Here is a 64,690-nt window from a genome sequence, read left to right on the forward strand (position 1 = left end):
TTCTCAGAAGCAGCTGGTCCCCGCGGGGCCTCCCTGGGGCCCTCTCCAGTGTCCGCATTCCCACGGCGGCCCGGGAGCCCCCAAGCCCGGGGAGGCCCCAGGCACAGGCCCGGCGCCCTCTCTCCGCGGCGCTCCCCTTCTCCCGAAGCCGCCTGCTCAGCAGCCGGGCCACCACCTGGCGCCTGTGGGGGGGAAGCTGGAAAAGAGGGGCGGGAGGCACCGTGTTCGACCGGAGAAACGGTTGCGTAATTACGCAAGTGAGCGCGAGGTGGCCTACGCAGACCAGGAGGCACCAGACGCCCACGTGGGTCCCGCCAGCTCCCCCTCCCGCCGGACTCCGTGGGGCCAGGAAGGGCGGAGGGACTGGGGACTCCAGGGGCCGAGGGGACAGGCCCGGCGCTGCTGTGCCCGCTCCGCCACCCGCCGGGGACGCGGGGCAGAGGTGCTGGGAGGCGGGGACCCGGCCCTGACAGCTCGTGTCCTGGTTCCCACGTATCACTCTGACCCTGGACTCCCCGACAGCACCGCCCTTCACCCCAGGCCTGCTCCGCGCAGAGGGCCCAGCTCCCACATCAGCACCAGCGAGAGGCAGCCTGCGGGGTGGGGGAGCCACCGGTCTGGCCACAGTCCCCGTGGCTGGTTAACGAGGTCCCGCGGTCAGACTCGGGGAGCCCTGGCTCCTGAGATGTCCCGCCCCCTAGTCCAGGCCAGCCCCCCACTCCTCCGGGCCGGGCTGCCCCCTCACCTGCGCGGGAGTCCATCAGGGCGGCTCTCCCCGCGTCCTGGAGACCAGGCCCGGCGCCCCTCCCTGCAGACGCTCCAGGAGTGGGGACACCTGCTCGGGCAAAGGAGGGAAGTGACGGGAGAGCGAGGGGCTCCCGGGCCCCCGCCACTCGCCGACCTGCCAAGGCCCCGAAGCCACAGCGACTCCCGACACTGGGACCCCGGTCCGTCTACACGGGAACGGCGCCTCCGGCGTCACACCAGGACCCCCGCGGTTCTGCACTTTCCCCAAAAGAACGGAACGGTGACCCACCGAGCACCTGGGGCGCAGCGACCCCTGGCGGCCGTCACTGGGCCCCAACCGCAGCGCCGTCTCCCGCTTCCACTCTCCGCAGCGGACGTGCGGCTCTTTCTCCGCGAGAACCCAGGACGGACACGCGGCCCTGCGCCCCGGCCTCGCGTCAGCCGCCCCCGACCCCCCCCCCCCCCCGCCGCCACTCACCTGCAATCCCCGCTGCCAGCCCGGAGCGACTCAGGCCCTTTCAACTGCGACGCGACCCTTCGGCGACTCTCTAGGCTGCGGGAGGACTGTGCACTCGGCTGCCCGGGAGGCCGCGACGCAGGCACTTCCTGCGACGCTCTAGGCCGCGGGAAAGAAAGGGAAAAAAAAAAAGCTTGGCTGCCATGGAGACCGCGGCGCGAGCACTTCCGGCGACGCTCTAGGACGCCGAAGAAGTGTGCTTTCAGCTGCCCTAGGAGCCACGGCGCTGGTACTTGCGGCGACTCTCTAGGCCGACAGAGGCCTGCGCTCGGCTACCCTGGAGGCTGCAGCGCGGACACTTCCGACGACGCTCTAGGCTTACGGAGACCTGTGCACTTAGCTGCCCTAGAGGCCGTGGCGCGGAAACTTCCGGCGACGCTCTAGGCCGCAAGAGAAGTCTGCGCTCAGTTATCTGGGAGGCTGCTGGGCAGGCGGGCCACGTGCCCAACGCTGGTCTCCCTTTGAGTTTTTTTTAAAAATGTTTTTTATTGATTTTAGAGAGAGAGGAAGGGAGGATAGAGAGACAGAAGTATCATTGATTGGCTACCTCCTGCAGGCCCCCTACTGGGGATTGGCAACCGGGGCACGTGCTCTGACCAGTTCCTGCTCAACTACTGAGCCTCCCGCTGAGTCTTACAGGAGGTTCCAGTTCGAGTGCTAGGTCCCTCCATAGCTGTTGTCCAACCAACTTCATGGCAACCCCGCCCGCCCTCCTGCCCCCGCCGGAGTTCAGACTCCGGGACCCTGCCAGCCTCCGCACCCCAGCCCCTGCCTGAGGCAGCCCTACCGCCTCCCCCTGGGCTCCGCCGTCCGGCCAGGGGCAGGGGTGAAGGAGGTCGGGGAAGTAGGCCTGGGTTTGGTGGCGGAGCTGACTGCGCTGGGAGCACATGAAGGAGACCAGAAACACTTCACAGGGTGATCTACGAGCAGAAATGGGTTCCCCCATCCCCGTGGCCTCCCGGTGGCCCCGCCCACAGGCACTCCACCCGCACCCGGCGGACGGTCCCGCCCGCGTCCTCCACATCCCGGCCAGCCCGCTCTTCTCCCGCCGTGCCACCGGGAAGGCGCCCTGCTGGGCTCAACCTGCGCCGACCGGACCCGATGGAGAACCAACCGGGCAGCGGCTGGGGACCGGCCCGGGGAACGGGTGGGAGGACCGCCGGGGAGACCGGATCGGGACCGGAGAGCCTCAGGGCAGCTGGGCGCGCGCCTGGCGCTGTCCGAAGTGCTGGGCGGGCGGGGCGATGGCCTGAGAGGCTGCCCGCCAGGCCGAGACTCTGGGAGGGAACAAGCGAGGAGCACCCCACTCAGGCCTCCAGGACACCCCTGTGGTGGTGGTGGTGGGGGTTCCGGGAGTCGAAGTCCGGGGGATTTGGGGGGACACGGCTGGCGGCTAAGGCACGTCTCCTGCGACCCGCTGGCGGAGCCGAGGGCTCAAAGAACGGAGGGCGCGGGAGAGGGGCCTGGGCTCGGCCGCTGCCTCCCGAGGCCGCTCCTGGACGGACGGGCAGCCGGCGGTGACGGCCAGAGGGCAGAGCTGGGAGCAAGCAGCGGTGAAAGGGCGGGTTCCGCACCAGCCCCGCGGTTCTGCCCCGAGCGGGCGGTCTGGGCAGGGGCAGGGCAGGACCGGGCTGTGAGGGGCTGGATGGGACCGGAAGGCCCCACACCTGGCTCACCGTCCCCACCGCTGGGAGTGAATCCGGGTTGGCGGCTCACTGCGGTCCCAGAGTCCGTCTCCCTGCGTGGGGCCTGGGGAGCTCCCAGGTGATGGGACGGGCTGGCCCCCCAGGAGGCTTCCAACCACCAGGGCAGACGGGCGCCCGGTGTCGGGAAGGGCTACAGCGGGAACGAGGGTGGGGCTGGGGCAGACAGGTCTGCGCACCCCGGGGGGAAGCCCGGACTTCCTGGGGGCCGGGCAGCTGCAGGGCAGGTCTTAGCGTCTCCCAGCCACGTCGCTCGGACTCGGCTGGTGGGCGAGGCCCGCAGGACCGCACCCTGCGCTGCGCCCACGTCTCCGAGACCGTGTCAGCCGCAGCCTGCACGAGGCCCAGAAGTTTCTCCAGGAGAACACGGGCCAGGTCCCCTTTCTAGACCGCAGCCCCCCAAAGTTCTCCGGCCTGGAAGCCTCCTGTCCCTGAGAGAGAAGGGGCCGCCAGACCGGCCGTGGTGTGGACATGGAGCCCAGCCTGGGCGCTGAGGCGGCAGGGTGACCCCCCGTCACACACTGACCCCCGCTGCCTGTGAGGCATGGCCAGGCTGCACTGGGAGAGGGGGTGGGGGGACGGCGGACAGTCACGTCCCCCTCTCCGGGCCTAAGGGACTGAATTCCTGGTGCCTCTGACCCCAGCATCCGCACGGAGGTGAGGAGGTGCTCTGGCCCCTGAAGCTGATGTCCAGAGAGCCGGCCTCCAGGCCTCTCCCCTGGGCGGCTCTCGCCCCGTGGGGTGCAGGGTGAGGAAGCCCAAAGCCCTCGATGTCCTGAGTGCGGCCAGGTGAGGGGCCCCATGGACCGGGTCCCAGCAGGAGGCTCCGCTCCGAGTTGCAGTCGGGGTGGGGGTGCCGCCCTCCAGCAGGAAGCGGCAGGGCAGGAGTGGGCACGCGCTGGGAGGCTCATGGCCACAAGGCGGACATGGCTGACCTGAAGAGGGGACACCTGCTCACAGGGAGCACCCGGCCCCCTTGGGGGGGGGAGGGGGCGGGGCCAGAGGCCAGCAGAGCACGCCGGGGCTGGCTGCGCGAGGAGGGCACTGCCTCACCGTGCCCAGGACGGGGCTTCACCAGCTGCCCTCCCCGCACCCTGGGGTGTCTGCGCCTGCGAACACCCGCCCTGTGGTGCCTGACCACCTGGGTGTGGCTCCGGGTAAGTCATGACCCCTCCAGGCTTGGTCCCCGGTGAGCTCAGACTCCCGGGGCCCCAGGAGACTAACCACGCACTGTTAGGGCCCCAGGTCCCTCCTCCCCCGAGACAGGCCCTTCGGGGACAGGAAGCCGCCCCACGGCCTCGCCCAGGCAGGAGCAGCTCCGATTTCCGTCAATTAAAAGGAATTTATTCGGGTCGCTACCTGCGCGTGTGCGGTGCCAGCGGGGAAGGAGCGAAGGCTGCAGCCCCCTGCCCCTCCCGCTGGAGGCCCGGCTGGGCCCTACTCGCGCGAGTGCACGCGCTGGTGCTGGATGAGCTGGGAGCTCTGGCCGAAGGCCTTGCCGCAGGCGCCGCAGGCGAAGGGCCTCTCGCCCGTGTGCGTCCGCAGGTGCCGGAAGAAGTGCGAGCGGCCGCGGAAGGCCTTGCCGCAGGCGCCGCACTCGTAGGGCTTCTCGCCCGTGTGGATGCGCTGGTGCTCGATGAGCACGGAGCTCCAGACGAAGGCCTTGCCGCACTGGCCGCAGGCGTAGGGCCGCTCGCCCGTGTGCAGCCGCCGGTGCCGCGCCAGGTTGGAGCTCTGGCTGAAGGCCTGGCCGCACTCGCCGCACTCGTAGGGCTTCTCGCCGTTGTGCACGCGCAGGTGCTGCGTGAAGTGCGAGCTGTGGCTGAAGGCGCGGCCGCACTGGCCGCACTCGTAGGGCCGCTCGCCCGTGTGCAGGCGGTGGTGCTGGATGAAGCCGGACCAGCCGCGGAAGCGCTTGCCGCACTCGTGGCAGGCGTAGGGCTTCTCGCCCGTGTGGATGCGCTGGTGCTTCAGCAGCAGCGACTGGTACCTGAAGCTCTTGCCGCAGGCCTCGCACCGGTGCGGCCTCCCGCTCCGCGGGCCCTGCCGCCCCCCGAGGCCTGAGTCCTGGCCGAGGCCTGAGTCCCCCAGCTCCGGGCCGCCCTCGGTCCCAAAGGCGCCCTGCGGCACGAGCGTCCTGCGGCCGGCGCCCCTCTTCGGGGAGCAGGACCTGGGCCCTGGCGGCTGGCCCGCCGGCTGCTCCAGGCCGGGCGCCTGCGCAAAGCTGTCCGCACACGCGGGTCTGCGGGGGAGGCCCCTCAGCAGGGCCCTCAGCGCCCCGCCCTGGTCCGCCCCGTCTGCAGGGTCCGGCGGGCAGGGAGACCTTAGCGCCTGCTCAGGCTCCGACTCGGAATCTGAAACGAGGAGCCGAGAGGTGGATGGCGCCCGCCCACGCACCCACGCGCCCACCCGCCCCTGGGCCCGGCTATGCCGCTGGGGGACCCGGCGGACAGGGGCGCCACAGACTGCGGGAAGCAGAGCCGCTGCTCTGGAGGGCGCTGCCCAGACCCGCAGGAGGAGGGCGCGGTGCCCCCTCCCTGGAAAGAGGTGCCTGACCCTGAGCCAAAGCTCCTCCAGGGGCCCCTCCCCGCCCCTCCCGCTCTCCTTCCCTGAACCGACCTCAGACCCGATACCAGCAGGACCTCCGGGTGGGGCGGGCGCCGGGATTGGCTTCTCAGGGGCAGAAGTGGGGGGGACTGAGAACTGAGGGCCCAGATCAGAGCAGCCCAGCCAGGTGCGGGGAGAAGGGGTTGGGAACCAGAGCTTGATTTGGGGGACAAGTGGGGGAAGAGGGGCCCAGGGACGCCCTAGTTGCCACCCTGGGGGGCGGTGGTGCTGAGGAGGAGCCCCCAGTCCCACAGGCAGGTGGCTCGGGGGGGTCTGGTTGCACTCGGGGCCTCGGGAAGCCTCTGGGAGAGGGGCGGCGTGGGGGAGGGGCGGGGGCAGCGGCGCCCGGGGCCTGGCGGCGGTGGGGCCTGAAGCTGTGGGGCTGCAGAGCCTGGCACGCGGCTGGCGGGCAGCTTCCGCTCTCACCTGGCCAGCAGGCGTCCCTGCCCACCTGGACCTCCTCCACGTCTTGGACATGCAGGCCCACCAGATCCTTCTCCCACCGGGGCTGCGAGAGCACTTCAGGGCTGTGGCCGCGGGAGCCTGGGGGTACAGGGGGGCTGGGCTCATCTCCCCGCCTCTCCAGTCCAGGGCTCTCTCAGCAGCCTACAGGATGCCACCTGCTCCTAGGTCATGACCCCCAACGCACAGCACACCCCCTTGCCCCCCAAGGCACCCCCCATGGCCTGCCCGGTGCGTGGAGGGCCCGCCGGGTGCACCAGAGCCGAGCAGGGCCAGGAGGCTCCTGCCAGCCCAGCCCAGGGTGCTGCTCGGAACTCAGGTTCCGGTCCTGCAGTGACCTTGGGGGACATCAGGCCACCCCAACCTTTCTCATCTGCTAGTGCCCTGAGAGGCCTGCCCCGGGCTTCCGACCCGCTCAGAGCCTGGCTCTCAGCACAGCCGCTGCCCCGCGGACCTCGGCGTATCTGTGTCCGCGGCGAGGCCTCCTGGGGACGTGGGCGTGGACGGTCCCTCTGAGCAGGAGCCGGGCCCAGGGGCACCCTCCCCGCCGGCTCCTTCCACATCTGCACAACTCAGACCCTGCGGGGGTGAGGGGGCGGGGCTAGGCCCCTGGGCCCGCCCACACCAGCCGGCCCAGAATTCTGGGCACCGTTTTGGGGAGGGAGATGCGGGACTCGCTTCCATCTAAGACCCAGCCATGGAGGAAGCTGTTCTTTTTGCCCCTGACGCCCCTCCCAAAAGAAACAGGCCGGGGGACTGTCCCCAGGAACCACTGCTCACAACGCTGGCCCCGCTCAGCCAACGCTGCCTGGGTCCCCACGGGACCTGCGGGTGCGGGAGCCCAGCACCGGAAGCTGCCTGGGTCCCGCCCACAGGGTCGGCGAGCCGGGTGAGTACCGTGTTGGCGGCCGTGGAAGTGAAGCGGCGCCTCCTGGTGGGGGGTTCCAGGCGTCCCTGGTGGCTCCACGCTGACAGGGGGCGGGATGCGAGGGGGCTCCTGCCTGTCCCCCAGGGCTGCCATCGCCCCGGCCTGATGGAGGTGTGCACACCCGGACCTGGGGAATGAAGAGCACGGCAGGATGAGGGGGTGAGAGGGATAGGCATGCGGGGGGGTGATCCCAGGGACGTTGTTCCACGTCATCAGCAGAAACAGATCCGAAAGCTGTCCCCCGAATGGCCGGGTGTGTCCCCCCCACACACACACACCCACAGAACAAAGCACGGCTGCTTCCCCCAGAGGAACCTGCACTGCCTCAGGGGGCCGCTGGCCTGGGGGAGGTGGAGGTCGGAAACGGAACCTTGTCTCCTGGAGCACGAACATTCTAGGCTGAATCTCACTGAGACTTTCCCCCAAAAAGCCCTCCTCAGACCCGCAGGGCCCCGGGGGCTACAGGAGGTACCTCCCGGCCCTGCCCATGGCGCTCAGCCTCTTTTGGGGTCAAAGACACTTTCCTTGAATCTGGTGAGCAAGGCCGGCTAGTGCGATGAAGCAGGATTCCTTAGGGGGGGAGGCGGGACACGGGAAGGGATGCGCGCTCTGCGGTGGTGGCCGACAGCAGCTGCACGGAAGAAGCGGGAGGCCCCAGTGGGGGTCCCGCCAGGGCCCCGACCTTCTGGGTCAGCCTCCGGCAGCCTCAGCCCTAGCAATGGGAAGGGTCTCGGGCAGCCAGGTGGGTGGACACAAGGCGGGGCTGCAGTCACGAGATCTGGGTGCAGGTCCTCAACCCCCCAGGTCACCTGAAGTGCTCGGTTAAGGTCCTGGGGCTCATCTGGGACGGAGCAGGCTCGGCCCAACCCCGGCTGTCACGCGGGACGCCCACAGGGACACGGGCACAGTGAGCGCAGGGTCCACGCCGCCGGCCCAGGAGCAAACCTTCCTCCGCCCCCTCTTCCCAGCGGAGCCCGTGCCCCGGGGGGAAGGCCCGACTTGGGGCGGGGGGGGGGGGGGGGACGCTTGCCTGCAGAGAGCAGCCTGCCCGGCCGGGTCAGGTGCTCACACTCGCTGGCCGCCGACCTCGGACCGGGGACTTCTCAGCCTCAGTTTAGCATCTGCAAAGCGGGCCTGACGGTTCCCGTCCCTCGGGCTCCGAGCGCATGGGGCGGCGCCGGCAAACAGACACGGCGGTCGCCAGGGGCCAGTGCGCCGCCACCCGGCGGAGGCCTCCTCTCCGCTCTGGGGCGACCACCCGCGCCCCCCGAGGCCGGGGTCAAGGTCACGCGGCGGCGGCGGCTACGGGGCCGGGTTCGCCGGGACAACGTGCGAGCGCAGGCCGAGCCGGGCGCCCCCGTAGCCGCCGCACCCGTTCCCGCTCCCTCCAGGTGCCCACTCACCTTCCAGCCCGGGGTGGCCGCCGCGTCTGAGCAGACCGGAAGTGATCCCGCCCCCCGCCCTGGCCGCGCGCACTTCCGGCCGCTCTGGGCGCCTGGAGGACCCGCCTCGGTGGCCCCAGGGCTTGTGATGGAAGCGCACACATAGCTTGTTCCGGGCTGTGTTGTCCACGAGTGGGCAAGGGCGGCGGGCCTGACCCTCACCAGTTCCCCTTTTCTGTCTATCCCGCCTCTCCTCCCGGCCACCCTGTCACCCTGGGGGAACAGGGCCTGGGGGTTCTGGTTACTCCTTGCGGAGACTTAGCCAATCGCGGGGGTTCCCCCCTCCCCCGCCTCTACCCCACGTTCGGGGTCACCGGCCTTGTCCTCTGGACCTGCCAGGCTTCTCCGGCTGAATGGCATCTCATCAAGCAAGTGCTCAGCTTTCTGCGGACAGCTCCCCTGACCTCCAGCTCCCCTGACCTCTGGGTCGCCCTGTGGGATCCCAGCAGCTTCCCTGTCCCCACCTGTCAGTTGTGACAACAGCAAACATCCCTAGACATTGTCGGGGATCCCTTCTGGGAAGCAGACTCGCCTCTCCTGCTCTAAGGCAGGCAGAGCGAGCAAGGGTGTAGGACCTGAAGCGGGGAGCCCCAGGGCCCAGGAAGCTAGCCCGGTGCCTCCCAGACACCCCCATGGGTTTCCCAGGGAGGGAGGGCCACAAAGGTGGCGCCTGCAGAGGGACTCGGTATCCTGTCACTGCAGGGGCCACTCCCTCCAGTTAGCAAGTTCCTGTTCTGATGTGTGTTGTCTCAGGGGTTTGGCTAATGTGAGGCTGCCCCCCGAAACACCCACAGAAGGCAGCAACCAGCTGGGTCTCTGGCCGTGCTGGCCCAGGCCAGCTTCGGGGGGAGGGGGGTCGGTGGTGGCTCCCTGGGGAATCCCAGTTGCACCCCCAAGCTGCTGAGGTCAACAGAACACAGGGAAGGGGTCAGGACAGATGTTTATTGCCGGAGAAAACCGGTGCCAACAGCCCAGGACAGGAGGCATCATGCCGAGTGCCGGGCAGTGGAGTGACCAGGAACCAGTGCAGTAGGGAGACCAGGTGGACGCTAGGCCACAGGCGGCCACGGGAAGCAGAGGACGCCCTCCGAGGGTGTGAAGGGACCACAAAGTAACAGTCAGCCACTCTGACTATTAGGGTTAAATTTCTGACGATAAATCAACAGTGGGAAGCACCACCACAGCCCAAGGCCACGAGCCATGTGTGAGCGTGCGTACGGCCACGGCCACTTGAGCCCGGGGTCCGTGGGCTCCGTCCTCTCCCCAGGGGAAGGAAGGAGAGGCCAATGCACCGAGGGCACACCTGCCAGGAAACAGACACCAAGAGGCACAGACGCGGAACAGAGAACCAGGATGCCGTGTGGGCAAGGCTGCAGGGACACCGGGCACACGTGGAGCAGTGCATGTAACCCACGCGGGCACCCCAGTGCCAAGACCCAGGCATGCACTGGAGCTGAGGCACCCTGGGTGCTCGCCCGGAGGGGCGGTGACGTCAGGCCTCAGAAACCAGGTCTGCAGGGTCCGCAGGGGAGTTTGGGCAGCAGCCCTGCCCCCCTGGCCAACCTGGATCCCGACGGGACCCTGGTCACAGGAGGCCGCCCTGCAGCTCACCCAGCAGGTGGCCGGGGTCTGTGTGGCCGGTGCAGCTGGACCACAGATGCCGTCACATCCGGGGCAGCACTCGGGCCTGGGGAGCTGCATGCCACGTGGCCCATCAGGGTGAGTCGGGCAGCTTATCTGGGACGACGGCCGGCCGGGAGGACACACAGGGGCTGGTTGAAGGGCTGGTGCTCTAGCCCGAGAGGGCCCTGATCGCAGCCAGCCGAAGCTCTGCCGTCGGGCTCGGGGCCACGGGCCTCCTGCCGGCTGCGTGGGCACGGGCTCGGCACCCAGTGGCCAACGACCTCAATGGAGCTGGTGAGCGGCCACAGCCGAGTGGACACCACAGCAGGGCGGCAGCGGGCGGTGCTGAGCGGACAGCTCCCGCTCAGGGCTTCTTCCTGGGGTGCCGCTTCCGGTGGCGAATGAGGCAGGAGCTGTAGGCGAAGGCTTTCCCCCATTCCTTGCATTCCTAGGGCTTCTCTCCGGTGTGCGTCTTCTGGTGTTTGAGGAGATTCGAGCCGCAGTTGAAGGCCTTCCCGCACTGGCCGCATGTGAAGGGCTTCTCACCGGTGCTTGGTGACGTCGGCGCTGTGGCGGCCCAGGTCCGTCCTGTGCTTGAAGAGGCGCCCACACTCCCCGCACTCGCAGGGCTTCTTCCTCTGAAAAGGGACGAACACGGGAACCCCCTGGAAGTCGTCTTTAAAGGAAGCATCGAAGGCGTCAAAGACGTGGGCCCCGTCCTCGGGGCTCAGGCCGGGCTCCCTGCTGTGCTTCTCGGCCAGAGGGGCTCTCCGGCGGGCCCCCCTCCATCTGTGTCTTCCTCTTCCCGCCTTCGGCTGCTCCATGTCTCTGCGCCCAGGATGAGGCAGCCGTGAGGGGGAGAAAGGCGGGCGCAGTCCTCCGGCCTCACAAAGGCCTTTCTCTGGAACCTTCCTTAGAGGGCCCTGCCTGAGCACTCGGCACTTTCCCGCAGACCTGCAACAGAAGGAGTGATGGCGACCCTGCGGGGCTGAGCACCAAGGCGAGCGCACAGGAGCCTGAGGGCGAGGGAGTGTGGGAAGGGGGAGGGGCCACGGGGACTCCCCTTCCCGCCCCTGCTCACGCGTGGCCACCTGACCACCTAACAGCATCTCCACGGGTCACAACCAAACAGAACCCCGGGCCCCAGAACCCCGGCACTCACTCTGGCTGGCTCCCCCATCTCTAGACAGCAGCGGCGTCTGCTCAGTTGCTAACCCAGGAATCTGCCAGGAGACGGTCCCCACACCTGTCAGGTGCCCAGCCGGGCACCACGGGCCACGCCTCCTTGGCGGACCCCACGCTGGAGTTCCTGGTCCTTCACTTCCTGTATTCAGGGCCAGAGGATGCGCCTTTGGAGCCACAGGGGGAGGAGCCATGTGCCCCTCCCGGAAGGCACCTCCTACCACCTGGGCCTGGATTCCAACCTGCATGACCTCAGGGTGGACTCCCTGGTGGCTGCCCCAGCCCTTCCCTCCCCTCCCTCCGGATCCAGTCCACACAGCAGCCAGCGCCCGAACCCCCCAGGGATTCCCTCACACCCCACACTGCTGCCCCCTCCGCCCTGGCCCACCTCATGGCCGACCACTCACTCCCTCCATCCACCCAGCCTCCTTTAGGTCCCCAAACATGCCCCCTCTTTCCTGTCCCGGAAACAGGCCCTGAGAGCGGGCACTGGTGGGCTGGCCCCTCCCCCATTCAGAGCTCTGCTCCAGGGCCCTTCTCAGAGGCGTCCCTGCGCCAACCACGCCTGCCCACTCGCTGCTCCCTGCGCAGCCCCTTTCCTGGCAGCACGCCGCCCGAGCTGGCTCTCCCATGGAGGGCCAAGCCCAGGGTCTGAAAATCCAGTATTGCTGCTCCTAATTCCATCTTAAAGCATCCCAGCCCCGGCCGGTGTGGCTCAGTGGATAGAGCGTTGGCCTGCGGACTGAAGGGTCCCAGGTTCGATTCCGGTCAGGGCACATGCCTGGGTTGCAGGCTCGATCCCCAGTAAGGGGCGTGCAGGAGGCAGCTGATCAATATTCTTTCTCATCTTTGATGTTTCTATCTCTCTCTCCCTCTACCTTCCTCTCTGCAAATAAAACTTAAAAAAGAAAAAAGCCCCCTCATCTGTCTTTCCCGATTGACGGGATTCCAGCATCGAGCCTTCACACACTCAAGCTCTGTGACGCTCCTGAGAGTAACTACCCAAGACCTGGAGGCAGCCCTGTCCTCTGGGCCCCACACAGCGGCTCCGAGTCCTCAATCCATCGCTGCAGGCGGCGCTCTGAGCTGAGGCGTCTGGTGGCGGTGCGGGTCAACCTTGTTTGCGAGAGCCCAGCATCCTGGCAGGCGGTCTCACCCCAAACGGCGGTGCTCTAGGGACAATATTCCAAGCGGCAAATGTTGGAAGGTAAATACTCTGAATTCTCTGTTAGGTCAAAAGGCGACACCTGGGCGTCCCCCTTCTCTAGCGCGCGGACACAATGCGTTCAATGACCACATGGCCTTCCCTGCGTGGCAAGAGCCTGAGCATCTGGTTTCTTCTAGAGGAAAAGTGCAGATACACCTGACTCCGAGGGGGCAGCAGGGGGGAGCAAGCGCTTGGGGTGAAGGGCGGTGGTCTGGGCTCCGGGGAGCACGCAGAGAGAAGGGGCGTCTCCGCTGGGCAGGGAGGGGGATCTCAGCCCCACTCCACCAGCTGCAGCTCAAGGCTGGGGCCTCGATTTAGTGAAAACCGAGAACCAATAGGAAAGCGCAACCGGCTGGGAGGCCTCCAGGGCCGGTGCACACTCACCTCGGCTCATGTCCATGCCCCTCGGTCCTTCTCGGTCCAGACCCTTCCGGGGCTCCACACCTGCTGCCGGGGGCCTGCGTGGCTCCGCTCTGAGGATTCTGGCCGCTCTCCACACGGAAGCGGCCGTGTCCCTGGGGGGCGCGGGTGGAGGGCAGGGTCGTGTCCTTTCATCCCCGAGCCCCTAGTTCCGGTCTAGGGCGGGCGCTGCTCGGTGCTCAGGACACAGTAGGCCCGGCTCCGGCTCCGGCTCCGGCTGGCGGGCGCCTCTCGCAGAGACCGGGTTTCCTCCCGGCTTCCTCCGCGTGCGGTGCACCCCGGGGACAAAGCGATGCTCAGCACGGGGACGACCAGGCCTGCAGACAGAGGGACCGCCACAGGGACACGCACGCCTCGGCCCCACTGCCGGCTGGGCGAGGGCGCTGGCACCTGCTGTGCAGCTTCGGGGTCCCTGTGCTGCTCCCGGGACCGCGCCCCTCGGAGCCAGCGGCTCCGGGCTCCCGGGAACCTCGCTCACCGCAGCCCCGCCCCCGCCGCAGGGGCCTGGGTCTCAGGGAGAGACCGCGTCCCAGCGGCTGTGACTTCGGGGCAAACGGGCACCGCCTGGGGCCCCGGCTGCTGCGGCCGAGCCGAGGCCGACGCGGGAGGCCCAACAGGGCAGCGCCCCGCCGACGGCAGAGCCTCGCCAGCCGCGCGGGCGACGCCGTCACCTCGATCCGCGCGGAGCGGGTCCTCGCGCAGCCTCGCCCTCCGCCCGCGGCGCCGGGAGCCCAGGCGTGGAGGCCCGTGTACGGGGCCCACACCCTCTCGGAGGGGCCCGGGAGCCCCTGGCTGAAGGCGGGCGGGGAAGGAGGCCACCCTCGCCGAGCCCGGCCGCAGACCCTCCGCTCAGAGACAGCCCTCGGTGGCAGCGCAGCCCCGCAGCCGGGCCACGGCGCCTGCCGGAAGCGCCCGCCGATGGGCCCGCCCCTTCCGGTGCCGCTCTAGGAGGCGAGGCTCCCGGCCTCTCTGTGGTGCGTCGCGGAGGGCTCCGCCCCCCAGCCGGCTCCTCCCACTGCCGTCGGGTGCCGCTGGCCCGTCACTCGCCCTGAGACCCCCTCTTGCACCCCTGCGCCCCTTCCTTCCCTCTGTGTCCCCGCACTCTCTCCCGCACTCCATCACTCACCCCTGCACCCCGCCCATCTCGGGCAGGAATAATGGACGGTGATTAAGAGCGGGGACGACGCGTGAAGCCTTTTCTCACGTTGCTCCAACCCTCTCCCCACTCCCCCGCCCCCGCCCCGCCTCTCCCCACCCCCCATTCTCCGAGGCCGGAGACCCAGCCCTGGTCCCAGGGGCGCGCTCCTCCCGGTGGCGCCTCCCTGCGTCAGCTGGGTGCTGAGCGCCGCCCCCGGTGGGACCCGCCCTGAGTCAGGGGTCCTGCGAGGTGCACAGGCCTGAGGTCACCCCTCTGCTCCGGGAAGTTCCTGCTGGCCGTGGGGACGCTAACCTGTCCTGTCCCTGCAGACCCCGCTGTCACGGAGCGTGGGGGGCAGCCATGGCAGTCTCTGTCCTCAGGAAGGTCCCGCTTGGGGTGACTCCTGCCTCCTCCTCACCCCCTTCTCCAGCTCGAGAACAAGGACAGGAAACGCGCTGCGGCCACCTGCTTCCTGTGCTGGCAGAAGCCAAGACGGGTGGGGTGGGTCAAGCGAAAATGGCAGGTGCCCCACAGGACAAAATGGATCTGAGGGGGGCGAGGGGGGCGGGGACCCAGAGTCTTTGGGGAGGATGGGAGCTGCATGGGAGGGGTGCCTAAGGAGGCTCTGCTCCCCAGGGGCCCCAGAGGCTGCTGGACCCAGATAAGAAGGGAACACAGTGTCCCCCCTGAGCTGACTCCCAGTGCCAGGGCCCCGCCGTGGCCTCAGGGGCTGGTTTCAGGGTGGGGGTGGCGAGGCAGGGAAGGGGTGCTTCCGCCCAAAGGCGGGCACTGCCCTCCTCTTTTGGGGCAAGTGGAGGGGGTCACTGAGGGAGCAGGGCCAGCGGGCTGACCCAGGGCCGGGGAGAAGGACAGACGGACGCCCCACAGAGGACAGCACAGAGCCTGACCCCACCCAGGGCAGCCCCAAGGTCAGAGCAGGGACCTGAGCACAGAGGCTAATGGCCTGCCAAGGTCGCAGCCAGGAAATGAGGCCTGGTCCCATCTCAGCCCTGGCCCCCTCAGTCCCTTTATTGCCCTGAGGGCCCTGGGCCCCCCAGTCACACGCAGGGCAGACGAGAAGCTCCAACAGCATCTGAGTTGCGGGCAGAGCCCTGACCCACGGCACGTGGCTCCGGAAGCTTCCGGCATCAGCCTCCCGCTCTGGAGGGCCTCCCCCGGGCTGGGGCAGGGGCTGGTGAGAACCCTCTGAGGCCTGGGGCTGGCTTCCTGCTTCCCCAGGGGCGAGACAGGGTGGTTGGGATTCTCTCTCACCATTGCTGTTTCTATCTCTCTTTCCTGCTCCCTTCCTCTCTGAAATCAACTTAAAAAAATTTTTTTAAAGAAGGCCAAATGTGCAGCAGCCAGCACACAGGTCAGCACAGCCAGAGCAGACACGGGGAGCCCACAGGGACAGGGACAGGGCCACCCTTGGCCCCGGCAGGCTGGGCGCTCCTCCCCACGCCCTCCCACTGCCGCTCCCCTGCTCAGGAGCCCACAGGCCTGCTCCAGCCCTCCGCCACTCCCTGGACCTGCACCCACCAGGCTGAGGGGGTGGCGGAAGTCCTGCCTTGGCTCACCTCTGCCTCCCCCTTTCTCCTCTCCAGTCCTGTCATTACTCTTGCCCCCCCCCCACCAGTCTTTGCAGCCTCCCCCCCCCCAGAAGGGGAGGCAGATGAGCGGACGGAGGCAGGTAGCTGGGGGGAGAGGTGGACTTCCCCAGGCACATAGCCAGTGGCTGAGGCCTGCTCAGCCCTCCATGCACAGGCAGAGGGGGAAGAGGGCAGACGGGGAAACTGAGGCAATGTAGGTGGGCTGGGAGGAGCCAGTGCTGGCCTCCAAGTTTATTCTCCAAAACTGGGGCAGGAGAGGACGATACTGGGCAGGGTGCTGGCAGGCAGGGGGAGGGCCCGCTCCACTCAGGACCCCACGGCCCCGCAGCTTAGGAACAGGCTGAGCAGGAGGGCGGCGGCCACGGTTGCGGGGCTGCCCTGGGGGCCGCTCGCCCCGCCGCCCTGCCAGGGTGGGGAGTTGCACAGGGCGGTCTGGCAGCAGTTCGTGGTCACCTCCGTCCCCTCGATCGTCCTGGACACCGGCTTGCAGGCGTCTGTGCACCACCCTGAGTAGGCGGTCAGAGGCGCCGATTCTGGAGGGGGGGGCAGAGAAAGGGGGAATCACGCTGGAGGGGGGTCAGGGAGGAGGCCCTCGGCGGGCCGTGTGCCTTGGGGTGTCTGTGGCCACTCACCAGTGTCCCACCGCGAAATGATGGCCTTGCAGAAGCGCTGGCTGAGGGGGCAGCGGAGGGTCTGCTGGCACGTCTCCCCCTTGTGCAGGGACGAGCAGGTGTAGCACCGCAGTCCTGGGGACAGGGGCTCAGCCTCCATCACCGCCCCCACCCCCTCCCCCCAGCTCTCCCGCAGCCTCTGCCCTCCAAGGCCCCCCAGCTGGTCCCAGGCAGAGCCGGCCCCTCAGAGCTCACGCTGGCTGAGGCCTGGGGTGTCAGAGCCACGGGGAATGCGGGGAGGGTGGGGGGGTGGGGGGGGCAGACATGCTGGGGGGGTAGGGACGCGGTGCTGGGAGTCCCGGGCCTCGCAGGCTGGATGCTGGCGCTGCCCTCGGCTTTACCCCCGTGGGTGGGCCAGAGGAGGGGGGCCCAGCCGTCTGGGTGAGGGCTTGGGGGGGGGGTCTCCTCTGTGCTCCGCGCTCTGCTCTGAGCCCCTCTGGCTCCCTGCTCCCTGCAGGAGCCCACCCAAGCCCGGGCCCGGGCCCCCCACTTTGCCCTCCCGCCCGGGCCAGGCGGCTCCTGGGCTTTGTTGTTGTTGCTCATCCTCCCCCGAGGATGTTTTCCCACTGACTGTTCAGGAGAGTGGAGGGAGAGGGAGACACAGAGAGACATGGATGTGAGAGAGACACATCGATGGGTTGCCTCCTGCATGAGCCCTGACCAGGGCCCGGGCCAGGGAGGAGCCTGCAACGGAGGCATGTGCCCTGGACCGGAATCGAACCCGGGATCCTTCGGTCCACAGGCCAACGCTCTACCCATTGAGCCACACCGGCCAGGGCTGCTCCAGTATTTCTGATGGGACTCAACTGGGGTCTGTGTGTCCCTGGCCGCTCCATCCTGGGCCCACTGCACCCCTCTGCTTGGTGAATCCCTGCTCAACCCCCCTCCCTGCACCATTGCCCTCCCCCTAGTGGCTCCGCTGGGCTCCCACTGTGGGGGGCAGTCGAGAGTCCCGGTCAGGGTGCTGATGAGGCTCCCCTCCTTCCCTGCACCCCCTGGCTGGGAGGCAGGTCCCCAGGGGGCCTGTCTGTCCATCACTCCAGCCCCCACCTGGCCTGGACTCCGGTGCCCACAGGAAGGGCTGAGCGTGAGGAGCGCGTGCCCGCGGCCGGGGCCAGTGGACGGTACCTCTGTCCTCGGGCCCCTCGACCTCATCTTCCTCCTCGTCGTCGTCATCGTAGCCCTCCGGCCCCAGGTCCTCGTCCTCCGTCCCGTCCTGTGTCTGTCCTCTCCCTGGCCACGGGGACCCCGTGAGCCTCCACTCCTCGGTGCAGAGGGCGCAGCTGGGGGTGGGGGGGACGGCCCTGTGCGCACCCCGCCCCGTCTCCCAGGCTGCTCACCTCCCCGAGTGTGACCGGGCACCGTCCTCACAGCACCAGCTGCTGTGGCCGGCTCTGGACAGCAGCCCCGCCCCCCAGGATGGCCTGCCCACCTGCCCATTGTACAGAGGGGGAAACTGAGGCTGGAGGGGAAACTCCAAAGCTTGTGTTTCAGAGAGGCCAAGTCTGGGACTTAGGGAGGGGAGCCCGTGCCCCCAGGACTGGCTGGGGCTGGGGAGGTTTGGAGACTGTGGGGGCCCAGGGCAGCCCCCTCCACCTCCCTCCGGCCTCAGACTCTGGCCTCATGCCCTCCTTCCCAAGCACCGTCTTGTCCCCAGGCTGCGGGTCCCCATGGGCGGGGACGGTGTGGCACCCCCTGGCTGCAGCATCGGCCTCTCGCTGAGTACCTGGCCACTGGCACAGCAGCAGGGCGAGCAGGACGGCCGCGAGCGCCTTCATCCTGAGGCCGTGGTCTATGCAGGCCGTGGTCTGCGTGTGTCTGTGCACGCTGCGTATCTGCTCTCTGTCCTGCTGGGGCCCGGGACCCGTGGGAAGTGTGATAAAGAGCATTGCTAGGGGCTTCCTGGAGGCTCCTGCCCCCCCCGCCCCCCAGCTCCAGCCTCAAACAATTGGATGGTTTCCCTCCGGACTTCAGGGACCAGGGAAGGGAAGTCAGTGTGGTTGGCCTTGGGGAACCCCATGCATCTGTGCGGCTCTGCCCCAGCCTGACTCCTGCCCCACGCCTCAGCCCTGCAGCGCCGCCTGCCAGCCGGGCCGCGCATGTCGTCCTTTACTTTATCGAAGTGGAACTCAACTACCTCAACTGACCTTAAAAAACCTCAGAATAGCCATGGCTGGTGTGGTTCAGTGGTTGGAGCGTCAGCCTGTGCATGAAAGGGTCGTAGCTTCTGGGTCAAGAGCACTACCTGGGTTGCAGGTTCCATCCCTGGCCCTGGTTAGGGTGTCTGTGGGCGGCAGCAAGTCCATGTGTCTCTCTCACATTGATGTTTCTCTCTCTCTCTCTCTCCCCTCTCCCTTCCACTCTCTCTAAAAATCAATGGGGAAAATATCTTGGATGAGGATTAACAGAAAACAACACAAAAACTTCAGAATAACTGCAAGGATCTGTGACCACGGAGAGGAAGGAAGCAGCTCATGTCCTGAGCCAGAAAAATATTACATGGGTGAAGCGGGCAGAGAGCACACACTGTCCTGTGTGTGAAAAGGGAGGAAGTGGCCCTGCCTCCCAGGCTTTGCATCTGTGCAGAGCTTGGTCCATCTGGCTGCCCCAAGCCCCGCCTCCTGCCAGCCCCAGGCCCCGCCTCCTGGCTGCCCCAAGCCCCGCCTCCTGGCTGCCCCAGGCCCCGCCTCCTGGCTGCCCCAGGACCCGCCTCCTGGCTGCCCCAAGCCCCGCCTCCTGGCTGCCCCAGGCCCCGCCTCCTGGCTGCCCCAGGCCCCGCCTCCTGGCTGCCCCAAGCCCCGCCTCCTGGCTGCCCCAAGCCCCGCCTCCTGGCTGCCCCAGGCCCCGCCTCCTGGCTGCCCCAAGCCCCGCCTCCTGGCTGCCCCAGGCCCCGCCTCCTGGCTGCCCCAAGCCCCGCCTCCTGTCAGCATGGGGCCCACCCTCCCCAGGTGCTCCGGCCACACTGGCCTGTCCTCAGCTGTGGGGCAGGCAGCACGGGTGGCCGCCTGAGAGCCGGCCCGGGCAGCACCTTGCAAATCCCAACCCAGGGCCTGGAGTCTTGGCCTGGGTCCAGGGCTGCAGCCCGGCCGGGAAGGCTCAGACCCGCCCCCACCTCCGGTCCCACAGGTGCTGTCCCCTGAGCTGGACACACCCTTCTGCTGACATGGAGGCCGCGTTCGCCTCTTTCTTCAGCGCAGCCCAGGTGCCTGGTCCTCCGGTGCCTCGTGCCCCGACCTTCAGCGTGGGGGAAGACTGCTGGGCCCTCTCTCCCTCCAAGCAGCGGGAGCGCCCAGAGGGGAGGGCGGCCTGACCTGCGGGTGTCTGTGTCCCCACTGGCCGCTGGGTCTGACCCCAGTGGAACGTGCAGGTGCGGGAGAGAAAGCAGCCTCAGGGGGCCCCACCCAGGCCCGCAGGTCAGCAAGATAGAAACAGGGGTGCTGGTGCTGGAGGGGGCGCAGGGAGGGCACCGAGGGGCGGCGGAGGCCTGGGGGGGGCAGGAAGTGTGAAGTTCTAGGCCATCAGGGCTCGTGGGCCTCACGCGTGAGATGGTCCCAGCCCCTCCCTTCCTGGAGGGAGACCCAGTGCCCAGGTGAGGCGTGCCCAGCTCAGAGCAGCCCTTGGCCTAGCCTGACCCCCCTACAGCCCCCAGTTCTTAAACTTTTTTTTAAAAAAGAGGACATTGTAAAGAACAATTTTAGGTTCCCGGCAGAATGAAGAGGAAGGGACAGAGATTCCCATACCCCGCCCCACGCAGACCCCCCTGTGACAGCCCTGCGGGGGGGGGGGGGCGGGGAGGGGAGCTTCCTCAGCCCATGAGCCTGCACCACACCCTGTAACCACCGAGTCCCTGCTTCACATCTGTCCGGCTGCGTGGCCGAGCTTCGTGTGTTTGGACACATGTCTAAGGATGTGAGTCCACCATGACAGCAGCATGCAGAGGGTCTCACAGCCCCCCAGCCCTCTGCGCTCCCCTCCTCCTCCTCCTCCTCCCCATCCTCGCCCCGCTGCGCCCCCTCCCCCCGCGACTGCTGGTCCTGTCACGGTGTCCACAGCGCTGCCGTTGGCGTCTGCCACGCCGGGTGGACTCACGTACTGTGTTCCCTTCTCCGACTGGCGCCTTCGCTCAGGAGCGGTGAGTCTCTCCAAGTCCCGGGATTGAAGGCTCGGGGCCCTGAGCGCCGGATCACAGGCCACCGCCTGGATGGACGAGTTCCCTTACCCATCGCGGCTGCTCCACGTTCTGACCATTCGGGGCAAAGCGGCCATGCAATCTGTGTGCAGGCTCTGTGTGCACATACGTGTTCATCTCCTTGGGTACATGTCAACACAGATGGCCCCCCAAACACCCATCTGCCTCCTCCGGGCGACCCCGCCCCAGGGGTGTGGGCTCTGGGGAGGGGGCTCGGTCTGAGGGCATCGCTGGCGTCTCCCACCTCAGCGGCAGGTTCAAGGGCTCCAGACACCACGGGGCGCAGGGGCGCGCAGAGCCCTCGGGTGGAGGCTTCCAGGATGTTTAGGAACCGTCCCCCGCCCCCATGGACAGGGAAGCAGACCTGCCGCCCCAGTTCTTGGCAGCCAGGAACCGGGGCCCTGAAGGACCCGGCGTGGGAGGGAGCTGACAGACTGAAGCCAGAGCAGAGACGGGCACAACAGGGCCCCGGAGGGGGGCACTGAGCAGCCAAACAGACCTCCCCGATGCCGCCTCCCGGACCGGGGACCGCGCCCAGCGCCCACCCTCCCTGCCCCCTGCGGCCCCTCCTCCTCCCTCTGTCCACCTGGTGCCCTGGCGAATCCGAGGTGCAGACGCCGTGCCTTTCCAGGGTCTCTCTGGGTTGGCTCGTGAGGGCAGCATCTCCGGAGAGCGGAGTCGGGGCCAAGGGCCTTCGGTGTCCCAGTCATTATTTTTGCTCCCGGCGGGCGGACGGGGTTCTCTCCAGGACGCCGTGTCCCGCAGTGGAGCCTGTCACCTCCGCACGGCGCACGATGGTGACGAGGTTGGTGAAAGTCTAAGTTCTATGCTTTCTGCTGGAAGTGCCGTCTGCTCTGAGGTGCCCTCCCAGGTGACTCCTGCTCAGCCCCTAACCCCCGCAGCCCCCCCTCTATGTCCGTGCCTCGCCTGCCCCCCTCTCGGTGGCAGGTCACCCACATCTGTCCCGGCCACGCCCCTCGGCGACCTCCTCACCTCCAGTGCCCTTCCCTCTGCCTCACCGCGCCAGCCCCTCCCGAGGTCACATCAGCACGGCCACCCGCGGCCGCCCACAGCTCTGCTCCAAGCCTCACCCTCGGGTTTGCGAGGTGCTTCTGTGCCGTCCGTGGGTCAGGGGGGAAGGGCGTGACCCAGAGAGGGGACGGGGAGGGGAGGGCCCCGCCTCGGTCTGCACGGGGCGCCCTCTCCTTTCCCTTAAGGGGACCCCAGGGCTTCAGCTCCGGGTCCGGAACGTAATCCCATCTGCAAAGACCCTTTTTTCTTTATTTTTAAATGTATTTTTATTGATGTCAGAGAGGAAGGAAGAGAGAGACAGAAACATCCAGGATGAGAGAGAACCATGGACCGGCTGCCTCCTGCATGCCCCACACTGGGGATGGAGCCCACAATCCAGGCCTGTGCCCTGACCGGGAATCGAACTGTGACCTCCTGGTTCATAGGTCGACGCTCAACCACTGAGCCACGCCGGCCGGCAACCCTTTTTTCCGTAAGGTCACAGTCCCAGGTCTGGGGTTAGGATTTGGACATCTTTTGGGGGCCACCGTTCAGCCCAGCACACATCTCCCCCCTCACTATTTTGGGGCGCCCCGGGGTCAGGGATGGTCTCCGTCTGGGAGCCGGGCAGCCCTGCAGGAAACGGGCCTTGTGGGTGACAGAGGTCCCTGCTGGCCCTCGGCTGGCCCCTCTGGGAGGCCAGCTGTCAGTCTCTTCGGAAGCAGTCCTTCGTCACTCGGCCGCCAGCCACATCCCCAGTCTCCGAGGTGTGGGGGCGTCTGATGGTATCCCCACAAATACCGGGTGGGGAGCTCAGCTGCACCTCTCCCCGGACCCCAGCCTCGGCCCTTCCCCGCCAGGGCCCGGGACAGAGTCTGCCTGTTCTCTGGGCTTCTGAGCCCCGGACGCCTGGCCGATGGCTGGAGAGCGGCGGCCTCTGACCCTGTCCCTGGTCCTGACCGCCGCGGAGAGGCCGTGCTGGGGGCCGCGCTCGCCCAGGATCCTGGACCCTGAGCACAGAGTCGCCCCAGGCTTCCGGCAACTTGCCAGAGTGGCACCTGTCAGGGCAAGATCCCGGTGCCCCTCGCCAGGATCTGGGCACCTGGGCAGGTCAGGCTGGGAAGAGGGAGGGCAGGCCAGCTGTCACCCCGCCCCAGGCCCACGGGGGGGAGAGGGGGGGGCTTACCGGGCTCTTTGCCCGAAAGAAAGCCCGTCCTTTTGCCAATCACGGCAGATTGTCACTCGTGTCTGCACAGCCCTGATAGGGTGAAGCTGACCCACGTGGCTGGGAGGGAGGCAGAGTGGCTTGGAAACCGGGATAGGAATCTCTGTCTCCTTGGCAACCAAGCCCGGCGTGGGAGAGCCCAGGTCTCCGCTCTCTGGGGCCCAGAGCTGCATTGCCCAGGGGCTGGCCCCACCTCCTGAGGCATTAACTCCCTCTGGACGCCCGGCTCCTGCCCCTCCTGCCCCCATCGTGCCCCCCCGTATGCCCCCCCCGTCATGCCCCCCCCCACCTGTATGCCCTTTTGCCGCATAACAGATAACCCCAAAAGGCAGGGGCTTAACACAACACCACTTATGGCTCGCAGTGTCTGGGACAAAGTAGAGGGAACTCGGGGATGGCTTCGAGGTCCTGAGCAGCGATGGGGACCTGGCTCGTGCAGCGATGGAGGCTGGCGCGTCCAGCACCTGCAGGCCGGCCGGTGGCCAGCGGCCGGGGGAGTCAGGAAGACCCCAAGTTTCAGCTCAAGTCCAAAGGCCACCTGCTGGCGGCATCCCCCCCCCGCCCCTCCCCTGCTCAGGGGCAGCCAGTCTTCAGTTCCACTCAGCCCTTCCACTGATTGGGTGAGGCCCACCACTCCCACGGGAGGCAGTCCGCTCCACTCAGAGCCCACGGCCTCAGCGCCGGTCTCAGCGACTTCCTTCCGAGCACGGTCCAGGCTGATGTCCCCGCCTCTGGGCTTTCCTTGTTGCTGCTGAAATGCTTCTGCCAGTCCGGCTGCCACCCAGTTAACGCTGACCTCCCTCGCTTTTTGGCTGATTTAAAGGTCTTTCATCTTTTTTTATTTTATTTTATTTTTTATTTTTTTTAAATTTCTTTATTGATTAAGGTGTCACATATTTGTCCTCATCCCCCCATTCCCATCCCACACCCCTCCCCACGGATGCCCCAACCCCCTGTTGAACTTAACCATTGGATAGGCTCATATGCATGCACACAAGTCCTTTGGTTGACCTCTCCCCCCTCCCCCCACCCTCCCCTACCCTCCCTCTGAGGCCCGATAGTCCAATCGATGCCTCCTTGTTTCTGGTTCTGTTCTTGTTCATCAGTCTATGTTGTTCATCATTTCCCCTAGATGAGCGAGATCATGTGTCACTAGAAATATACTTATAAGAACCGAATGTGAGACGAGCAATAATAGTTATGCTGACAGGCAAATGAATCAGTCTGTAGTGAGTTTCTTTCTGGGCCAACAGTTCTTTAGAGACCCAATTTCAATGTCCACCAGTTCCTTATGTGTACATGTCAGCACTGACCCCTCAGCTCTGGATGGTGGACAAATGGTGGTAATGCAGGTCCGACTCCCTCTGGTTTGGTCTCGGCCGGACCCAGGGGCACGGGTTCACCCGGACTCAGGGGCGTGTGGCCTCACCCGGACCCAGGGGGCGCGTGGCCTCATGTGGACTCAGGTGCGCACTGACTCACCCGGACTCAGGGGCGTGTGGCCTCACCCGGACCCAGGGGTGCGTGGTCTCACCCGGACCCGGGACCCAGCCTCACCCGGATCCAGGGTTTTTTGTTTTTTTTTTAAATACAAATTGACTTTATTTAAAAGTGTATATATCTTATCCTATAAAAGGACTCTATGCAAATGAACCCTGAAGGTCTTCCGTCTCCGGCGGTTTGCAGTTGGCGGTGTGGAACCTACGTGTGGGTGATTGCTTTTTGTTTATTCTGTTTAGTAAATGTTATGCTTCTCTGGAAATCCTTATCAGTTCTGGAATATTCTCAGGCATAATGTCTTCAAATATCGACTGTCTGTCCTTTGGGAGTGATATTACTAGCTCTGGCACACTGTTCCTTGTGTATTAACGTTTCTTTCCTTTCGTTTTTAAAAAATATATTTTTATTGACTTCAGAGAGGAAGGAAAGGGAGACAGAGAGACAGAAACATCAGTGATGAGAATCATTGATCGGCTGTCTCCTGCACGCCCCCTACTGGGGATCGAGCCCACAACCCCGGCATGTGCCCTTGACCGGAATTGAACCCAGGCCCCTTCCGTCCACAGGCCGACCTCTGTCCCCTGAGCCACACCCGCCAGGGCCAACGCTTCTTTTCTATTCCCCACCTCCTTGTCCCTGGTGCTATATTCTGGATCATGTCTTTCGATTTATATTCCAGTTCACAAATTCCCTCTTCACCTGTGTCTAATGTACTGCCTCACACATTTGCCGAGTTTATCAGCCGCTTTTTTGAAATATAATCCACATCCTATAAAATCCACCCTTTTAAAGTCTACAACTCAGCGGTTTTCAGTATATTCAGACTTGTGCCACCATCGCCACTCCGTATTTTTAGAACATTCTCATCCCTGGAAAAGAAACCCCTGGATCATTAGCAGAAACGGCCCATTCTTTCTTTCTCCCGGGCAACCACTGGTCTACTCGCCGTCTCTTCTGGATGTTTCTGTCCTGGACATTTCCTGTAAAGCAGTGGTTCTCAGCCTTCCTAACGCCGCGACCCTCTAACACAGCTCCTCATGTGGTGGTGACCCCCAACCATAACATTATTTCCGTTGCTACTTCATAACTGTGATTTTGCTACTGTCTCGACCCACAGGTTGAGAACCGCTAGCAAAGTCACCTAAGACCATGGGAAAACACAGATATTTACATGATGATTCATAACAGTAGCAAAATCACAGTTACGAAGTAGCGACGGAAATAATTGTATGGTTGGGGGTCACCACCACATGAGGAGCTGTGTTAGAGGGTCGCGGCGTGAGGAAGGCTGAGAACCACTGCAAAGGAGCCCGAACAATGCCTCACTCCCTCTTGTTCCCACGTGGCACGGCTCTCCCCAGGTCTCTGCGGCCTTTTCATGTCGGCGCAGCGTTCCCATCGCTAGAGGTGCCGCTGTGTCCGGGGAGCAGGGTCAGTGGTCACAGACCGCAAAACGCCCAGATCTGAGGCCTTCCACCCAGAGCGGCCGTGGGACGTCCATGCCGCGGGTCACCGTCTCGGCTGCATCTCACTCCGGAGGCTTGTTTTCTGTGGGTGTTTGTGGATTGTCGGCTTGGAGCTCATGTTGGAGGGCTCCCCGATGTGCGGGAGCCCCAGCCCCGAGGCGGGGCTGCTGCCATGTCCGCCTTTGCCTTCATGCTCTGGAGCAGGAGAGCGGGAGGCCACATCCGTGTCGTCACTGGTCACGTGTCACCGTGTGACCTTGGCAGGGAGCCCGACCTCTCGCGGCCTCGGTTTCCCCCTCTGTAAGATGGGGATGATGACAATCCCCGTGGGCAGGGATGCTGTGGGGCTGTGCTGAGATATAGATCAAGGGTTTTTTTTTTTTTTTTTAGGGTTAGGGTTAGGGATAGGGTTAGGGTTAGGGTTAGGGTTCCAAAGGTTCATTTTTTAAAAAATATATATTTTATTGATTTTTTTTTTTACAAAGAGGAAGGGAGAGGGATAGCTAGGAAACATTGATGAGAAAGAAACATCGATCAGCTGCCTCCTGCACGCCCCCCACTGGCGATGTGCCCACAACCAAGGTACATGCCCTTGACCGGAATCGAACCTGGGACCTTTCAGTCCGCAGGCCGACGCTCTATCCACTGAGCCAAACCGGTTTTGGCCAAAAGTTCATTTTTAAAAAAATATATTTTATTGATTTTTTACAGAGAAGAAGGGAGAGGGATAGAGTGTTAGAAACATCGCTGAGAGAGAAACATCCATCAGCTGCCTCCTGCACACTCCCTACTGGGGATGTGCCCGCAACCAAGGTGCATGCCCTTGACCGGAATCGAACCCGGGACCCTTGAGTCCGCAGGCCGACGCTCTATCCACTGAGCCAAACCGGCTAGGGCTAAAGGTTCATTTTTAAAAAAATATTTTTTTATTGATTTCAGAGAGGAAGGGAGAGGGAGAGAGGGAGAGAAACATCAATGATGAGAGAGAATCATTGATGGGATCGAGCCCACACCCCGGACGGTGCCCTGACCGGGAATCAAACCGTGACCTCCTGGTTCACAGGCTGCTCAGCCCGGAGCCGCGCCGGCTCTTTGGAGCGCACAGTGGGTGTGATTGGCGCATCTCAGGACGACACATCAGCGGCCACCGTCCTCTAAGGTGCGATTCTCATGGTGCTGTCGGGCCCCAGGGCGCGCCAGGCCAGCAGCGGGGAGAACCGAGGATAAACGGACGCAAGGAGCGACCCCCACGTTTGCTCCGCGGCTGCGGGTGTTCAGGCCCCGGGGCCAGGGGAGAGGCGGCGGGCGAGAGACGAAGCTGAGCCTGGGGGTCCCGCTCCGGGTGGGGACTGGCCCTGGGTGTGTGTGGTGGAGAGGGCAGTCCTGGGCTGCCTGGGGGGAAAGGGGGGGTGTCCACAGGGGCGCTCAGAGGGAACAGCCCCGAACCCCAGAACCGGGTTGGGTTGGGGAGGGGAGGGGCCCAGGGCGCTGCGCCCGGATCGGGACTTGCACCCGCACCTGCGCTCCCTCCCTCCCTCCCTCCCTCCCTCCCTCCCTGCGTCTTTGTGCGTTTCGCTTCCTTTCGCAGTAAACGTTCCTCCGAGAAATTCCGAGGGGACCTCCGCGGAGCAGAGAGGGGCGGGCTCCCGCGCGCTCCGGGGTGGGGGAGCGGAGGCGGCGGAGGGAGCGGGCGTGGGGAGGGCGGGCAGCGCCGCTGGCTCAGGCACAGGGCGCCCCGACAGCGACCGGGTTCGGACCCCGGAGCCCCCGGAGCCCCGGCTCCCCGGCCGCGCGTCGCCCGCCGCCCCCACCCCCGTCCCGCGCGCCCCCGCCCCAGCTCCGCCCCGCCCCGCCCCTCGCGCGGGGTCCGCGTCTGCGGCTGCGTCCCCCGAAAGACGAGGCTGCGCCCGGGCTCCGGTCCGCAGGGAGACCGAAGGACACCGCTCCCCGCGCCCGCGCCGCCCGCCCGGAGCCTCGGAGCGCCGACGCCCGGGGATGTGAGTGCGCCCCCGACCCGCGGCCTGCGCTCCACGCTCCGATCCGCGGTGAGCGCCCGAGCGCGCGCGGGGGCGGAGGCAGGAGGGGGCTCTGCGCGGGCTTCCTGGCTCCCGAGCCCAGGGGTGGGGGTGGGGACGTGGCGTGCGCCCCTCCCCCCGCCGGCAGGTACCCGGCCTCGCACCTGGCCCTGCCCTTTCCCCTCCGGACGCACCGCCCCCCCCCCCGCCCCCAGGAGAGGACGCGCGCGGACACCACCTCCATCCCAGGTGCTGGGCGCGGGGGCACCTCGGCCTGTCCCCGTGCCCGGCGGGCAGCCTGGTCTCGCCGGAGGGGCTGCCGTGGCGGTGACGCCTGGGGGATGGGCGGGGGGTGGGGCTGTGCGCGCTCCCAGCGACCCCGGCCCTGGCTCCGGGGCTGGAGGTCGCGTTGGAGGCGGAAAAGGCGAGGGTCCGCGGCCCGAGTCTGCTGACCCGGCCTCTCCCCGCCAGGCCCGCGCCCCAGAGGACCCCGCCCGCAGCGCCCACGCCTTCGCGAGGCCCGCCCGGAGCATGCTGCCCCCGGCCATGAGGGGCCTCGGCCTGGTGCTGCTGGCCGCCCTCCTGTGCTCTGCGCCCAGTGAGTCTGGGGCAGCCCACCCGGGGGCCAGGTCGCCGGGAGAGCCGGGGTGGGCCCCCCTTCAAACCCACCCCCTCCTGGGCCCCCAGCCCGGCCCTCGCCCCCTGGCCCTCACCCTGCGGCCCTCGCCCCCTGGCCCTCACCCCAAGACCCTCACCCTGCGGCCCTCGCCCCCTGGCCCTCACCCCAAGACCCTCACCCTGCGGCCCTCGCCCCCTGGCTCTCCTCCTCTGGGCCTCGCACGGGCTGGTCGGGCAGGGATGCCCTCGCTCAGGGGTCCTGTACCCCCTCACCCTCTGAGCCCCATCCACACGCCATCAAGTCCTGTTTGGTCCTTGGAAGCTTAGAACCAACCGAGCTCTGGGAGGGGGCGGGTGTGCGGGTGTGCGGGGTGCAGGAGGGCAGCTCAGGTGTGGGTGCTCCTCTGAGCGGCAGGGAGGCGGCTCCGGAGCCCCAGGGGGGGACCCCCCGTGCGCCAGCAGGAAGCCAGGCGGCTTCTCCAGGGCCTGCCCTCCGTGCTGGTCTGGCCCTGGCCCTGTTGGGGGGGGGGGGGGTGCCCGGCTGCCACAGCCACATGGCAGCAGGCAGGTGGGGGTGCAGGGGGCTGGCCGCCCGGCCCCAATCCCTCTGATCACCCCGCTCCTCGGGCCTGCCCAGCTCACGGCCTGTGGTGCCAGGACTGCACGCTGACCACCAACTCCAGCCACTGCACCCCGAAGCAGTGCCAGCCCTCGGACACAGTGTGTGCCAGCGTCCGCATCACCGACCCCAGCAGCAGTAAGCGGGCCCGGCGGGGGGGCGGGAGGTGCCACCTGGCCCGCGGTGGGACAGCGAGAGGCGCCCTTCCCGTGCCACGGGGCGGCTGGGTGGGTGAGACTGTCTGCTGGGCAGAGGACCGGGCAGGGCTGCCACTTCAGCCCCCCCCCCCCCCCCAGGCAGGAAGGACCACTCGGTGAACCGGATGTGTGCTGCCTCCTGTGACTTCGTCAAGCGGCACTTTTTCTCAGACTACCTGATGGGCTTCATTAACTCTGGGATCCTGAAAGTAGACGTGGACTGCTGCGAGAAGGATTTGTGCAACGGGGTGCCCGGGCCGGGGGGCAGCCCCTGGGCCCTGGCCGGGGGGCTCCTGCTCAGCCTGGGGCCCGCCCTCCTCGGGGCTGGGCCCTGAGGTCCCCCCTCCCCACGGGCCTCTAAGCTGTTCCCTGGGCCTGGCTGCCCTCCTCAGCCTGGCTCGGCTGGGCCTGGCTCCACGTCCGAGGCCCTTGCCCCTCCCTGTCTCTCCACCAGCTCTGAGTCCCAGCCAGCTGGTCACCTCCAGGCCACGTGCCCATCGTCCGTCGGGTGGGCAGGGGGTCTGGGGGTGAGGGCAGGGGGCTGGGCCCTCCAGGTCTCTGAGGGGAAGCTGGGCCACGCCAGGCCCAGCCCAGCAGCCCAGCTGTGAGCCTCTTCTACAGAAATAAAGTCACTTCTGAGTCTGGAGACCTGGGTCTGAGCCTGGGGGGTGGGGGTGGGGCTCCCGGCAGGGTGGGAGGGCGGTGCTGAGGGAGGGAGAGCAGGTAGCGCCAGGCAGGCGGGCACCGGGCGGGCGGGTGGGCTCCGGGGGCCTTGGTGCTGGGCTGCTGGGCCTGGTGAGGTTGGGAGCAAGGGGGTGGGGGAGGGTGCAGCCCAGGTGAACAAGGTCATAGGTGGGCCTGACGTGCGTGTGCACACCGTGGACGGCAGCTGCGTACAGATGTGCAGACTCACGCCCGCACACACAGATACGGTGGCGCACACGCCTGCAGCATGGGACACCCGCATCCACGCCCATATTCGCACGCTTACACCCTGGGTCCCGTGAGCATGCGGGAGGCCTTCTCACACGCACACACCGACTCCGCCTCCTAACCAGAGATTCCAGCCCGCCCCCCAGGGGGCGCCGCCGTGGACGGGATCCTGTGGGTGGCACTGGGGCGTTTTGGGTGGGAGGGGGTGGGGAGGACCTGGTGTGGCGTAGCCTGGCCCTCCCTGCTCCAGCCATGGTCCGTGGCCCCGTCCCTGCATCGAGGCCAGCCCTACCCCTCGCGCCCACTGGCCGTGTGGCCCGCCTTGTCAGCTGGGCGGCCCCTCCAGGCTCCTTCGGGGTCAGGACCTCGTCCAGTTCTTCCTCACTCCTGTGTGGCTGCCGCAGGCCCTGGTCCCCTGGGGTCCTGAGCTCCGTGAAAGGACGATGGTTCCACTAAGAGCCGGCCGTGACCTCCCACCCCCACTCGGCTGAGCAGCCCTGGAGAGGGAGAGGGGCAGGGCCCGGGGGAGTGAGCCGGAGGTGACAGCGCGGCCCCTGGAGACGCCTCCGTCTGCTGCCAGGGCAGTGGCCGAGGGGCTCAGCCGGGCACCTGCGCTCTGCTTGAAGCCGGCTCTGCGAGGCACCCCGTCCCGCCCCGCCCGAACCTCAGGAAAGTGTGCGGCCCACGGCGTGTGGCTGGCGCTTTGGGCGTGGGGACGCGCTGCTGGCGGTGACCCAGGGCCGTGAGCAGAGACGCTGGCAGCTGTGAGGAGCGCTGGGCGCCCGGCGGTCCCGGGAAAACCAGCCCCGGCCACACCCTGGGACGGTTCAGAGCAACCTGATGCCCATGTTTGTGTGCGGAGCTGACTGTTTCAGGGAAGTGTTTACGACAGAAAATAGGAGAACGCTCCCAGCTTTTACTAATACATTTCCATTGACCTCAGAGAGGGAGGGAGAGGGAGAAAGCGTTAGAAACATCCAGGATGAGAGAGAATCGTGGACCGGCTGCCTCCTGCACGCCCCTCGCTGGGGATGGAGCTCGCGACCCGGGCCTGTGCCCTGAGCGGGAATCGAACCGGCAATGCTCAACCCCTGAGCCGCACAGGTTGGACTCGTCCACTCTCTAAACATCAGTGGGAGAATACCCTCAGGTGAGGATTGAAGAAAAGAACAGACGCCTCGAAAGAGGCCGTGTCAAGTTCCAGTCCCGCCGTGTCCCCGTCCCCCCCCGCGCCCCCCCCCCCCGCCCTGCTCTCACCAGCAATGGACGTGATCCGACTTAGGAGTGTCTGCCGGCGGGTGGACAAACACCGGACTCCCATCGAATTGCTGTTTAAAAACGCACGCGTGCGAGCGACCGTGTTGTGTGGTCAGCCGCTGTGTTGCTTCCGGAGCAGCCGACGTGCCCTGGGTCCTCCCTCCGCGTGGCTCCGTCTCCTCCGGTGGATTCGCAGACCGGGTTGTGCATCAGGAGCACAGTCCTGCCCGGGGCGGGCGGGGCCGGGCGGGTGTTTCCCACGATTCCCGGTGCCCACGCTGTTCCCACAGGCCCGGGGTTGGGCCTGATGGGTCTCCCAGGGTTTCTGGGTTTCAGATCGTAGAAGAAACACCTCTGCCCTTCCCGTACGAAAAGACGCTCCGAGTTTTCTTCCTTTTTTTTTTTTTAAAAAATATATTTTATTGATTTTTTACAGAGAAGAAGGGAGAAGGATAGTTAGAAACATTGCTGAGAGAGAAACATCGATCAGCTGCCTCCTGCACACCCCCCACTGGGGATGTGCCCGCAACCAAGGTACATGCCCTTGACCGGAATCGAACCTGGGACCTTTCAGTCCGCAGGCCGACGCTCTATCCACTGAGCCACACCGGTCAGGGCTAAGTTTTCTTTCTTAGAAGAATATATCTTTATTGATTTCAGAGAGGAAGGGGGGGGGGGTGAGAGAGCAGCATGGACCAGCTGCCTCCTGCGCACCCCCTACTGGGGACCCAGCCCGCAGCCCAGGCCTGTGCCCGGCCAGAGAATCGAACCGGGAGCCTCTTGTTTCGGCCACGGAGCCACGGGGGCCGGGCCTGCGGACGGAGTGGAGGATCCACTTGTCCGGTCCCAGAAGGACGCGCCCCGAGTTTCCACGGGGATGGCACGCCTGGGGCGTGGCGTGGGGAGGGACGCAGTCTCTGGGTGACCCCTCCTCTGCGCCGTCTCCTCGGAGGGCCCCGCGGCACAATTTCGGTGTCCGCACGGGTACGCCCACCGCTGGCCGTTTGTCCTTTTGTGGCGTCATTAGTGGGACCCCTCCCCGTCCTTTACCTCGGATTTGCCATTTCTGGTGTGGTGCGGGATGTCCTTCATTTTCTGCATGGCGTCTGTCCCTCGGTACCTACCCACCCCCCACACACAGCGGGACCCTTTAGGCAGGATGGCTAGGGAGGGGGTGAGGGGCTCACAGGGCGGACAACGGATTGCTGGAGCCTCTACCCACCGTGCCGGGGCACCTCGGACCCAGACGCCAGGACGGGGGAGTGCGTCTCTGGAGAAGCCCCTCAAATCACGTCCAGCCCGGCTGGCGGGGCTCAGGGGTTGAGCGTCGACCTAGGACCCAGGAGGTCAGGGTTCGGTTCCTGGCCGGTCAGGGCACAGGCCCGGGTTGCGGGATCCATCCCAGTGTGGGGCGAGGAGGCAGCTGATCCGTGATTCTCTCTCATCGTGGATGTTTCTCTCTCTCTCCTCTCCCTTCCTCTCTGAATGAATAAAAACAAACAACCAACAACACACTTTGAGGGAGGGAGGGAGGGAGGGAAGGAGGGGCCGCCCTCAAACCCGGGAGAGACCCCTGGGCTGAGAGGGAGGGGTGGGCAGAGTGGAGGGGGGTCCTGAGGAGCCAGGCCTCAGCATGGTCCTGGGCGAGGTGGTCCTGGCAGGGCCCACACACGCCTCAGGCCTCCACGCTGTGGGGTGGCCCCTCGACTGGACATCGCCCTGGGAACGAAGATGGATTCTGCATCGACCCAGACGTCAGGGTCAGCCAGCCGGCAGAGTGGGCCCGGAGAGAAAACTGGTAGAATGGAGTCGCCTGTCCGACTGGGAGTACGGGCTCTCACGCTGGGGGGCTGCGCCCGGGCGGGGGGCTGGGCGCTGCCCGTGCCCTCCATACCTGTCTGTTGGCGACGCCTGGACGTGTCTCCCTGGCAGAACTGCAATCACGTGCCCAGGGGGCGGGAGGCTGCAGAACAGAGTTTCTGAGTCCCAGGTGCTCAGTGCAGGGACCAGCACCGATCGGCAGAGGGGGCGGGGCGGGGGGGGGGGCGGGCAGCCACAGACCACACTGCAGCCGAGGGCGGGGGGGGGGGGGGGGCAGCCACAGACCACACTGCAGCCGAGGGCGGGGGGGCGGGGGGCTCCCTGCTTTCCAGCCATCTTCTCCTCAGGCCACTGTCAGCAGGGTCTCAGCTCTCCAAGGCGTGCGGCCCGATGACCACACAGGAAGGCACCTGACCCTCCTCACTCGGTGTTTGTGTTAATTTTTTAAAAATACACTTTTACTGATGTCTGAGAGGAAGGGAGAGGGAGAGAGAGAGAAACATCAATGAGGAGAGAGAGTCATGGCTCAGCTGCCTCCTGCACCCCCCACACTGGAGATCGAACCTGCAACCCGGGCTTGTGCCTTGACCAGGGATCGAACTGTGACCTCCTGGGTCATAGGTCAATGCTCAACCACTGAGCCACGTCAGCCAGGCTAATTTAAAAACATCTTTTTATTGATTTATAGAGAGAGAAGGAAGGGGGAGGGATACAGAGAGAGGAACATCAATGAGAGAGGAACATTGATCGGCTGTCTCCTGCACACCCCCTACTGGGGAGCGAGCCTGCAACCCAAGCAGGAATCGAACCATCAACCTTTCATCCCCGCCCCCCCCACCCCCACCCCCGCCCGCTCCCACTCTCCCAGGAGGGCTGCGGGGGAGCAGACCAGCCGGGCCATGGACAGAGACCAGGAACCGGGGTGGGTCTCGGGCCAGCCCTGGCAGGCAGGGCATTCTGAAGGAAGGCGTCAAATAGAAATGGAACGAAGAGTTGGGTCAGTCGTGAGCCACGGGCCAGTGAGAGGAGGGTTGTCTGATGGGTGTGACCAGAAAGGGGTGGCGGTGCCAGGGGAGGGGCGGGAGCCCCAGGTCTGCACTTCCTGTCACCCCTTTCTCCCGGCTGCCCGCCTCCCATAGCTCCCTGTCTGAAGGGAAGCGCGGGGCCCTGCTCCATCCGTCCTAGCGCTGGGCCCTCGCCCCTCACGCGGGGACCTGCGGAACACACCTGCCCCAGCCGGGCGATGAGGTGGACAGACTCCAGGATGGACAGACAGACAAGCAGTCACCGTGGTGGGGCGACAGGATCTGGGTCTCGGCCCAGGGGAGGCCTCGAGGGGCGAGCTGGTGTGTGTGAGGGGACAGGGCTGGGAAGGAGACGGGCGACCGGCTGATCCAATCAAGTGGTTCTCTCGACTGTCCCCAGGGCCGTAAGAATCGCCATGGTTACCGTGCCTCCGCGTTCCGTTTCTGAGAGCCACAGAGACAAAGGAGTGGGGAAGCCGCCAGCAGCACGGGACGGAGTGGACAAGGCCCAGCAGACGCCGACAGCGGGTCCCGCACATGCAGGCTTTCTTCCGCTGCTGGTGTGCCTGGTAGAAAACAGCTGCACGGCAACAGCGCTCTGTCGCGTCTGCCCTCTACCTCCCTGTCCGTCCGTCCGTCCGTCCATCCGTCCATCCATCCATCCATCATCTACCCATCATCCACCTACCTACCTACCTATCAATCTATCCATCCATCTATCCATCCATCTATCCATCCATCATCTACCCATCATCTATTTATCAATCTATCATCTATATCTATCATCTACCTGTCTACCTATCTATTCATCTATCTATCCATCCATCTAGTCATCATTTATCTACCCGTTATCTATCTATCTATCATCTATCTATCTATCTATCATCTACCTGTCTACCTATCTATTCATTTATCCATCTGTCTATCCATCTATTTGCCTATCTATCTACCTATCTGTTCATCTATCACCTATCTATTTACCCATCTATCTATCCATCTATTATCTATCTATCTATCTATCCATCTATCCATCTATCTATCTATCCATCCATCCATCTATCCATCCATCTATCTATCATTCCCAGGGTGGAGGAGAGCGGGATTTTGCGGTGGAGAAAGGGAACGGGCCCTGGGGAGGAGCAGGGCCCACGGGTATGAGGACAAGTCACCTGTGATGGGCTGGAGACAGCCAGGTCCAGCCAGACTGATGCTGGTTGTACGAGCTTCCCCGGCGTCTGTGACAAATGGCCCCAAATCACAGAAATGTATGTTCCCACGGTCCTGGGAGTTGAAATGAAGGTGCCGGCTGGGCCCAGATCCCTCTGCGGACTCTAGGGGCGCATCCTTCCTCATCTCCTCAAGTTTTGGGGGGCTCCTGGCATTCCTTGGCTTGTGGCCCCATCCCTCCAACCCCTGCCTTCATCTCCTCCCTGAGCCCTGTGGGTCCTTTTCTCTCTCTGATAGGGACACTCCCATTGGATTTAGAATCTAATCCAGGATGGTCTCCACCTCAGTCCTTACCCTAATTGCTCCCACAAAGACCCCATTTCCAATAAGGTCACGGGCTGCTTCTGTATTTCATCCCCACACCGAGAATCCTGGGGCACAGGAGGAGGAAAAGTTAGGGGGTTTAGAACTTAGGTATCTCGCAATTGCTCACTTATTTCACCCCCATCCACAGACACAGTCGTCCCCGAGTAGCCACACCGAAGCCACCGCCATCACCCTCTCCCGCTCCTGAGCCCATTCAGTCCAGCTCACCTCGCCTTCCCTCTGCGTGCGGCGGTGGCGCCGTGTCTGTTGTCCAGGCAGAGTCACTACGTACTGTGTCGCCCCCCCCACACACACACAGCAGTCCTCACGCCGCGCCCGTCGCCCATCGGCCCTCGCAGCCCTTCCTCCGTGGATCCCGCAGGAACGACTCAGCAAAATTCCCGAGGCCACTGTGGCTGCAGCCAGCTCGTCCGCGTCTCTGGATGTAAAACCCTCGAGCCGCGCGCTCCCTTGCACTCTGAGTGTGTTCCTCGCGTTCGTGCTGTCCTGGGAACGCACGCCAGTGGCCCTCGGTGTGCCGCAGGCGTGAGGGGGAGCGGGCGGGTGACCCCCCAACCCCCCTGGGCTTCCCCGCAAATCCGCTCCCCACCCTGACCGGCTTCCAGAAACTCCTTTGCTTTGAGAAAGCCCTGCCTGCGCACAGCATCCGCACGCGGAGCCTCAGTGGCCGCTGGCGCCTCTGATCAGCTTTCAGAACGGGGGCCGCAGGCGGTGGGAGAGGCCAGACCGTCCCGGAGCGATGGGGGAAAGGCAGCTGAGCAGCAGACAGGGCTCTGAATGAGGGTGTGGGCGGCCCCTCGGGGCTGGCCAGTGCCACACGTGCCAGTGTGCACGTGTGTGTGTGCACGTGTGTGTGTGTGTGTGTGTGTGCAGAGAGAGAGAGAGATGGTGGGGGGCAGGCGGGCTCAGGGCAGTGCAGAGGGGGGTGCCCCCAGTGCCCTCTGCACTATGACCCTAAATGTCCACGGCAGCACCTGGGGACCCATCAGCTCCTTGTCCCCCCTTCCCGGAGCCAGCCCTGGCCCCAGCCCCATCCAGCATCACCCGCAGGACACGGCTCAGCCCTGCCCGGCTCTGCGCACAGCAGTCTGAGAGTGAGGGGCCCTGTGCCTGAGGGAGCAGAGGCTCCCCACCGCCAGCGCAGGGCCAGCCACACCGCGCAGGCGGAGGCGCACTCGCACTCGCACTCGCACTCGCACACGACACGGCAGCCCGCGTGTGAGCGGCCGCACCTTGGGCCTCAGTCTGAACACAGCCCTCGGGAGGAGAGGGCCTGGCTAAGTTACGGGACAGGCACCCTCCTGCCCCCCTTCCCCTCCCCTCCCACCTCACTACCACCCCCTGGACACACCCTTCCTGTCCCCTCGGCACCCCTCATTCCTCAGATTTTTTAAAAAATATTTTTTTATTGATTTCAGAGAGGAAGGGCGGGGGAGAGACAGAAACATCAATGCTGAGAGAGAATCATGGATCGGCTGCCGCCTGCACGTGCCCTTGACCCGAATGGAACCCAGGACCCTTCGGTCCGCAGGCCGAGGCTCTATCCACTGAGCCACACCGGCCAACGCTCAAGGGTCCTTTCGTGTTGCGGTTCCCGGGTCATTAGCGAGCCACGACAGAGGCCACACTGACCCGTGATTCCTTCCGTGACTCAGTCTCCCCGAGGTGTCCAATCAATCCCCCCCCGCCCACCCCCCCCCAGGCACAGGCTCCGGTGCCGCCGGGAGGGAAGGGGTGCCCCCTGCTGGCGGCGGCGCCTCTGGATTCGCATTTACCTCGGCGGGTTCCCGCGAGTTTCCCGCGAGGGAGCGGGTCTCCGGGAGCGCCCTCTGGCGGCCGTCCGTGGGGTGGCGAGCTCCCGGGACCTTGTTTCCGTCCGCTTCGGCCCCTCCGGGACTTGGGGGAGGGGTGGCATCCTGTCCCCCCCGGACCTGCGCGGACTCACTCCGTGTGGGAGGGAGGGCTCCGGGGCGCCCCTGCAGGCGGGGCCGGCGACGCCCAGGCCGCTCGGTCACACGCTCCGCGGCCACCCACGTCCACCCCCGGTCCTCGGCGGAGCCAGCCCAGCTCCCTCCCCGGAGCCGAGCCGCCCACCGCCAGCCCCGCGCCTCGTGGGCACGGCGCCTCGTGGGCACGGCGCCTCGTGGGCACGGCGCCTCGTGGGCACGGCTCCTCCTGGGCACGGCTCCTCCTGGGCACGGCTCCTCGTGGGCACGGCTCCTCGTGGGCACGGCTCCTCGTGGGCACGGCGACGAAGGGCCAGATGGCAGGTCCGGCGGCGGCGGGCGGGGCGCCGAGGGCGCGGCTCACCTCTGCGCCAGGGTCGCCAGGAGGCGCTCGGGGCCAGAGCTCCCGGAGGTGCTGGGCGAGACACCCCGAGTGTCCGGGAGACGAGGCCAGGGGAGGGGGTGGGGAGGGGTGTGGGGAGGGGTGTGGGGAGGGGTGTGGGTGTGGGGAGGGGAGGGGTGTGGGTGTAGAGGGAGAGGAAGGGTGTAGAGGGGTGTGGAGAGGGGGTGGGGAGGGGGTGGGGAGGGAGGGGTGTGGGGAGGGGGTGGGGAGGGGGTGGGGAGGGGGTGGGGAGGGGTGTGGGGAGGGGGTGGGGAGGGAGGGGTGGTGGGCTTGGCACAGAGGGAACCCCCGCCCCGCCCATCGCCGTTGCTGTCGCCCCTTCAGGGAGGGGCGTCCACATCCGTTTGCCCCTCAGGCCTCGCTTCACCACCGAGGGCTCCGTCCGCACTAGTTCGCGCCCCCACCCGCCCTGCCTGCACCCCGCTTCCGGCCAGCCCCGTGCGCCCCTTCCCTCCTGCGGTACGGAGCCGCCTTCCCGGGAGGCGTGACCTGCAGGGTCCGCGCGGGGAACAAATGCCACCACCCCTCTCGCTGGCACAGAAGGGGCGGGGGTGGCGCTTTGGCAGGGCGAGGCCCCTCTTATTTTTTTAAAAAATGTGTTTTTAATTTATTTTTTGAGAGAGAGAGAGAGAGAGATAGAAACATCGATGAGAAACAGCATCCATCGGCTGCCTCCTGCGCGCCCCCTGCTGGGGGTCGGCTGCAATGCAACCCGGCCTGTGCCCTGACCGGGAGTCCCACCGGTGACCTCCTGGCGCAAGGGCGATGCTCAGACACTGAGCCAGCCGGCGCCCGCCACTCCACACCGGGACAGGGCGGAAGCTCGGATGGGACCACCTCTTTTTTTTAAATATATATTTTTATTGATTTCAGAGAGGAAGGGAGAGAGAGAAACATCAATGATGAGAGTCATTGATCAATTGCCTCCTGCATGACCCTTACTGGGGATTGAGCCCTGCAACCCAGGCATGTGCCCTTGACTGGAATCGAACCCAGGACCCTTCGGTCCGAAGGCTGGCGCTCTATCCACTGAGCCACACCGGCCGGGGCAGGACCACTTCTGAGACCGCCAGGGGAGGCTGTGGGTCTGCGCCTCCCGCACCGGAGCCCGCTCTCAGAGGACAGGCCCGGCCCCCAGCGCACACCCAGAGGGTTGGGGGGGCAGGAAGGGGAGGGTCGTCACAGCAGATGGTGTAGGCCGAGCCCCATGCCCAGCAGGAGCCCCCGGTGCCAGGTCGGGGCGCTGAGGCCCGCGGGGGCCCCCCCGTTGCACATGCTCTTAGAGCAGCAGAGGGCCTTGGCCAGCACGATCATGTTGGGGGTCAGCAGGTCCCACTCGGGGGGGCTCCTGAAGACGCAGGTGCTGGTGCAGCTCCGGGTGATCAGGGTGTGTTGCTCGGAGCCTGGGGGGGGGGGGGGAGACCGCGGGTGCTCGCCAGGGGCCGGCCGCCGGGAGGCACGGGCTCTCCTGGCATCACCAGGTGGGAGCCCCTCCGCCCGGGGCCCAGGTGTGCTGTGCGGGTAGGGGTGACGAATGTAGGGGCGCAGGCGAGTCCCAGCACCCGCAGGCGCCTGGCCAGGCTCGGCCCTCCCTCACCCGGGGCGTGATGGAGACGGTCAGAGGTCTCTGCGCGGGTGTGTCTGCAGGTCCCCCCCAACCCCCCCCAATCCACGCGGGAAAGAGCGTGCCAGAAGCCTCCAAGTTGAAGAAGGGGCCCTGGGGGGGGGGGGCTCCGTGGACAGAGTCTCGGCCTTTGGACTGAGGGGTCCCGGGTTCCATTCAGGTCAAGGGCACGTACCTGGGTTGCAGGCTCCCAGCCCCAGTTGGGGGGTGTGTGGGGGAGGCAACCAATCAATGTGTCTCTCTCACATCAATGCCCACCCCCCATCCCTTCCACTCTCTCTACAAATCAATGGGAAAATATCCTTGGGGGAGGGAGGGAGGGAGGGAGGGAGGGAGGGAGGAAGGTCCTTGTGGGGAGGAGGGGTCCAATCTGAGATCAAATCTCCAGGGAGAGCCCGCCCTCAGCCAGGACCAGCGCCCCCCACCCCCTATCCAAGCCCGAGAGGGAAGGAGAGACTGAGGAGAACCCTGCACTCTGCACCTTCCCTCCACCTGAGCCCAGCAAACAGGAGGGGCCCACGGGCTCTGCAAACGCAGGTCCCTCCCTGGTCCTCTCGGAGCTTCCCCCGGAGGGGAGAGGGAGCCCCGTGTGGAGAGGGAGCCCCGCGGGGGCAGCCGCCACGACCGCACCGCCATCCCCGCCGGCCGGCAGGGACTCACCGAACTTGAAGACGACCTCGTGCGAGAAGCACAGGATGCTGGGCGGCGTGCACGTGACGGGCTTGCAGGTGGCGGTGTTGTTGGTGGCCAGGCAGTGGGCGCATTGCAGGTGGCCCTCTGCGGGAGGGGGCGGGGCAGGCTCAGGGCGCGGGGCCCACCGCCCCAAGTGACACGCGGGCTCCTCACCCCCGGCCTCCCGCACTCACCCCCGGCCTCCCGCACTCCTCACACCCGGGGTCCCGCACTCCTCACACCCGGGGTCCCGCACTCACCCCCGGGGTCCCGCACTCCTCACACCCGGGGTCCCGCACTCCTCACACCCGGGGTCCCGCACTCCTCACACCCGGGGTCCCGCACTCACACCCGGGGTCCCGCACTCCTCACACCCGGGGTCCCGCACTCACACCCGGGGTCCTGCACTCCTCACACCCGGGGTCTGGCCACAGAGCCGCCGTCCTCAGGGACGCCCCCCACGCACCCACGCCAGGAGCCCCACGGAGCCTCCCGGGCTCGGGGCTCACCTTTGCTGGCACACGCCAGGGCGGCCCACAGCAGCAGGAGGGCCCCTCTCATGGCGGCAGTCAGGCCTGATGGGGGGACGCAGAGGAAGAGCCTTCCTTACCCAGGACCGCGTGCACCCGACTCCTGCCGCCCCGCCTCCCTCGGTCCCGCACCCTCTGTTGGCATTTGCATATGCCCTCCTGGCCCCTCAGGTCCTTTGTCCCGAACACCCGGGCCCCTCACCTGAACCTGGTCTCCTCCACCTGCCCTGGGCCTGAGCTGGGCGATGGAGGAGTCAACCCTGCCGCCGGGCTTCTTAAGTCAGCAGCCTGGGCTGCGGGGGAGGGGGGGTGCGGGGGGAGTTGCTTCCGGCCCAAGGGAGGGGGGGGCAGGGCCCTGGGCTCCCCACCTGTGGGGCCACCATCAGGCCAGCCTCCAACTCAGCCACCAGCTCCGATGCACCCCTTCGCCTGGGACTGACCCACGGAGGAGGCCACAGCGTCCACACCGTGGAGCATGGGGGGCAAGCTTTGTGGGGGCCCTGTGGGCTGAGGGACAGGCCCAGAGCCCCTGAGCTCCGCGGTGGGGGCCAAGGGCGGCAAGGAGGGAGGCCTTTCCTGTTGAACTCGTGTTCCGTGAAGCCAAGGCCCAGCGGGCGCCCTGCGGCTCCAGGCGGAAGTGATTGACACCCAGGCCCCGGGCTCGGCCTTCAACCGAATCCGAGCAGGACCTGCTGGCCTTCGATTGGGTTCGACCTGTTCCGATGGTATCGCTCCTCGGCGGCCTGTATCTCACACCTCAGGGCCATCTTCCCTGGCTCACGTGCAACCAAGTCAGCATCCATGGAGGAGAAGATGAGCACTTTCCCACGTAGAAATGGAAAAGCGAGTTAACACAGTCTTTGAAAATACTTCATACGTATTTTTAAAAATACCTAGAACGGGTGAGAACAGCACTTCCCCACGTGCTTGGGACCGATGAGGGGGTTCGTTTCCACACAACGTGCTTCCTTCCCAACATTTGCGAAGACAAGACCCTGTTCAGAGGCTCGTCGTCTGAACTCCGTCTTGAAATCCCCTCAAGTCTCTGAAAAGGTTGCAGACAAGCGTAAGAACCGCCCTCGGTGACTCCTTACACAGCTTTCCCAACCCTTGGCCCCGTCCACGCCTGTCGGACAAGATCAGAGTCACCGAACGAACACGGACGCAGCACCGTTACCCAGATCACGCCACTTCACCAGCCGTCCCCCTGCGCCTTCCTCTCGTCCGCGTCCGCCCTCCGGTCCGAGGCCACGTGGGAACCCGGGCTCGTGGCCTCCTGCGGTCTGGAGCAGGCGGTCTTGTCCTGGTTTCTTTCACACCCTGGACACTTTTGAAGAGGAATGGCCAGCTGTTTTGTAGAAAGTCTCATCCTGTGGGCTTGCTGCTCACTCCTGAGTCCCTTCAGCTGAAGCATTTTTTGGCAACAACAAAAAAATGTCACCTCGTCCGGCCGGTGTGGCTCAGTGGCTGAGCACCGACCCAGAAACCGCACGGTCACCGGTTCGGTTCCGGCCAGAGCACATGCCCAGGTTGTGGGCTGGACCCCCAGCGGCGGGCATGCAGGAGGCGGCCCACCGGTGACGTGTCTCTCCCGTGGATGTTTCCACCCCTCTCTGGCTCTCCTCTCCTCTCGCTCTAAAAACCAATAAAAACAAATATTTTTTTAAAATCACCCAACGGCAGTGGTGTTCTCAGCACGTCACGTCAGGACACGGGACATTGCTGTGCCCTCGCTGGCGGCGGTGACGTGGGGCCCGTGGTTGAGGTGGCACCTGCCAGATTTTTCCTGCGGGAAGTTACCGCTTGTCCCGTGGCATTGAACCCGGGTCTTGTGAGAGGCACTTTGAGGTTATGTAACTGTCCCATTCCACAGAATTCGCTTGCCCAGGTCGGTAGCATCAGTGCTGGTTCGTTCCTGAGATGATTTATGACTGTGGGTTTTTGCCAAATGGCGGTGATGCATTTCCACATCGAAGAGTTGGCATTCTGAGGCATTTCGCTCTATTTCTCCTCTCCATCCCCCGGGATTAGCTTTTTTTAAAAGTCCAGGTTCCTTTGAGAAGGAAGTGGTATTTTATGGTATTTAAGAACCACGAGCGGGGCCAAGGCGTGCTTATTCCTGGTGGGAGCTTCCTTCAGAGAATACATATTCACACTCTTACCGCTTTCCCGTGGCGGACTCATTCCACAGCCCCGCCCCCTCCACACTTTCCGCTCCGTCCTCCCCCAGGGAGCACCCTGACCTGTGACAGGACTGTGTTGAAGCCGTTTGATTATGACATGTCTGAGCGAGTATTCCTTTGGATTTTCCTGTCCGGTATTCATTTGGCTTCTTTTAAAAAAAAATGTTTTTATTGATTTCAGAGAAAAAAGGAGAGGGAGAGAGATAGAAACATCAATGATGAGAGAGACTCATTGATCGGCTGCCTCCTGCACCCCCACCCCCACCCCCCGGGGATGGAGCCCGAAACCCCGGCATGTGCCCTGACCGGATCTGAACCGTGACCTCCTGGTTCATAGTTCAATGCTCAACCCCCGAGCCAGGCCAGCCGGACCCCACCCAGATGCTGATGTGAACAGACTGACACCGACCTTGGGCACCCCCCACCCTCTCTCATCTCCAGCTTCAGCTCTGACTGAGCTCACGGGTCCCAGGCGGCAGACCCAGGCCTGGAGTTAGGGATTAGCTGCGGTCTGCGAGCCCATGCCACGGGGTCATGCGGCTTCCTGTCGGGTAGGGCGCCAAAGGCGGAACAACGGAAACAAAGGTTAGACTGGTGTTGGCGTCAGTTCTACACAATTACCCGCCGTGGTTCCTGGAGGTGGGTCCTGGCCCGCCCTGCGCCCTCTGCCTGCCAGTCACCAGCAGGTCAGCTCCTGCCAGGCCTTGGTGTGCCCACTGCTGTGTACCGGGGTCACCTGTGTGGAGGGCGGGGTCCCTCCTGCTCCGGCTCACTGCCCACAGCCCAGCTGGTTTCATCCAGATGTGACCAAGACCCGGCCCGGACGACACGTGACCACAGAGGTGTGGTCCCATCATGGCGGGTGGAAATGGCTCAGGGAGCCCAGCCGGGTGGCTCAGTGGTTGGGCATCGCCGTGTGGACCCGGAGGTCACGGTTGGATTCCCGGTCGGGGCACACATCCCGGTGGCAGGCTCGATCCGATCCCCAGTGCAGGAGGCAGCCGATCAATGTTTCTCTCTCATTATTGATGTTTCTATTTCCCTCTCCCTTCCTCTCTGAAATCAATTATTTAAAAAAAAAAAAAAAAAAGAAACGGCGGTCGCCCTGACCGGTTTGGCTCAGCGGACAGAGCGTCGGCCTGCGGACTCAGGGGTCCCAGGTTCGATTCCGGTCAAGGGCGTGTACCTAGGTTGCGGGCACATCCCCAGTGGGGGGTGTGCAGGAGGCAGCTGGTCGATGTTTCTCTCTCATGGATGTTTCTAACTCCCTATCCCTCTCCCTTCCTCTCTGTAAAGAAATCAATAAAATATATTTAAAAAAGAAAAGAAACGGCGGAGGAGCTGGAGAGGGCGTGGTTGAAGAATAAGTTTATTGTCTTTGGAAGGAGTGAAGGTCGAGGACCCAAAGCCCGGGTGGCACCCACAGCGAGGATGGGCGGGGCCCCTTGGACAGAGGGGCGGGGGCGGGGCTGGCCGAGGAGGCAGAGAAGTTGGGAGCCGAGTCAGGGCTGCAGCCCCCGGCCCGCCCGGGCTCCCCCCCCCCCCCCCCCGCCCGGACAGTGGGTTCTGGGCCAGGACCCTGGTCCGGGAGCCGCTACCCCAGACCCGGCTGCTTCATTCTCCCCAGGAAGCAGTGCTCCCTTCTCCAGGCTCTGTGGGCAGAGGGCCTGCGCGGGCGGGAGAGGGGGTCGGCCCGGCCGGGGTGGGCGGACCGAGGGCCTGCGGGCCACGGGGAAGGGCTCACGGGGAGGCCGCGAGGAGGCTGAGGCCCAGCGGGAGCAGCAGCGCGCCCGGCCGGGCCCCGGGCCGCCCCGGGGCGGGGGGCGCCGCGTTGCAGAAGCTCACGTTGCAGCACTGCCGTTGCACCCTCCTGAAGAGCCAGGGCTCCGACAGCCACTCGTAGGCCATGTTGCTGTTGGGGCACCGGGGCGCGCAGCGCTTGCTGAGCATAACCCCCACCTTGGATTCTGCGGGAGAAAGCGGGAAGCGGGCGGCTGGCCCCCAGGAGGGAGGACCCGGCCGGCCGGCAGGGGGTGCTGTCCGCAGGCCAGGCCCTGGGAACCGGGCGGCGGGCCCACGCGCTCCCCGACGCTCCCGCTGGGGCTCCCCTGGCCACGCCCTGCAGAGCTCGGGGACACGGCTGCCCACGGCCTTCACCTTCTCGTCTCAGCAAAGGCGGGCCGGGTCGAGGGCCCTGCTGGGGCTCTGCCCTGAAACCGTCCAGCTTCGAGGGAGAAGCGGGGCAGAGGCAAGGAGGGAGACCGAGACCCAGCTGTGCGCTCAGCCTGGGCTGGGGCCTCCCCGCTGCCCCTTTAAGGACGTGGCAGAGCCCGCCGGTGTGGCTCAGTGGTTGAGCATCAACCTAGGAACCAGGAGGTCAGAGTTCAATTCCCGGTCAGGCCACATGCCCGGGTTGAGGGCTCCATCCCCTGTGTGGGGTGTGCAGGAGGCAGCCGATCCATGAACCCATCATTGATGTTACTATCTCTCTCCCTCTCTGAGATCAATAAAATATATTTTAGAAGATAATCATGCCCTGGCTGGTGTGGCTCAGTGGATAGAGCATCAGCCTGCGGACTGAAGGGTCCCGGGTTCGATTCCAGCCAAGGGCACATGCCTGGATTTCGGGCTCCATCCCCAGTAGGGGGGCGTGCAGGAGGCAGCCAATCAATGATTCTCTCTCATCATTGATGCTTCTATCTCTCTCTCCCTCTTCCTTCTTCTCTAAAATCAATAAAATAAATTAAAAATAATAAAATAAAAATACAAAGATACTCATGCCCAGCCTGGGCCCTAGGACTTGAAGCCAGAGCGGGAGGCAGCTCTGCGTGGCTGGCAGGTGCCCAGGAACCAGCGCAGCCAACCATGACACAGGTTCTCGGCTTCTCGAGGACAGATGGCCGCCGCCGCGGCCCCCCCCCCCCCCCCCCCCCGGCCATTTGCTCGCTTCTAGCGGCTCGCTAGTGACACTCCCGCAGGCTCGGGACGCGTTCACGTCTGAGTGCGTGATCTCCCGTCAGCTTGTTGGTGAAGGGGATCCCACCAGGTGAGCCCCACAGCCCCGTGGGCGGCTGGTGGCCCCCAGGTCCTGGGTGCAGCCCCCTGGCTCCCTTGTTCCCACAGCCTGGCCTCAGCGCCCCGTCCCCACCCCCAGCTCTCCCAAAAGTCAGGCACCCAGCGCCCCGTCCTGTGCGGTTCCTGCGGGAATGACTCTCAGTAACTGGTACCTCCAAAGGAGGCGGAGCCAGGCCGGTGGCTCAGTGGTTGACCCTCGACCTATGACCCAGGAGGTCACGGTTCCATGGTTGTGGGCTCGATCCCCAGTGGGGGGCGTGCAGGAGGCAGCCGATCCACGGTTCTCTCTCATCATGGACGTTCCTCTCCCTCTCCCTCTCCCCTCCTCTCTGAGATCAATAAAACACTTTTTTTTAAAGGAGGAGGGGGAGGAACTCTTTCCCCCGCCCCACGTGGGAGTCTGTACTTGTTCTTCAATAAACTTCCACCTTTGATGTACAAAAAAAAATATATATATATATATATATAAATAAAAAGGAGGAGGAGCCCTAGACGGCTTTGCTCAGTGGATAGGGTGCTGTCCTGCCGACCGAAGGGTCCCGGGTTCGATTCCTGATCCAGGCCGTGGACCTCGGTCGCAGGCTCCTCCCACCAGGGTCCCTGGTCCCGGCTCTGGCGGGAGGCCACCAATGGACACGTTTGTCTCTCCCTCTCCCTTCCACTCTCTAAAAATCAATGGGAAAATAGCCTGGGGTGAGGATTTTAAAAATAAAATAAAATAAGTAAATAAAAATTAAAAAGGAGCCCTAACCGGTGTGGCTCAGTGGACAGAGCGTCGGCCTGCGGACTGAGGGTCCCGGGTTCGATTCCGGTCAAGGGCAGGTGCCTTGGTTGCGGGCACCTCCCCAGTGGGGGGTGCGCAGGAGGCAGCTGATCGATGTTTCTAACTCTACCCCTCTCCCTTCCTCTCGGTAAAAAATCAATAAAATAAGTTTTTAGAAAATTAAAAGGGAGGAGGGAGCGCAGCCCAAATTCGGATCTGAGGGGGGAGAGGCGGTGCCCTGGGACGGGGTCCGGGCCGCCCGCACTCACTGGAGTAGAAGGTGACGGTGTGGCCCACGCACACGCGGTCGGCGCGGGCGCACCCCGCGGGCCGGCACAGCTCCTTCGCGGGGGCCTTGAAGCAGCGGAAGCAGCTCAGGTTCGCACCTGCCGGGCGGCGCGGCTGGGACCGGGCTGCGCACGGCGGGCCCCGGGGGCGCCCCGGCCCGTGCAGCCCACCGCTCACCTGCCCCGGCTCCGCGGTCCGCACGGTCCGGCGCCAGGACGGCCAGCAGGGCCCACAGCGCCAGCGCCCGCGCCTCCATGCCGGGCGCAGGGCTCGGCCTGAGGGGAGCGAGGAGGAGGCTCACCCAGAGGCCGGGCCGCGCCTCCCCGCCCCCAGGCCTCCCCTCCCGGGCCCGGACCCTGGGTGTCCCTCCTCCCGGCCCCGCCCGTCAGCCCGCTCCCCAGCTCCGCGCTAGGGGTCCCCGGTCCCCGGGCCGCAGCCTCCACCCTTCTCCTCCGGTAGCGCCCGGGGTGGGGGTGGGGGGGAGGGGACAGGGCCCGGCTCTCCCGGGGGACGGGACGGACGGGCGCCCACGGACGGCTGAGACCGGCGGGTCGGGGTCAGAGGCGGAGGTGCGGGGAGGTGGGGGCTTCAGGGCGGAGGCGGGGTCACCGGAGCCACCGGGCAGCGGGCAACAGGGTGGCAGTGAGGGCAGGGCGGGCGGGGAGCGGGGAGCCGGACCCAGGAGGGCCCAGCCCACGGGGGGGAGGGGGGAGGAGGGAGGAGGAAGGGGGGAGGAGGCGATGGAGGCGCTGGGTCTTGAAGTTCCCTCCCCTCTGAGCGCTCGGGGCCGGTTTCCCGCGGCCGGAGGGGGGCCCTGGGGCAGGAGCGCGCTGAGCGGGGGGCTGAGCTGGCCGCCTGGGGCGCCGGAAGGTCGCGGGCCCTGCGGGGGGGGAGGGGGGCGGCCCCCGCTTCTGCTCCTCCGGTCCGACCGGGTCTGCGTCGCCCACGCGGTGACGGCACTGAGTCAGTTTTACAGCTTTTCTGTAAGAAAACTTTGCTTTCGCTCAAAAAAATTTTTTATTTTATTTTATTTATTTTATTTTATTTATTTTATTTTATTTTATTTTATTTTATTTTATTTTATTTATTTTATTTTATTTTATTGATTCCTGAGAGGAAGGGAGAGGGAGAGAGAGATTGTGGGCATCACTGATTTCAAGGAAATCTCGTCCTATTAGGTGAATGGGGCAGATTTGATGAGCAAAAATGTATGTTGTCGCCCTGGCCGCTGGGTCAGTTGATTGGAGTATCGTCCTGTACACCGAACCGGTCGTGGGTTCGAACCCCGGTCAGGGTGAGCACGGGAGGCCACTGATCAGTGTTTCTCTCTCTCTCTCTGAGGATTAAAATATATACATACAGCACCATAACATTGCCTAGTTGGAAAGGAACAGGCTCTGATTTACTTATTTTTTAAAATACATTTTTATTGATTTCAGAGAGAAAGGGAGAGGGAGAGAGAGAAACATCAATGATGAGAGAAAATCATTGCTGGGCTGCCTCCTGCACGCCCCACACTGGGGAGGGAGGAGCCCACAACCGGGGCACGTGCCCTGACTGGGGATGGGAAGCGTGACCTCCTGGGTCGATGCTCAACCACTGAGCCCGGCCAGCTGGGCAATCCTGGACAGTCTTTAGAAGATTCCAGAAAAGCAGCTTGAAGAAAGCCTATATGATCAATTATGATGCTTGTTATAGTTACGCAAATAAGCAGGCCAAACGGAAACTGGACTTAATGCAGTAAACAAATTGCTCTTAATTTGGCTTTTTGATGAAAATGAGGGTGATTTTAGGGGGGAACTGTGTTCCAACAGAATCTAGAATACACAGTTGTGACGATTAGACTCTCGTTCAGTTAATTGTCTACAAAGTTTTGTTTTTCACCCATGAACTGAACTGGATCCTGAATTTTTCTATTTTTCTTAAGTATTTGGTTACTGCTCTTCACACTGTTTCATTTCCTCCCATCCTTTGACTTGAAAATTATTGAGAACTAAAACTATTTTTCCTCCCACCAACCATTCCTCATAATTCCTGTCAGTCCCGCTTTGCCCCAATAATAGAGATTTGTAACTCAGTTTGTCTCCACCAGGTTACAAGCCCTGCTCACACTCAGGGAACCCTGCCCTTTGCCAATTCCGGGCACCATCCCCACCTCCTTCTGTGCCCAGGCCTCTGACAGAGAGCCAAGACCTCTTGCCTCTGAAGGGAAACGTCGGCCCTCTTCAGCAGGAAGCAGCTACAGAAGAGACCCCGTGCCCCTTTTCCCTTAAAGAATGCAGGGCCGGGAATTCTTCAGGGCGGCATGTGCTAGGGCTAGGCAGTTAGAGAGACCTGAGCAGAGCAAGCACGATGGGCCAGGTGTGGAAGGTCACCAGGGCTGGAATTCCCGGGTGCCTAGTGTTAATGTATAAACAGTCAAACCTGTAAAGAATTTTTGTGAGTTTATTTGAGCCAAACTGTCAACAATTGCTGGGAAGCAGAACCTCAACGGGTTGGAGTAATGCTCCGGAGAATGGCGGTTTCTCACCTTGTTTTATACGTGACAATCAAAGGAGAAGATGTAAGTGGGTTACCCGAAGTCCCTTGGTGACAGATTAGAGGGGTGGGAGAAAGCAAAGCGGGGGTAGGGGGTGGGGGTGGGGAGGGACCCCTGGGATTGGATAAAAAAACAAACAAATGGTAGACACACGCTTAGGTGGGTGCAGGAACAATTAACATGATAACGAGGGGATTTGTGGTCTCTGTCCTGGTGCCCAGCACATTAGGTTGTGCCCCAAGGGGTCCGGGAAAAGGGGAGTTACAACTTACCCAGACATTTCAGGGGTGTGTTATCAGAGATGCAAAAAGACAGACAGGCTCCGTGAAGGTAAAGGCTGACCTTGTCAGTGAAGAGACCGGCCTAGGACGTGACTGCCCACCATCACTGCTTTAGTTACAGTTTAATTTCAGACCATCCTTTGTGGTGACTTTAGGTCTGAGTTTGCAAGACCGACACGCAGGCCCCCCCTGAGCTGTCAGGTGAGCATGTGGCCCCTTTCGTCCCCAGCCAGAACTCAGGGACCGAGGTGGCCGAACTGAGGTCCGATCGCTGGTTTGCAGCCAACAGACCCGAGGCCTCTCAGCCGTGCAGCCCGGAGCACCGCAGAGGCCCCGCCCAGCTGGCCTGCTGGCTCGGTCCGCAGGCCCCACTGTCCTGTGGTGACTGGCAGGGCAGTCAGGACTCGAGGCCTGGGCCCCGGCCAGAGCTGCTGTGCCATTTCTGGGTCTCCAGCCCTGCCGTCCTCCCCACTGACCAGATGGCCTCCACCCCACGTGGGCCCAGCGCTGCCCAGGCGCACTCTCCATCCTCCTGCAAAACAAAGACCCAACTGCCAGGGCTGAAAGCCTTTTTTTTAAAAAACATATTTTATTGATTTTTTACAGAGAGGAAGGGAGAGGGACAGAGAGTTAGAAACATCGATGAGAGAGAATCATCGACCAGCTGCCTCCTGCACACCCCCTACCAGGGATGTGCCTGCAGCCAATGTACATGCCCTTGACCGGAATCGAACCCGGGACCCTTCAGTCCGCAGACCGACGCTCTATCCATTGAGCCAAACCGGTTTCGGCTGAAAGCCTTTTTATTTTATTTTTACTTATTTATTTTAAAAGCTTTATTGTTGAAAGTATTACCAATGTCTCCTTTTTTCTCCCATTAGCCCCCTCCAGCCCGCCGTGCCCCAGGCTGACGGGTTTATCAGGCCATTGCATCCTGGAGTTGACCGGCTCTTTTACTCCTGCACGCCCCCTACTGGGGACCGAGCCCCAAACCCTGGCATCTGCCCTGACTGGGGATTGAACCCCGAACTCCTGGTTCCTAGGTTGACGCTCAACCACTGAGCCACACTGGCCGGGCCCCATTTTATTGTCAGGGTCTCCGAAGGAGGGACGCACGAGGCCGAGGTGATGGGAGTTATGAATGTGTTAGGTCATCTGGCTACCAGGGGAGCTGAGCCCCCAAATGGCGTCCGCACCGGGAGGGGGAGTCCGAGGTTTTCAAGGCCTCGAGGCGGCTTTTCCTGGGCGGAGAGTTCGCCGGGCGGGTCCGGATTCTGGGAAAGTCCGGGGGGAGAGAGGATGGTCTCAGCGAATGGAATGTCCGGTGTGCAGTGGCCTAAAGGTCGGTGCCGAGGGCAGGGAGTGCGGGTCTGACCTAACACGTAGGTTCAGAGGCAGCCGTTGGGAGAGAGTCTGCACGGGCTGCGGTGGGTGGGGAAGGTGAGGGCCAGCCGGGACGGAGGCTTGGCTCCCGGGAAGTTCACGTGCACATGAGGCAGAGGCCCCGGGGCCTGGCTGCCTGGACACGCAGCTCCCACACGCGGTGGCTACGTGCCGACCCGACTGCTCAGGGGCAGCCTGCCTGGCGGCCTTGCAAACTCAGAGACCCGAGGGCAACCACACAGGATGGTCTGAAGTGAAAACTGTTTAAAATAAAAAGGCAGTTTCTAGGGGGCAGTCCTGGCCTAGGCCAGGATCTCCCCCGGCGAAGCTCAACTCCGATCTTAACTGAGGGCTCTGTCTTTCTGCAGCGAAGGTAGCACCTGTGACACGCCAGGTGCCTCGTAACTTCCCCTTCTCTGGACCCCTCAGGGCACAACAAACCCCCTCTGCTGCCATCCTGTTAGCTGTTAACTGCCCTGCACCCCCGAGTAAAGGAAGCACGTGTCCTCATTTCACGTGTCATCCGACCCCAGAGCGCCCCTGCTTGGCTTCCTCCCGCCTCCCTAATCCAGCACCAATGGACTCATGAAGCCCACCTGCGCCTCCCGCCCTGCTGGGAATTTAGAACATGAGTGAGGAGCCGCCATTCTCCGGAGCATTATTTCCATCCGTGGAGCTTGTGCTTTCGGCCATTGTCCACAGTTTGGCTTAAATAAACTCACACAAAGTCTTTACCGGTTTGAATGTTTCTTCCATTAACAAGGCTCGGGAATGAGGAAGGCCTTTGGATTAACCTCTTGCTGTCCCTCCCTCCACCCTCCGGCCCCTGCCATTTAGTTCAGGGCACCCCAGGACTGTCTCCTTGTCACTCAGCCAGCCCGGCGCCCCACTCCCAGCCCTGCGCCCACTCCCGGGCCCAATTCTCAACGTCCCTGTGGGCGGCCCCTCTCCAGGGACGAGGCCTTTCTTTTCCCAGCGGGGCCCCCAGGGGTGCTGCTCACGGGCTCCGCCCCCTCCCCCCACACAGCCCTCCCTCCTGTCAGCCCCTTGGAGCCGGCTCCTGGCCCGCTGTGGCCCATTTCCTGGGCCTTCTTTTTTTTTTTTTTTAAACAAACTTTTTCTTATTGATTTCAGAGAGGAAGGGAGAGAGAAACATCAATGAGGAGTCACCGATCGGCTGCCTCTATCCACTGAGCCACCCTGGGGATAAAGACCCCAACCCCGGCCTGTGCCCTGACTGGGAACCAAACCAGGACCTCCTGGGTCATAGGTTGACGCTCAACCCCTGAGCCACGCCAGGCCTGGCCACGTCCTGGGTCTTCTGCTGTCTCCCCAGGGAGCAGTGTGAGCGTGGTGTGTGCGTGGATGGGGGCGCCTGGGCCTCCTGGAGAAGGCGCCCCGGCCGCCCCACAGCCTGTCTGGGTGCCCCTCCCCAGCTCTCCGCCTCTGCGCCCTGTGCTCAGGGTGGGAACACCTGGCCTTGGGCCCCATTCCTTTCACGCCCTGAGCGCCGGGAAAGTGAAACTCGGAGGTTCACCAGCCCACACCCCCCCCCCCCTCCCCCGAGTCTGGGTGGAAAACATCCTGCACCGAACTCAGCTGCCTCCCTCCCAGCAGACAGCCCGGCCCTCCTCCCAGCGGACAGCCCGGCCCCCCTCCCGGACGGACAGCCCGGCCCCCCTCCCAGCGGACAGCCCGGCCCTCCTCCCAGCGGACAGCCCGGCCCCCCTCCCAGCGGACAGCCCGGCCCCCCTCCCAGCGGACAGCCCGGCCCCCCTCCCGGACGGACAGCCCGGCCCCCCTCCCAGCGGACAGCCCGGCCCCCCTCCCGGACGGACAGCCCGGCCCCCCTCCCAGCGGACAGCCCGGCCCCCCTCCCAGCGGACAGCCCGGCCCCCCTCCCAGCGGACAGCCCGGCCCCCCTCCCGGACGGACAGCCCGGCCCCCCTCCCGGACGGACAGCCCGGCCCCCCTCCCAGCGGACAGCCCGGCCCCCCTCCCGGACGGACAGCCCGGCCCCCCTCCCGGACGGACAGCCCGGCCCCCCTCCCGGACGGACAGCCCGGCCCCCCTCCTGGACGGACAGCCCGGCCCCCCTCCCAGCGGACAGCCCGGCCCCCCTCCCAGCGGACAGCCCGGCCCTCCTCCCAGCGGACAGCCCGGCCCCCCTCCCGGACGGACAGCCCGGCCCTCCTCCCGGACGGACAGCCCGGCCCCCCCTCCCGGACGGACAGCCCGGCCCTCCTCCCACCGGACAGCCCGGCCCTCCTCCCAGCGGACAGCCCGGCCCCCCTCCCGGACGGACAGCCCGGCCCCCCTCCCAGCGGACAGCCCGGCCCCCCTCCCAGCGGACAGCCCGGCCCTCCTCCCAGCGGACAGCCCGGCCCTCCTCCCAGCGGACAGCCCGGCCCCCCTCCCGGACGGACAGCCCGGCCCTCCTCCCAGCGGACCGCCCGGCCCCCCTCCCAGCGGACAGCCCGGCCCTCCTCCCAGCAGACAGCCCGGCCCCCCTCCCAGCAGACAGCCCGGCCCTCCTCCCGGACGGACAGCCCGGCCCCCCTCCCGGACGGACAGCCCGGCCCCCCTCCCGGACGGACAGCCCGGCCCCCCTCCCGGACGGACAGCCCGGCCCCCCTCCCGGACGGACAGCCCGGCCCCCCTCCCGGACGGACAGCCCGGCCCCCCTCCCGGACGGACAGCCCGGCCCCCCTCCCCGCGGACAGCCCGGCCCCCCTCCCGGACGGACAGCCCGGCCCCCCTCCCAGCGGACAGCCCGGCCCCCCTCCTGGACGGACCGCCCGGCCCCCCTCCCGGACGGACAGCCCGGCCCCCCTCCCGGACGGACCGCCCGGCCCCCCTCCCGGACGGACAGCCCGGCCCCCCTCCCGGACGGACAGCCCGGCCCCCCTCCCAGCGGACAGCCCGGCCCCCCTCCCGGCGGACAGCCCGGCCCCCCTCCCGGCGGACAGCCCGGCCCTCCTCCCGGCGGACAGCCCGGCCCCCCTCCCGGACGGACAGCCCGGCCCTCCTCCCGGACGGACAGCCCGGCCCCCCTCCCGGACGGACAGCCCGGCCCCCCTCCCGGACGGACAGCCCGGCCCCCCTCCCGGACGGACAGCCCGGCCCTCCTCCCAGCAGACAGCCCGGCCCTCCTCCCGGACGGACAGCCCGGCCCCCCTCCCAGCGGACAGCCCGGCCCCCCTCCCGGCGGACAGCCCGGCCCCCCTCCCGGACGGACAGCCCGGCCCCCCCCCCGGACGGACAGCCCGGCTCCCCTCCCGGACGGACCGCCCGGCCCTCCTCCCAGCGGACAGCCCGGCCCTCCTCCCAGCAGACCGCCCGGCCCTCCTCCCAGCGGACAGCCCGGCCCTCCTCCCAGCGGACAGCCCGGCCCCCCGCCCGGACGGACAGCCCGGCCCCCCTCCCAGCGGACAGCCCGGCCCCCCTCCCAGCGGACAGCCCGGCCCTCCTCCCGGACGGACAGCCCGGCCCTCCTCCCGGACGGACAGCCCGGCCCTCCTCCCGGACGGACAGCCCGGCCCCCCTCCCAGCGGACAGCCCGGCCCTCCTCCCGGACGGACAGCCCGGCCCTCCTCCCGGACGGACAGCCCAGCCCCCCTCCCGGACGGCGCTCAGAGCCCCCCTTTCTTTTTTATTTTTTAAAAATATTTTTATTGATTTCAGAGAGGAAGAGAGAAACATCCATGATGAGAGAGAATCATGGATCGGCTGCCTCCTGCACGCCCCGCACTGGGGGTTCCCAGGCATGTGCCCTGACCCCCTTTCTCAGGTGGTGGGGAGAGGCGGCGCTCCACTCTGAGCCCCAGGTGTCCGCCTCCTGGCTGAACCCCAGGTCTTCAGCCACAGGGATGACATCACACAAATAGCAGGTTCCTTATAAGAAAAAAAAAAAAAAAAAAAGAGGGGTCACTGGGCCCACGAACCTACTGGGCTGGAGGGTCCCTGGGTGGCCAGCTCAGGAGAGGGGTCGGGCCAGAAAAGGGAGTGGAGCGGCTGCGTCCAGGGCTTTCTAGAGGTGACGGGGAGCAGGTATTGTCACCCCAAAATGTGCATCTTTTTTAAAAAATTGATTTCAGAGAGGAAGAGAGAGAGAGAGAGACATCGATAATGAGAGAAAACCATAGATCGCTGCTCCTGCACGCCCCTCACTGGGGAGCCTACAACCCGGGCATGTGCCCTTGACTGGAATCGAACCCAGGACCCTTCAGTCTGCAGGCCGATGCTCTATCCACTGAGCCAAACTGGGTAGGGCAGAATGTGCCTCCTATTTGATAGCCCGGTTAATTCCAACAGACCTCAGACACAGCGGCAGCTCTGAGTAGGGGTCACCCTCTTGCCGAAGGCATTTCCATTCCTAAGGGGAATCTCCCCGCCCCCCCTTGCAGGGCTATGTCTCTCCGCCTGCTGGCGGGCCCCTCCACAGGCCCGGCCACGGCCCTCCCCCGACTCTGGGGCTGGGCCCAGCGGCCCTGGGAACCCATTCTGGACTCACCACTGCAGCTGGCACGGGGCCAGGGCCGGGAGGGGCGCGGATCTGCAGGGAGGGCAGCATGGGGAGCTGCTGGCGCTTAGCCCCATGGCATCACAGGGAGGAGACTCTGGGACAGGGTCCCCCAAGGGCCGCAGCAGAAGTGTGGGGAGGCGGGCTGCAGTCCTGGGGGAGGGTGAAGGGGGAGCTCTCACACCGTATCCCATCACCAGTGGATTTCATGTCACCCACCTGCGTCCCTCCTTTGGTTTGTTAACGTAAAAAAAAACACATTGAAACCTGTAAAAAATTGTTGTGAGTTTATTTGAGCCAAACTGTCGACATATGCCGGGCAGCAGAACCTCAAGGAATTGAGATAATGCTCCGGAGAATGGCGGGTTACATCTGTATTTATACATTGCCATCAAAGGAGGGACAGCCGAGACCGGTGTGGCTCAGTGGATAGAGCGTCAGCCTGCGGACTGAAAGGTCCCAGATTCGATTCCGGTCAAGGGCATGTACCTTGGTTGCGGGCAGCTGATCGATGTTTCTCTCTCAAGGATGTTTCTGGCTCTCTGTCCCTCTCCCTTCCTCTCTGTAAAAAATGAATAAAATATATTAAAAAAAAAAAAGGAGGGACGTAGGTGGGTTACATGAAATCCATTGGTGACGGATTAAGCCAATCGGTGGGAAACTCCTGGGATTGGATAAAAAGTAAAATGATGGACACATACTTAGGTGGGTGCAGGAACAATGAACATGATAATGAAGGAATTTGTGGCCTCTGTCCTGGCGCCCACCACATCTGGTTGTGCCCCAGGGGCTCCAGAAAAAGGGAAGTTACAAGTTACCCAGACATCTCACAGACATGTTATCTTAGAGGCAAAAAGGCAAATGGCTCAGTAAAGATCTAAGTTGGTCTTTGTCAGGGAAAATATCGGCCTAGGAATGACTGCCCACTATAACCTGTTTGTAGTTAAATATTTAATTTCAGACCATCTTTTGTGGTTCCTTTAGGTCTGAGTTTGCAAGACCGCCACGCAGGCCTCCCCTGAGCTGTCAGGTCAGCATGTGGCTCCTTGTGTCCACAGGTTGCAGTGTATAAACACACGTACCCGCCGTTCTCCGGAGGGAGCATCATCTCAACTCCTGGAGGCTCTGCTTCCCGGCAGGTGTCCGCAGTTTGGCTCCAATAAACTCACGACAATTCTTTGCAGGTTTCGGTGGTTTTCACGTTCACAGCAGTGGTGGTGGTGGAGGCGGTGACAGGGAAGGGAGGGGCGGCAGGGCGGCCGGAGCTCTGGGCCCTGGTGCTGAGGGTCTGGAGGTGGCAGGGCAGGGCCCAGGGGAAGGTCTTGGTGGAAGATCCCGCAGCTCCAGGTGTGCTGTCAGGGTCCAGGCCTCCTCTGACGGTTGGTCAGAGCTGGCCGGGCGGGGCGGGGGGGGGGGGAAGGGGAGGGTCCTTATTCACTGCAGCGGGTCCCCAGGTCCATGGTCCGGTGTGGCTGCTTTTCTGGGCCTGGAGCTGAAATACAACTGAGGCCCGGAGGGTCTCTCCAGGGGGCAAAGGTCAGGGGGTCCAAATCGCAGGCCCAGCGCCCCGCCCAGCGAAGCTAGGTGTGAGGCCCAGCTCGGATACAGCCCCCGCCCCTCCCAGTCAGGGGAAAGCTGAGCAGCTCACACCCGCCGTTCCCGCGTCCCTGACGCTAACCAGCCTCGTCAGACTCCGTGTCCTCGGCCTGCCCTGCACGCAGGCCCTCCGCCAGCTGCTGGATGGGCCCTAGCACGACCCTGGCCTGAAGCCACGGGGACCCCCAGGGCACAGCGGCCACACTGGCTAACTCAGTCCCCGTCCCAGCTGCCCCACCCCCAGGCCCAACTGTGGGTGCTCACTCCCCCCTCGTCCCTCACCCTGGACTTCCCACCCGCCGCCCAGATGTTAAATCCTTTCCACCCCAGGGTGTCTGTCACCAGGGGCGCCCTTCCGGCACCCCCTCCCCCATGAAGGGCCCAGAGACTCCCGCTGGGGCTCCAGGGCCTGCCCGCTCCTGTGCCCGGCCCTTTCGGAGCTGTGCTGAGGCCCAGCCACCAGCCCCTCCAGTGGGGAGCAAGGCAGGGGTCACAGGGGCAGAGGTCACAGGGGCAGGGGTCGCAGGGGCAGGGGGTCACAGGGGCAGGGTCACAGGGGCAGAGTCGCAGGGGCAGGGTCACAGGGGCAGGGACACAGGGGCAGGGGTCACAGGGGCAGGGGTCACAGGGGCAGGGGTCACGGGCAGAATCGGCGTGGGGGGAGGAGGTGCAGGGTGACGGGCGTGGGCAGCCCTGGGGCAGGGGCTGGCGGTACCTTCCCCCCCCCCCCAGGCGGCCAAGGAGACGCGGCCCAGGAGGCAGGGAGGCAGGGCTGTCGGCAGCCGTGAGCCCCATCAGACCCCTCTGGGGGCGGAGGCGTGAGGGGGGCTCCCCCGACCCGGACGCTGAGCCTGGGAAGTTCCGGGGCGGCAGCTGGGAGGCGCCAGGACAGAGACGGGCGCGGTGCCCTCCGCAGGCTCCACACCCTCCTCCCTCCCCCCCACAGGCTCCGGGAAACCGAAACTCCGATCCGGCTCTCCCCGCCCCTCCCCTCCCCTCCGGGACCCACCGGGCCGCCCTCCCCCCAGCGCCGCCCGGATGCCCCAGGTCAGGGCCGCCTCCACCCCGGCCTGGAGGGACTTTGTCCTCCCCGAGCGGAGCGGCCGCCCGGCCTCCGGTCCCTGCCGTTTCCCCTTCGCAATGAGGGTTCCCGCCCCACCCCCGGCAGCGGGGCGCCCGTGGGAAGGTCACACAGGCCTCCAGCCCGCGCGGCTGCCCAGCGGCCGAGCCACCCCGATTCCTCACCCAGACTTCCCATCGATCCCTGGGCAGCCCCCTCTCTCCCGACAGGACTGCCCGGCCCCCGGCCCCGGCCCTTCAGCCACGCCGCCTGAGGTCCCAGTGAGCTCGGAGCTCGGGGTGTTCCCGGGGACACGCTGGCTCCTCGTCCCTTTACTTTTTAAAAAATATACTTTCACCCACCTGCTGCCTCCTGCTGCCCCCCTGGGGACGAGCCAGCAGCCTGGGCACGCGCCCGACCGGGTACCCGGGATCCATTCCCACTGCCCGCCGAGTCTCCCGCTGGGTCACCGACTTCCCGGGGCCCTGGTGACAGGACACTGTGCTTCCAGGGACCCCCCTGTGCAAGCTCCTCCCCTGCCCCTGCCCTCAGCCAGAACCCCGGCGCCCATGGTGCCCACCGGCCCACCCCCGGACACGGCACCGGGGCGCCCGGCCAGCCTGGCTCGGAGCCTCGTGGGCCTGCCCCTGCCCCCGTCGGAGTCCTGAGGAAGGAACTCAGCGGAGCCTGATTTCCGGGGTCTTCTCACCCCTTCTGCTCTTGCCCACCGGCCAAAGCCCCGTGGCTGTGCACACACGCCCCCCCAGCAGACCCCCCCCCTCTGCCCTGGGCCCTCACCCCGGGGCCTGCGGCCCACAGGCCTGGCCAGGGGAAGCGGGCACCCAGCAGGGCTGGCTGGGGCCCGGGGCCAGCACCCTGCAGCCAGGGCCTGAGGCTTCCTCCAGAGGCCCTGGGCCACACCCCGCGCTGCCCACCCACCTGGCCCGAGCCCAGGCCCCTCACGTCTCTCCTGCCACCCCGTTCCTTCCAGAGGCAGGCTGACCCCTCCCTGCCCCTTCTGTCTGAGAAAGAACTTCCATGAGAAAGTGGGAGACAGCAGCGAGCTGGGGACTTGTCCCCCCACCCCCCGCCCCCGTGGGCCTCAGTGAGGCGCAGTATCACAGGGGAACCCGGGTCCCCCACATGTGGCCACGGCTGGGCTGGGCTCCCAGGCCGTCACAGCAGAACAGATCAGAGAACAGGACGGCGGGCAGGTCTGTTTATTTGAGGCACCAAAGCAGCAGGAGGCTCCGGCGTGAGGGGCGCGGCGGGGGCCGCAGTTGGATGGGGTGGGAGCGATTCCTGGGCCCTCGGCTGCTGAAGTGAGTGGGGCGTGGCGCCCCAAGGCCTCACCGACCCCTGTGCGTGCAGCTGGGCGCCCACACCCAGCACCCCCTTCCACGCCACTGTCAGGGGCGGACTGCCCGATGGACAGGGCCTGGGCCTGGGCCTCCCACGGTGTGTCCCCAGGACCCAGGAACAGCTGCCGACCCACAGGCCCCGGGGGGACCTCCGAGGAGCTCACATCATGGACCCTGGAGTGAGGGCAGCCGGCGCGGCTGGGGGCCGCTGGGGGCAGGTGTAGGTGCGGGGGACAGGCCTGCCGAGGGGCCCGAGGCCGAGGGGTGGGGGTCGGGCAGTGTGAGTGAGGGTCTGGGCGGGGCTGGGCTTTCCTTCCTGAGCGGTGGGGCCGGGGGTTGGGGGTCAGGGGTCAGGGGGTCAGGGGCCGGGCCGCAGCAGGGCCAGCAGGCTGAGCAGGAGCCCGAGGCCCAGCAGGGAGGTGCTGGCCCGCAGCCCGCCGGCCGCGCTGATGTTGCACAGGAAGCTCTGGCAGCAGTGGGTGCCCATGGAGGCCACGCCGATGTTGATGCCGGGGGGCGCGGGGCAGATGGGGGAGCAGCCCTTGTTCAGGCTGTAGCCCAAGTCCACCACGTTCCCTGCGGGGGAAGGAGGTTGAGTGGAGGCAGCGGGACCGGCTGGGGCGGGCGGGCGGGCGGGCGGCACTCACCGATGCCCGCGGCCGCGGAGACGGTCACGCAGTAGTTGTCGGTGTCCTCGCAGATGGTGGGCCGCAGGCAGTAGAAGTTGCTTTGCTGGTTCGTGCAGGAGAAGCACACCAGGGAGTGGGCTGCGAGGAAGGAGGGCGCAGGCTGCAGGGACACCCAGGCCAGGGGGCGGGGGGCGGGGGGCGAGGGGGGGAGGAGGTCGCAGCGCCCACAGGCCGCCGGGGTCTCACCTTGCTCCACACCCAGGAGGGCGGCCAGCAGCACGGGCAGGAAGACGGTCATCTTGGGAGGGACGGCTCGGTCGGGCCTCACACGCAGAGAGCCGCTCCGCTTTGTCCTTTCGAAAACACGTGTAAATACAAAGACAGTTACCGACGTCGGAGAGGAGGGAGGGGGAGACACGAGACACCAGTGATGACGGGGAATCACGGGTCGGCTGCCTCCTGCACGCCCCCCTCTGGGGATCAAACCTGCAACCTGGGCCTGTGCCCTGACGGGGAATTGAACCGTGACCCCCTGGTTCATAGGTCGATGCTCCACCACTGAGCCACACTGGCCGAGCGCCACTCTGCTTTAGAGACACAGCTTGTGGGACGGAGGGTGACCCCCCCTTGTATGGGGGGGGACATGGGGTTTTTCTGCTCCACCCTCCCCTCCCCTCCCCTCCCCTCACTGCAGCCGCCTGGCTGGGACCCTCCCGAGCCTCAGGCTCCGGCTTCTGAGAAGCACACAGCCCAGGCGGTCAGAGTGGCTGCCCCTGGTCCTGGGGGGTGGGGGTGACCAGAAATGCTAACTGGCTTCCAGAACTTTCCATGGGCCAGCTCCACGCTGGACATGGGGACCCAGGGGCTGGGTGGGAGGCATACCCAGCGGAGCACCTGCCTGGCGCTCAGGGACTCAGACGTTCCAGGAGGTATTGATGCTGAAGACCGAGACCCCGTTAAGTACCTGCTTCTCCCCAATTTTGTGGCTGGGAACAGGCCCAGGGAGAGCCAGTGGGTGCTCCGGGCGGGCACGGGAAACGGGCACGGGGAAGCTGCCATGGTGGGAGTGAGCCCGGGCCATGGGTGGGCAAAGCACGGAGCCTGTGCCTGGCTGAGGCTCTGGGCCTGTTTAGCAGGAGGCGCCGTGGGGGAGGGTCTGGGGCCTCTGCGGGCGGCTGTGGGGGCGGGGACCCCAGGCCGTGGGGGCGGGGACTCCATTCGAGGCTCCCTGGGAGGAAGCACAGCAGGGAGAGAAGAGACTTGGGGAGGGAGGGGCCAGTGGAGGCCCCGAGAATGGGCCCCAGGCCCCGCCTGCCTGCCCTGGGCCTGGGCCAGGATCTGGGGGAGCCCCGCGGGGGGGGCGGGGGGTGTCCTGGGCCCAGTGCAACCCAGCTGGCCCGTCCCTGGGCCCAGGTGCTCCTCCTCTTCCCTAAAGTGCGGTTTGGGCGTGGGGAGCCCTGCGCTGTCCTCACAGGAGCCCTGGTAACACAGCCACCAACAGTCCCAGGCAGCGTCCTGGCCAGGCCCCAGCCGGGGGTCCATCCAGGGCCCCAGCCAGGGGGGTCCATCCAGGGCCCCAGCCAGGGGGGTCCATCCAGAGCCCCAGCCAGGCGGGTCGGGACGCCCGGGTGGATGAGCATTTGCAGGGTCAGGTGCAGGGAGAGCCCGTGCGCTTCCGGCGGGGCCATCCAGGACTCAGGCTCCCCAGCTCCCCCCCGCCCCCGCCCCGCACGCGGGCCCTCCCTCTTCCTTCCGCCCTCACCCCCCGCACCCCGGCTCCAGGGCTGATTTCTGGGAAAGCCGGCACCCGGGACCCGGGCCAGCGGGGGAGGCGGGAGCCTGCCCTGGTCCCCAGGGGTGAGAAGGGACCGGGTGGCCCAGCGCCGGCCCGGGCTCCCGGGCACCACGTCTGCTTGCGTAACCGATCCAGCCGAACGGCGCCTCGCCGCGGGCCTGGGCGGGCCCTGTCCCGGGTGATCCCTCCGGGGGCGGTCCGTTCTGCTGCCGCCCAGGTCCCGGCCCCTCTCAGGTCCGGACGGCGGGCCCTCCCCCGTCCCCACGCGAGCGGGCGCGTGGAGCCCCGCGCTGGGCGACGGGCCCGAGCCTGCGCAGCCCCGGCCGCCGGCAGGGCGGGCGCCTGCTCTCCGCGCTCCCCAGACCTTCGGAGACACCAGGGCGGCTGCGAGGCTGGCTCAGCCCCTGGGGCCGGGCCCACCCGTCCCGACTCCCGGGACCTCCCGCCGGCGCCCTCGCTCGCTCCCCTCCGGGCCCCGCGGGGCGCCCCCCGCGGCGCCTGGGCCGCTGTCCCGCGCCCCCGCCCGCCCCGCCCCGGCCGGCGACTCACCGCGCTGCGCTCGGCTCCTCCGCGCGCCGAGCTGCCCGAGCCGCACTCGCAGGCGGGACTCGCAGGCGGACGGCGGGGCGGGCGGGGGGCGGGGGGCGGAGCCGGGGCGGGCGCGGGCGGGGCCGGGCTTTCCCGCGCGGGGGGCGGAGTCGGGGGGCGGAGGGGACCCTGATCCCGACCCCACTGGCAGGGCCCGCCCAGGCCGGCAGGTCCCCTGGTCCCCAGCGAGCCCGAGGCTGTGGGAGGGCGCTCCCGTGCGCGCGGGCGCGAAGACCCACAGGTGGGCGGGCGCGCGTCCCAGGAGGCCGACGGGGTAACCGTGGGACGCCCTCCTGCGGAACGGGCGGAGGGGGCGGGGCAGGGGGAGGCCTTCCCGTGGCTGGCCCTCCCGTGGGTGGGTCAGGGAGGGTGGGGTGACGGCACCAGAGCGGGAGGTTGGAGGAGGGGGTGCTGGCGGGGACCCCCCGCGGGAGAGCAGGCCACACCAGCGTCCATCCTCGCAGGCTCTGGACCCTCCTCCCCTGCGCGCCCAGACCCTCTGCCAGATGGACTTCGGCCTTTTGTGAACCCGGGACCCCCGGTCTGCAGCGAGGGGTCACTCACAAAGCCAGCCGTCCCGCCCCGAGGCCCCTGTGAGGAGGACCCGGCACCCTTGGCCTGGCGTCGGCCTCCATGTGCCCCGGTGCCCGCTCAGAGCCTGTCCTTCCCGCATAGTCACAGCGCCTGGGCGGGCGGGCGGCCGGGCGGGGCTGCACCCCCTCATGGCCAGCAGCCGCTCCTGCTCTGGCCGGCGGGATGGGGCCTGCGGGTCAGCAGGCGGGCAGCGAGCAGCTGGGCCCTGGCGCCCCTCCCCCCCTCCCCCTGCCCCATGCGGCTCCCTCCTTCCTGAGAGCCTCCTGTGTGCCCAGAATCACACCTCACCTCACCCCACACTCACAGCACCTCCCGGCAGCAGCTCGCACCGGACCTTTTGCTCACCTTTTCTGGGTGCTGGCTGGGAGGACAGTAATGGGCCCCGTTAGCTGTGCGGTGGGGGGAGGGCGGGGAGGCGGGCCTGAGGCAGGGTGGCAGGTACCGTCCTGTGGGCAAGGCCTAGGAATACATTAGGTACCAGGTGAGTGCGGGAGTGTAAGTATGTGTGCTTGAGTGTGTGCATGAATGTGTGCATGTGTGTGAACAAGATGTGAGTAATGAGTGTGAGTGCATGAGAGTATGTGTGCATGAAAGTGTGTGTGTGCCTGATTGTGAGCACATGAGAGTGTGCATGAGTGTATGCATGTGTGTGAGCATTGATGTGAGTGCATTAGTGTGAGTGCATGTGTGCATGCATGTGTGTGAGCATTGATGTGAGTGTGTGTGCGTGTGGGAATGTGCCTGCGGAGTTGGGGCTCCGGGCAGCTCCATGCCTGGTCTGTGACGTCCGGCCACAGGAGCAGGGAAAGGCGGGCTTGGAACGCCTCGGCTTGTCCTGGAGGCTGAAGTCCAGGTTTGTGTGTCCTGGGCTGTCCCCGCCCAGGTGTGGTGACACTGGTGGTTCCCGAGCCCTGGGGTGAGGGCCCACTGTCCTCAGGGACACGGGCGTGCAGCAGACTGCCCTTCAGGGGGCAGGCCTGGAGTCTGGGCGGGGCTGCCTCCACCCGTCCCCGGCAGCGGCCTCCCGCATCTATCCTGAGCTTCGGGCTTGTCCTGCGAGGGGTGGCATCCCTCTGTCCCTCCGGGGAGGGGCGCTCTGGGCCCTGCCCGCCTGTCTGGAGCAGCGCTGCACGTGTTTGTCTGGGCCCCTTGCTTGGTGCCTCCCCCAGAA

General features: G+C 65.5%; 8 protein-coding genes across 12 annotated transcripts in view; 1 reads left to right on the plus strand and 7 right to left on the minus strand.

Moving 5' to 3' along the window:
• ZNF696 (zinc finger protein 696) overlaps window positions 1-761 on the minus strand; it is a 1,596-nt gene extending 835 nt beyond the window's left edge. Inside the window, exons 1-2 of the mRNA XM_008159762.3 lie at window positions 746-761; window positions 1-196 (exon numbers count right to left, since the gene is read on the minus strand). The exon at window positions 1-196 is cut by the window's left edge and continues 835 nt beyond it. Coding sequence (XP_008157984.2) covers window positions 1-196; window positions 746-761 — 212 coding nt within the window. The remainder of the gene's footprint in view (window positions 197-745) is intronic.
• A 3,537-nt stretch (window positions 762-4,298) lies between these two features.
• GLI4 (GLI family zinc finger 4) lies at window positions 4,299-8,413 on the minus strand. 4 transcript variants are annotated; one of them, XM_054708598.1, is made up of 5 exons: window positions 8,368-8,387; window positions 7,995-8,085; window positions 6,934-7,091; window positions 6,001-6,117; window positions 4,299-5,321 (listed from the first exon to the last, which is right to left on the minus strand). In XM_054708598.1, the coding sequence occupies exons 3-5, from the start codon at window positions 7,055-7,057 to the stop codon at window positions 4,405-4,407; spliced, it is 1,158 nt and encodes a 385-aa protein (XP_054564573.1). In that variant the 5' UTR covers window positions 7,058-7,091; window positions 7,995-8,085; window positions 8,368-8,387; the 3' UTR covers window positions 4,299-4,404. The 4 variants fall into 4 exon arrangements, with proteins under 4 accessions (XP_054564573.1, XP_054564571.1, XP_054564574.1 ...); XM_054708596.1 differs by having other exon boundaries at window positions 7,995-8,209; window positions 8,368-8,382; XM_054708599.1 differs by lacking the exon at window positions 7,995-8,085 and having other exon boundaries at window positions 8,368-8,413.
• Window positions 8,414-9,329: 916 nt separating this feature from the next.
• ZFP41 (ZFP41 zinc finger protein) lies at window positions 9,330-12,969 on the minus strand. Its single transcript, XM_054708602.1, is given in 3 exon segments — window positions 9,330-10,577; window positions 10,579-10,983; window positions 12,803-12,969. Coding segments are annotated over 2 exon segments (459 nt in total). The 5' UTR covers window positions 10,854-10,983; window positions 12,803-12,969; the 3' UTR covers window positions 9,330-10,393.
• A 2,844-nt stretch (window positions 12,970-15,813) lies between these two features.
• Window positions 15,814-18,112, minus strand: GPIHBP1 (glycosylphosphatidylinositol anchored high density lipoprotein binding protein 1). The gene is made up of 4 exons (XM_028136668.2): window positions 17,984-18,112; window positions 17,386-17,490; window positions 16,219-16,332; window positions 15,814-16,119 (listed from the first exon to the last, which is right to left on the minus strand). Exons 1-4 carry the CDS (start codon window positions 18,033-18,035, stop codon window positions 15,893-15,895), a joined length of 498 nt encoding a protein of 165 aa, XP_027992469.2. The 5' UTR covers window positions 18,036-18,112; the 3' UTR covers window positions 15,814-15,892.
• Window positions 18,113-27,589: 9,477 nt separating this feature from the next.
• On the plus strand, window positions 27,590-29,576 carry LY6H (lymphocyte antigen 6 family member H). The gene is made up of 4 exons (XM_054708615.1): window positions 27,590-27,645; window positions 28,135-28,261; window positions 28,919-29,038; window positions 29,197-29,576. Exons 2-4 carry the CDS (start codon window positions 28,195-28,197, stop codon window positions 29,430-29,432), a joined length of 423 nt encoding a protein of 140 aa, XP_054564590.1. The 5' UTR covers window positions 27,590-27,645; window positions 28,135-28,194; the 3' UTR covers window positions 29,433-29,576.
• A 9,500-nt stretch (window positions 29,577-39,076) lies between these two features.
• LOC129147275 (lymphocyte antigen 6H-like) lies at window positions 39,077-41,339 on the minus strand. The gene is given in 6 exon segments (XM_054708733.1): window positions 39,077-39,439; window positions 40,321-40,437; window positions 40,842-40,897; window positions 40,899-40,907; window positions 41,071-41,155; window positions 41,303-41,339. Coding segments are annotated over 6 exon segments (528 nt in total). The 3' UTR covers window positions 39,077-39,215.
• Window positions 41,340-44,785: 3,446 nt separating this feature from the next.
• Window positions 44,786-57,356, minus strand: LY6L (lymphocyte antigen 6 family member L). The gene is made up of 4 exons (XM_054708734.1): window positions 57,335-57,356; window positions 47,349-47,446; window positions 47,153-47,237; window positions 44,786-45,012 (listed from the first exon to the last, which is right to left on the minus strand). The coding sequence occupies exons 1-4, from the start codon at window positions 57,354-57,356 to the stop codon at window positions 44,786-44,788; spliced, it is 432 nt and encodes a 143-aa protein (XP_054564709.1).
• Window positions 57,357-59,757: 2,401 nt separating this feature from the next.
• LY6E (lymphocyte antigen 6 family member E) lies at window positions 59,758-62,959 on the minus strand. 2 transcript variants are annotated; one of them, XM_054708371.1, is made up of 4 exons: window positions 62,887-62,959; window positions 60,789-60,895; window positions 60,561-60,680; window positions 59,758-60,489 (listed from the first exon to the last, which is right to left on the minus strand). In XM_054708371.1, exons 2-4 carry the CDS (start codon window positions 60,838-60,840, stop codon window positions 60,272-60,274), a joined length of 390 nt encoding a protein of 129 aa, XP_054564346.1. In that variant the 5' UTR covers window positions 60,841-60,895; window positions 62,887-62,959; the 3' UTR covers window positions 59,758-60,271. The 2 variants fall into 2 exon arrangements, with proteins under 2 accessions (XP_054564346.1, XP_054564345.1); XM_054708370.1 differs by lacking the exon at window positions 62,887-62,959 and adding an exon at window positions 61,507-61,552.
• Window positions 62,960-64,690: the final 1,731 nt, after the last annotated feature.

The sequence above is a fragment of the Eptesicus fuscus genome, chromosome 19 (genome assembly GCF_027574615.1).
Source record: "Eptesicus fuscus isolate TK198812 chromosome 19, DD_ASM_mEF_20220401, whole genome shotgun sequence".
Classification (NCBI taxonomy): Eukaryota; Metazoa; Chordata; class Mammalia; order Chiroptera; family Vespertilionidae; genus Eptesicus; species Eptesicus fuscus.

Bases quoted from the DNA above. Each gene is read 5' to 3' on its own strand.
- GLI4 (XM_054708599.1), bottom strand. From the start codon at position 7,057: ATGGCAGCCCTGGGGGACAGGCAGGAGCCCCCTCGCATCCCGCCCCCT. The intron at 6,118-6,933 runs GTACTCACCCGG...CTGTACCCCCAG, and splicing joins CTTCCACGGCCGCCAACACG to GCTCCCGCGGCCACAGCCCT. The intron at 5,322-6,000 runs GTGAGAGCGGAA...TCCTCGTTTCAG, and splicing joins CAGGGACGCCTGCTGGCCAG to ATTCCGAGTCGGAGCCTGAG.
- GPIHBP1 (XM_028136668.2), bottom strand. From the start codon at position 18,035: ATGAAGGCGCTCGCGGCCGTCCTGCTCGCCCTGCTGCTGTGCCAGTGG. The intron at 17,491-17,983 runs GTACTCAGCGAG...CCCCGTGGCCAG, and splicing joins GCTGCTGTGCCAGTGGCCAG to GGAGAGGACAGACACAGGAC. The intron at 16,120-16,218 runs GTGAGTGGCCAC...CCCCCCCTCCAG, and splicing joins CATTTCGCGGTGGGACACTG to AATCGGCGCCTCTGACCGCC.
- LY6H (XM_054708615.1), top strand. From the start codon at position 28,195: ATGCTGCCCCCGGCCATGAGGGGCCTCGGCCTGGTGCTGCTGGCCGCC. The intron at 28,262-28,918 runs GTGAGTCTGGGG...GGGCCTGCCCAG, and splicing joins CCTCCTGTGCTCTGCGCCCA to CTCACGGCCTGTGGTGCCAG. The intron at 29,039-29,196 runs GTAAGCGGGCCC...CCCCCCCCCCAG, and splicing joins CATCACCGACCCCAGCAGCA to GCAGGAAGGACCACTCGGTG.
- LY6L (XM_054708734.1), bottom strand. From the start codon at position 57,356: ATGGACCTGGGGACCCGCTGCA. The intron at 47,447-57,334 runs GTGAATAAGGAC...CGCTCCCCTCAG, and splicing joins GGACCTGGGGACCCGCTGCA to GCCGAGCCCTGCGCCCGGCA. The intron at 47,238-47,348 runs GTGAGCGGTGGG...CGCTGCTTCAAG, and splicing joins GGACCGCGGAGCCGGGGCAG to GCCCCCGCGAAGGAGCTGTG.
- LY6E (XM_054708371.1), bottom strand. From the start codon at position 60,840: ATGACCGTCTTCCTGCCCGTGCTGCTGGCCGCCCTCCTGGGTGTGGAG. The intron at 60,681-60,788 runs GTGAGACCCCGG...CCTTCCTCGCAG, and splicing joins CCTCCTGGGTGTGGAGCAAG to CCCACTCCCTGGTGTGCTTC. The intron at 60,490-60,560 runs GTGAGTGCCGCC...CTTCCCCCGCAG, and splicing joins CTCCGCGGCCGCGGGCATCG to GGAACGTGGTGGACTTGGGC.